This window comes from Acanthopagrus latus, chromosome 7, assembly GCF_904848185.1.
Source record: "Acanthopagrus latus isolate v.2019 chromosome 7, fAcaLat1.1, whole genome shotgun sequence".
Lineage (NCBI taxonomy): Eukaryota > Metazoa > Chordata > Actinopteri > Spariformes > Sparidae > Acanthopagrus > Acanthopagrus latus.
In genome coordinates, this window is record NC_051045.1 from 25,646,788 (window position 1) to 25,700,984 (window position 54,197).

General features: G+C 43.7%; 1 protein-coding gene across 3 annotated transcripts; it reads right to left on the reverse strand.

Annotated features, from left to right (window-relative positions):
• Positions 1 to 385: 385 nt before the first annotated feature.
• Positions 386 to 32,246, reverse strand: LOC119023512 (keratin, type II cytoskeletal 8-like). 3 transcript variants are annotated; one of them, XM_037105512.1, is made up of 9 exons: positions 31,712 to 32,246; positions 3,044 to 3,252; positions 2,878 to 2,938; positions 2,667 to 2,762; positions 2,394 to 2,558; positions 2,153 to 2,278; positions 1,793 to 2,013; positions 1,594 to 1,676; positions 386 to 1,404 (listed from the first exon to the last, which is right to left on the reverse strand). In XM_037105512.1, the coding sequence occupies exons 1-9, from the start codon at positions 32,108 to 32,110 to the stop codon at positions 1,202 to 1,204; spliced, it is 1,563 nt and encodes a 520-aa protein (XP_036961407.1). In that variant the 5' UTR covers positions 32,111 to 32,246; the 3' UTR covers positions 386 to 1,201. The 3 variants fall into 3 exon arrangements, with proteins under 3 accessions (XP_036961407.1, XP_036961405.1, XP_036961406.1); XM_037105510.1 differs by lacking the exon at positions 31,712 to 32,246 and adding an exon at positions 4,823 to 5,443; XM_037105511.1 differs by lacking the exons at positions 386 to 1,404; positions 1,594 to 1,676; positions 1,793 to 2,013; ... (3 more) ...; positions 2,878 to 2,938; positions 3,044 to 3,252 and adding exons at positions 26,985 to 27,879; positions 27,995 to 28,259; positions 28,381 to 28,506; ... (2 more) ...; positions 29,262 to 29,322; positions 29,969 to 30,177 and having other exon boundaries at positions 31,712 to 32,237.
• Positions 32,247 to 54,197: the final 21,951 nt, after the last annotated feature.

Here is a 54,197-nt window from a genome sequence, read left to right on the forward strand (position 1 = left end):
TTTACATTTATGAGAGGCAATTCAAACTCATGATTTTAATATTTACACTGTGATAGGTAGTAATACAAACTCAGAACTCAGAGGACAGTTAGGTCGCAGAACACTGTTTAACGCTAGAAAAGGTGGCAGGGTCCACCACAAATAAACAAAGTAATACAGTATGGAATTGTTTGTTTGTTCAGTCATGAAAACAAAGAGTTTGATTATTTAGTCGTTTGTGCCCCTCCGTCTCTCTCACATTCAGTTGGAGACATTATGTCCTGTATGTAACCCCCTCCTGGCCCATATCATGTATTTATTTCTCTGATGGCCTGTGTCTTCATCACTGACAACCAATAATAACACACACCATTCATCAAAAATCAGAAACACCGAACTGCCAGAGTGAATATGAAATCAGATTTATTCCAGACGTTTTGGTGGTACAAGTGCACAATAAATCTGGTCGTTAACAGTCAGCCTTATCCATGTTTCTGTGTAACTCAGAGCTAAAAATGGAAGTAAAGCAAAACACCATTTATATGCTGGAGAGCTCCTTTTCTCTCGGAGCAGGAGAAGAAAAAGAGGATCCCGAAGGTGAAATGTGAAAGTGTTATATGTGGCCGCTTTTGACGATGTCACGATGCACGACAGGGCGACGGGCAACTGAGGAGACGCGACAGGGAAAAAAAGAGGCGCTGACACTTGCCTGTCGCGTATGAGTCATAAATGCAAGACAGCCGTCAGGACCTCCCTGTGCGCGGATCTAAGAGTCGTCGTTCTGCGTGCACTGATTGTTGCTTGGTAAGGATTCTCTGTCATGACACTACAAGTATCCTCCTGTCTGTACGACAGCACATCCAGCAACCAAAAGACAGCCAAGGCTGACTGACAAAAGGAAGAGAGGACTGACTCAAATCTCTGCTGCTCTCTGTTGTTTCTCTGGTGATCTCTCTGCCTCGACTTGTGTTTTGATGTAATCTCTGACTCTCTGTAGGTATGTGGTGCCGAAGAAGGGGGAGCGGCAACGCCAGAAGCATTGCACAGATCTGCCGGCTGTAAATGGCTGGGTGCAAATGTTTCTGAGGCTGCTGCTGGGAAAAGAGTGGTGGGCTTACAGAAACTTTTTTTTTATGATTGGGCGCCCGGGAGAGGGGAGGGGCAAGAGAAGGAGAACAAAATGAGGGAAGAAAGGGAATAGAGACGATGGCAGCTGGCGCTTTTAGTAACGGCGAGTGCCGGAGGAGCTGGAGGTCATTCTCATGCTGCTGCTGCTCATGCCGCTGCCGCCGCCATAGCTGCCGCCGCCATAGCCGCCGCCAAAGCCGCTGCTTACGCCGCCATAGCCGCTGCTCATGATCATGCCACCGCCGCCGCCCATGCCGCTGCTCATGCCCATGCCGCCACCACCACCGTAGCCGACTCCTGTTGAAGAGAATAAAACGTTTTCAGATGAGATGGGCAGACTTTTAATTTCTCTCCATCTTACGCTCCATTTCAAAATTTGATAACTAAACTGAAATCTTTGCTGAAATGTTTCTCATTTTTAATTGTTGTATCCTCGTGAATATCTTAGAGATTGCTTGAAGTGCAAAAATGCAGCTCAACACATACCGAAGCCGCCGCCGCCACCGCCGCCGCCGCCGCTGCTTGAGCTCTGTATGTGGATGGTTGCAGATCCACCGCCGCTTGAAATTCTGCAGAAAGTTACACAAGAGAACAATTTTAGCCACCGATGCTGCTGCCTGCACATTGTGATGCCATGCGCTTTCTCACTGTGTCTCAGGAATCCAAGGTAGCTAAGCTTTTTTACCTGGACTCCTCTCCTTCCAGCAGCTTCTTGTAGGTGGCGATCTCAATGTCCAGGGCCAATTTGACGTTCATGAGCTCCTGGTACTCGCGGACCTGGCGGGCCATGTCCTGTTTGGCTCTCTGCAGGGCGTCCTCCAGGTCTCTGATGCGGGCCTTGGCGTCCTTCACGGCCAGCTCGCCGCGCTCCTCAGCCTCAGCGATCTGGGCCTCCAGGTTGCCGCGCTGAGAGGGTTGGAAAGTAAGCAGAAGCTTAAGATGTGATATGTCTCAAACGCCAGGCCTTCTACATGTCCATGATCCGGCTTTTTGGCATGCATTCGGTCTACAGTCCAATTCAAGTGAAGGTTACTCAGGTGGTTACCTGTCCCTTGACTGCCTCAATCTCATTCTGGAGACGGCTGATCATGCGGTTGAGCTCAGCAATCTCATTCTTGGTGTTGCGAAGGTCTTCTCCGGCCGAGCCTGCAGACGACTGCATCTCCTGGTACTGAAGGAGCAAGATTGGAAATAAGTGTCGTTACAAATTCCCCAAAGAATCCTCACGTCCACTTTTGCGCGACATTAGGTGATGCGGTGAGACGACGCTCTCTCTCTCTACCTACCTTCTGCTGATACCAGGTCTCAGCTTCAGCACGGCTGTTTGCGGCGATTTGTTCATACTGAGCCTTGACTTCGGCGACAATGGAGTCCATGTCCAGGTTGCGGCTGTTGTCCATCTCCACAATGACGGAGGTGTCCTTGATCTGTCCCTGGAGCTCACGCAGTTCCTGCATGAGAGATGTATGTTGTTTGTTTTTAAAAAGTCTTTGAAATTAGCAAGTTCCCCTGAAGTGACAGTGACATATTGATACGGAGGTGAGGTTCGTTGTTCTTACCGCCTCGTAGACAGCTCTGAGGAAGTTGATCTCATCCTGAAGGGCGTCAACTTTGGCCTCCAGCTCAACCTTGTTCATGTAGGCGCCATCCACATCCTGAAATCAGAGAAGGAGGAAGTGGTCGGCATTGGTAATGTGCAACAATTCATTCCACTGTTGTTGATTGTCGAGGGGGAGTGACAGGTGTTGCCATCGCAGCCTCCACTCTCACCTTCTTGAGGAGCACGAACTCATTCTCCACGGTGGCACGCTTGTTGATTTCATCTTCATATCTGAGACAAACAGGAGAAAAGACAATGAGGCAACGGAGAAGCCGCGGGTGTCATCTGCTGTTGGTCGGGCGCTTCGCTGTGTTTCCCGTGCTGGCGTGAACTCACTTGTTCTTGAAGTCCTCAACCAGCCCCTGCATGTTCCTCAGCTCTCCCTCCAGCTTCATCTTCTCGTTGCCGAGCCCGTCCAGCTGCCTGCGCAGGTTGGCGATGTAGGCCTCGAACATGGCGTCGATGTTGGAGCGGGTGGTGGTCTGATCCTGCAGCAGGCTCCACTTGGTCTCCAGCATTTTGTTCTGCTGCTCCAGGAAGCGCACCTGAAAGATAAAATCACACGTCGAGTTTAGATCCACTGTCGTTAAAATTCAGCATTAGAACAGCATCGTATACTGGAAATACTCCATATCATACGATTTATGTGCTTGTTGGCAATGTCTGCTTTCTTTGATTAAACTACACATTTAAAAAAAAAAAGCAAATAAGTAGGTTACATTTGCTGGTCCTCTCCTTCATGATTGGGCTCGCTCGCCCTGAGGTAACATAAGATGTTTGCCTTCTTTGTTTTACTTTCCTCAGGCGATCCATCGAGCCACACCTCTGTGTGACTTTCCCACACAAGACGCAACAATATTGGCTGCTGTTTTAAAATGCTCCCTAGCGCTGGGACGTTCCTTTTTTTTACTTTACAGTGCCCCCTATAGAAGGTGGAGCCCATCACTCCACCTTTGGGTGTGCGTGTGTCTCTGTGAGCTTTCGCCACACCTTAGCCTGGCCACTCCCCCGGGCATGACCGCTCCCTCGCCTCCAGGATGCATGCCTTCACTGAGCGAACTTGCCTGCCGCAGCCCTAAGGAACTGATGCTACGCGCCTGAAGCTGTAAACGTTCACATGAGTGCTGATCCTCTGAAATGTTCGGTAGGCGCTTGATCCTCGTTTGCCTAACACCGCCACATCATTAAATATAAGGAAGTCTACTCTGCATGATGAGGGCGGGAACAGATCAGCCGCTTGACGACACATGAGGTGTGGCACGCACACACACACACACACACACACACACTGCAGAAAGAGCTAACGGGGCATGTTTTCTTGCAGGGTGCGGTTGACTCGTTCGCCTGAGAGAAAAGGCCCCTCATCACCTTCACCGGGTCTTTAATTATGCATGACAGTGCAGATGCATGAATTCAAACAACTCCGCGATTGCGCTGCCCCTAATCATGCGGAATGACTGACAACAATTCATGAAAAAGCCGCGTTACGCGATGCATTGCGGATAGTTACGATGGGCTCCACTTTCTGCAGCTCCCCTGGAGGTTTTGTAGGTCCTTGCTGCCATGGGACTAGGTGATAACCTGATCCCTTCTTCCTCTCATACTGTGAGCGTGGAGTCACTGGATACGACTGTTCTAATGTTTCCTGCCTCGTGTTCGGCACCGGGACAGCTGGCGAGGGGCCGATCATGCCCACAGTGAAGCGGACGGAGCAGCGGTCTGCTGTCAGATTGGGTGGAGGTGCGAGTATTGGTTTGAAAAGAGACCTTACTTCAACCGAGTCTACTGTAGTCAAAATTAATAATACTGCATTTGGCGGTATCGGTTCTCGGAGTAAGGTTACGCTACGCCCTGAGTGTGCACAGGTCTGGATCAGTTGCTGTGTAATATTTAATGAGCCCAGGTGGCCCTTTGGAGGCAGGTTGCTGCAGCTATAACACAAACCAATGAACTCTACTGTCAGCTCATCCCCCATCTGATATTTCACACAACGGCTTCTCAAGTAGATCAACGTCTTAGTGAATTTATGGTCAGATATAAGGTTTTCAGCATCCTTGTGGAAAGATGTGGAAACCCATCGGGAGCGTTTTCTGTAGCTTAAAAACGGCCACTCACCTTGTCAATGAAGCTGGCGAAGCGGTTGTTCAGGGTCTTGATCTGCTCCTTCTCCTGGGTACGGACAGTGTTGATCATGGGGTCGATATCAACGTTCACGGGGGCCAGCAGGCTCTGGTTGACTTGGACGTTTGAGATCTGAGGCACTATCATACCGCCACCACCACCGAAACTACCCATACCACCTCCGAAAGAACCACCGCCAAAACCACCGCCGCTGCCACTACCGAAACCAAGACCACCACCGTAACCACCTCCACCGCCACTGCTTGAATAGCTAAAACTGGAGCCACCGCCACCACCACCACCACCACCACCTCTTGCCATGAACATAGAGCCAACAGAGGGTGATGCCATTGACATCCTGGAGCCCACAATTGCAGATTGGGAAGAAAATGATCTTCCTCCTCCTCCTCCTGAAGCTCTCAAGCTACCGCCGCTGAAACCAAAACTGCCACCGCCGCCGCCGCCGCTGCTTGTCCTGACCGTTTTGGTCATGCTCACTCTGGAAGAAGTCATGACTGGTTTGTTTCCTCTGAAAGGAAAGATTCAGAGAGAAAAAGGGGGAGCAGAAAGATAGAGAGGTCTGGCAGAGCACACAAAGAGGAGAGTCAAGTCCCTCTGAGTGTCTCCTCTCTGTCCGCGATGGTCTTTTATCTGCCTCCAACTGTGGAGGAGGTCCCAACGAGCTCCGCCTCCCCTGCACCTCCCCCTCAACCCTCCTCCAATTACCTGGATCCTGGAAGGGTGCACCTGTGGGCAGGTAGGCTGGCTTGGAGCAGCTCAGCCCGTCAGACAGGTAAGAGTGCCACCCCTGTAAAGCGATCGGGGCCAGGCACACCCATATTTCTCGCAGAGGAATGGCATCCAAGCCTCGGAGGAAAGACATTTTTGCAAAATCAGTTCGACTCAACTTGCTGGGGGCTCTGTGAGAGGTTTGAGTGATTGGAGGGGTGGCAGGGCGGTGTAGGGGCCTATACACTCACAGTATGGAAACCTCAACTGAAACTTATAGAAGAAAAATCTCCCTGGATGTTTTTTGTAAATTGACCCTGCATGCGAATGTATGCATGTCATCACATTGTATGGGTGCGTCTGTGCACCGTATCCTAAAAAAACATAGCCAATAAAAGAGTAAAATTAAAAAAACGGACCACACCACGTTAAAATTCTGCCGCATGGACAGACCATCTGAGTTTGTTCTTCAGGGAAATGTCGTCAGTGTCTGCGCACACCTGTTCTGATGGAAAGTCAGGTTGTGAGTTTTTTAGTCCGCAAAACATTTCTTGACAGCAGTGCAGCATTCTCCTTAACAACTGAAGCAGATGGGGACTTGTTTTACACCCTTTTAAAGCTGAAATATTCACTCAGCTAAAGGCGTTAGATGATGTGCATGAGGTTATTTGTGGGGAGATACTCTGCGTACTCTCACAGTGCCTCCAGTCTCTGATCACAGAATTCATCAAAGTAAACAACAAAATACAAAAATATAAATGCTGCCGACCAAATAAACTTGATTTGGGATACAAAACAAAACTCGTAACTACTGAAACAGCGATGCAATAACACTGTTTAACTCCAGAAATGTTGCTGTTTTATTATTTGTATCATAAAACTAATGTGAACAATTCTATTATATTAGGATGGAAGCAGAGGGGCCTCCAAGGCCGATACATTTAAGGGTAATTCCACCAATTGTATACATTAAAGTGTGTTTACAGGTCTTGGAGAGTACTACACTATGTGTTAAAAGTAGTATGAAGTCCTTTTGTGGCTCCAGAAAACACTGCATGGAACCTGATTAATTGCCTACATTACCCATGATGCAACTCAATGTCTGAGTGGCATCACTTGAGGCAGTTTATCAGATTAAATGCAGCATCTTGGGACCCACAAAAAAGTTTAGCACTACGCAGTAGGATGGCCCAAGACCTATAAACACACTGTAAAGTGGTGGAGTTACCCTTTAAAAGCTGGGAAGATGTGACCAAAATTATTATTTAGCACAAATTTTTTTTAAAAATTGTCGTTTGGGAAAATGACCATGCTGTAACGTAACCATTGACAGGGAAGATGCACATGATTGTAAAACTGGATTTTTAATTTTTTTGTTGATACCCTAAATGAGTTGCATTATATTGTATTCTCTCAGATACATATGCAGGAAAAACAGTAAGCAAAATAAGCAACAAAATGTTTAATTGACAGAATTCTTAAAAGGAGTTTTGTCTGTAGCAGAGGGGCATAAAAGCATGTTTGGTGAATCTTATCCAGGTCTGTTTGTGCTGGGTGAGGCACATTTCACTAAAACTTCAAGGCAGGAAAAACAAAAACAAAAAAAAGCGAAAGCTCAACTCACTTCAAGTGAAGGTGTTGTTCTTGTAGGTGGGCGGTGGCTTCTTTTCACTTCTTTAAACAATGGCACTATCAGCAAAAATCATTTTAGATACAGTAACAACATGAAGAGATCAAAATACTTGATAACCCCTTTTAAGGAAGCCGCTTTTGTAGGCAGCCTGCTCTCTGCACAGAGTAAGATACACAGAGTGGAATGTCTAAACCTCAATGCTCATTTCAAGGAAAACACACATTTTGTCAGAGAAAATGACTCAAAGCCATTTCCTTAAGTGAAATCTACGTAGCTGAAACGCTCCTATAAATTGTTAAGGTACAAATTGAGTACGAAACAGATAAATAAAGTGATCTTAAAGAATAAATTGGAAACTGACACATAGAAACGGGTCTGGAATTCACAAGTTATTTGTCTGATTCCACAATCCTGTTATTTATGCGTTCAGGCCTGCAGCTTGTAGTTGCTTGAGGGTGCAACACTCATGCCGCACCACGTCCTTTTAGTAGTGTGACATCATCGCTACGGCTCAGTAAGTTTCACTGCCTGTTAAATGTAGTTTTCTCTCACGTTCACTTTTGTGAGTTTCAACTTTAAAAAAGGGAAAGTGCGTTGCCCTTTGAATCTCTGTTGCGTTAACGTCAGCGTGCAGCTAATAGAACGCCAGGAGTTAAAAGCAGAAGCCATATTTCTTGTTCTGTCAGACGTGGAACTGTGGATGCCTGTCGAAACACATCGTTACAACTCTGGTCTAGGTGTTGGCACAACTGAGTCACACCCCGAGGACAACGCCACTGCTTCTCTCTTCTTTTTTAACATCGGCTTTGTGTAAGGACATGCGCAGCGTAATCTGTTTTGGCGAATCTGTGCATCAGTTGAGCACGTTTTGAGGAGAACACCGAAAATATGTTCATATCTTCAAGTGTTTACGGCTGACTTTGTTTGCAGGTGCATCCGCAGTCGTTTTTCTGTGACGATGGTCACAGGTCAAGTCAAGCGCGGTTCATGTGTGGTCAGAGATGGGCAAGAAAACCCACTGTACCCAACTAATATCATTGTGTAATATCAATTGGAGATGCCACTTTAGTGTATAGTATAAAGAGCAACACATGAATGCTGCTGCTGCCATTATATTGCAGAAATGGGGGAGGGAAACTAAACAGGACTAATGACGCGCCCTGACATTATTCAGTTTTTGGGTCTGGGGAGTGCTTGGTGACCTTGTTGGCGCAGATTCAAAGAAGTTAAACGATAGCCCGCGCTGGAATGTAACATTAAGTACATTTAATCAAGTCCTGGACTTAACAAGAAGAAAATGGAGGTGCTTCACCTGCGTACCTTCTCCTCATGCCACTTCATACTTCTACTCCCCTACCACTCAGAAGGAAATAATGCGCTTAAGTTATCTCTGGAAACGCAATACATGGCAAGCTCATAAAACGTATAGATGGAATTACCAAATGGGTTTGACGAGTATGGCTGACACAAATAACTGACTGACAGGAAATTAATTTTGACAATTATTTAAGTCATTTTTCATGCAAAAATTACATTTTATGGTTCTGCTTTCTTAATTGGGATTGGTAGGAATCATGTTCAATAATCTTAAGGCTTTTCTTAAAAATAAAAAAAGTCAGAGCTGAGTACTTCAATTTGAATACATCATGCAAATTTCCATGATAATACTTATGTACTGACATTCATAGAAGCTAAAAGGAACTTTTTGTTGATTCTGGCGCCCCCTGTGGACAAAACCGGTATGAACACCACACCACCATCCTCTTGAGAGTGAAAGAAAAAAGTAAGGATGCATAGCGATGAGGTAGTGTTTCTATAATTTTTGGAATGTAAGATTTGTCACTGCAATATGGGAATAAAAAAAAAACAAAGTACACTTTGTTGAAGTGTTGTTCACACATTTGAGTTAGCCCACATGCGACCTACAGCCAGCAGACTGAGTCACTCAGCAATACCTATTTTTGTTGAGAAACCTAAATTTATTTAAATTTGTTAATCACAGTTATATAGAAATAGCCAACCTTCTCACTGATGGCCTGTTTCATAGCGTGTCTTTCGTTTTGACGATTGTTCTGAGTTCTGCAATGTATCGCTAAAGATTTAAAAGTCGATGATTTATGTCTAATTTAAAAAAAATTAAACATTTATGTGCACATTTCCTCTTCATGCACAGTACCTATTTGTGGAACAGATCTCTACTGCAAAAACAGTAACTGATGTGTCAGACACGAGGGCCTCACCCTATTAAATTTCTAACCTTTTCACAAAAACTGACAGTCTTTACAATGACAATCATTACCTTTAACTCAAAGCACCATAAAGGCAGTGGCACCCACAAATCTGGTACAGGATTATATTTGATCTCACATGATATGACGGGTGACATTTCAGGCGTTCTAGTCCGTGCATGCAGAGGAATGTTCACAAGCTCATTCACTATGTGAGAACCGACCTCGAGATGGGAGTTTACTCCACTGAAACTTGGCAAGAGGCAGCGCTGAGAAAGGACAGAGTAATTAAATGAGGACGAGCAGTTCACTCTGACTTGCAGTACCTGCTATTTTCTCGCACCGATTAGGTCAGTGTTTGTATAATGTAATGCTGTAAACTGATCCCTCTCTGTTTCTGGGTTCACACTTCACTGCAACCTTCAGTTTTTAAATGTCACTTTTTTTTTTTTTTTTTGCTGTTTGTCTCGGCCGGGTTAACGATATCTGTTCAGTCTTGTGTCGTGAGTGCCACGCCTTCGTGGTCAACTCAGGTGTGTTCAGCCGACTGGAGACATTTGAGGACGGTGGCATCTCAGTTGTGTTACATTTGCAGTGGAACAGTGTTGTTGCACCAGGACTTCTTAAACTTGTTAATGACACCTCATGTCCCAAGTTCATTTTTATGGTACATAGTTGAATATCTGCCACAACTACCTATATGCAGAACTGAGGAGGAGAATAATCTTTTGCAAAAAAGAACATTTATCAAAGGAATTACTCGAATTCCTGAGAACTGTTGATATATTTCCTATCTGTTTGAATTTTAAGGATACTTTTGAATGCCAAATGATTTTCTTAAAACAAAAAAACAAAACTTTACCGATGACAAAGCAACAAAGCAAAACTGCACATTTCAGAGTGGCCTTTTATTGTGGCCAGCCTAAGGCGCACCTGTGCTACATTCATGCTGTCTAATCAGCATCTTGATAAGCCAAACCTGTAAGGCGGGACGGATTATCTCGGCAAAGGAAGAAGTGCTCACCAACACAGATTTAGACACATTTGTGAACAGTATTTGAGGGAAATTGATCTTTTGTGTATCCAGAATAGGTTTTAGATCTTTGAGTTCAGCTCATGAAAAATGGGAGCAAAAACAAAAGTGTTGCGTTTATATTTTTTGTTCTGTGTATGTATGATGGCCAGAAAGTGTCACAAGGCCGCAATGAAGTTGACCTTTGACCTTCTGAATATAAAATGTCATAACTTCGTCATTTATCGTCATAATTAGCATGTAAGTGTTTGAGTTATGCCAAAAACATCTATTGTCAGGACTGTTGACCTTTGACAGTGATTTCATCCGTGGTACCAAGAGGACTCATGAATAGGTGCCATGAGTGATAAATGTGTGCAGCTGTGTATACCAATGCAGAAATATTTGCATATACTCTCACAAATATGCATTAAATAATTAAGTAACAGGCTAACTAAGCTATTGCTAACTAAACTGCTGCTCTTTCCTCTAACCTATGTTTGGCTTCAGCGACTACACGCTGTTGACTGTGCAGCTCAGTAGAATGATCGGGACTGAAAACAGCGTCAGAGACAGTCAGATGCCAGTTTGCATCAGCAGTGGGCAAAAACGGCGTGTAGAGCCGGAATATTTTCACATTTTACTTGATGAATTGATGATTTATTTTCACCAAACCAGAAGTGAATGTGGAAAGACAAACATAAGCTTTCCTGTGGGTATTTAATTTATGGCCAATTTGAATAAACTGTGGCATGTACGATATCAAGGCAATTAAGCGTGCCTCACCCAGGAATTCCACAAGTTGTGTGTACGTTGCAGAACAGCTTCCCAGCGGTTTTGCTCTCGATCCGTCGTCTATCAAGCCCGACCAGCTCCATCTTGAGTGCAGCACGGCGCAGTACTGCCGGACAGCTAGTGTTGCGAGACCGAGGAGTTCCAGCGATAATAACAGAATCAAGCGCTACTGCAGTTCTATGTGTGTGATATAAACACAACGACGAACAGTTGAAAAGGTCTCTGTTCCAAACCGAAGGAAAAGAAGAAGTGCTTGTATTTGTCTATTTTTTGAAATGTCCGTGCTGGCATCAACACGGAGTGTTTTATTATGGACAATAAACAGGATGTTACGTTTCGGTGTGTGACTTCCTGTCCGCTCTGTACTGAATTCAGATGAATTTATGCGCCGTGCTCCGGCATCCCGCAGAAGTAAAAGCCTTGCGTATCTGCCACGAAAGGGTAACTCCTACTCCTCAGCCTCGCGACGCCAGCTGTCTACCGTACTGCGCCGTGGCGGGCTCAAAAAGCAGCTGGCGGGGATTGGCGGATGACGGAGCAAAACTTGATCGGAGCCGTAACGCAGCGGACACGTATCCAGTGGAAATTCGGGTAACGCCACGCAGTGAACCCAAGGAAAGTAAACACGTAGACTAGAGTCAAACCTATCAGCTCTGCTGCCGTGATACGAGTGGAGACTGAGCGAAAATGGATCCACTGGAATTGAGGCGTCAGTTTGGTAAAAGAGAGAAACTTAATTTTAGACGGTGTGTGGTTGTATTTGGTTTTAGTAAAACAGGCATAAAAATATTTCATTTCTCGACATGCTGTGAGTTTGGATAGTTTTTCCATTAGAAAAACATACAAGGCATCAACAACATCATTAACTGCAAAGGCACAATTGTTTTATCTCCGATGAAGCTTCTTACACATACATGTCTCTTAAAAAAAAATAAAAAATGCAAAAATGCAGCCGTGAAAAACAGGTTCGCTATTTACATGGAAGTACATAAACAAACACTGGAAGCTTGTTTATTAGCTCATCTTCCGTCTGCAGGGAGATATTGCTTAGGCCTTAATAAAATCCTCCTGACTCCCTTCAAGTCTGAACAGAGCCTAACTGACAAATGCCTTCCGGACTCTTACTGAACGCAAAAGAGAGCTGAATATGAATCAAGTCTGCAGTGGATTTACCTCAACTTATCATGAGGAAGAGCTTTATCTATTCCTACACTACCATGGCAATTGCATGTGCTTTGAGATGTCCGGGTGAATCATAAAACCAAGCACAGGGGAAAAAAAACAAAAAAAAAAAACACTTCAAATCACTGAAGATGGAATCTCTCTCTTTCCTGCCGCTTGTGAATTCATCATCAGACTGTTACTTGGTGGGGCTTGCCAGTTTATTCTTGTAGAGATCTGTAAGCTTGTATAGGTCGCGGTTTATCTCCTTCAGGCAATACACTGAAGGTCAAACTGCAGAACTCGTTCTACTTGGTCTATGTTTGTACAGGGCATTAGTCCCACTGAAGTTCTCCGTCTCCGCCTCTGTTATGCTACGGGGGATAGCATTTAAATGACAGATGCCGTTCAATAATGAAAATACTTTCCATCCGAATCTTCCCCTTTATCGTTTAAGCACAGACACGGACTATTCCCTCACTTTTCAAACTGACATGTCCCGCTAGGCTCTTGGGAGTCAGTGCACTCAGTTACAGTAAATACCTGTGATAAAGGTGTGGCGCTGACTGCATCTGCACACAGTTCTACTACTCCCCGTTTCACATAGACACAAGCTAAAATTACCTTGCTCTACAAAAGCAACTACGAGGGAGTGGTAGTGGACCAAATCCATCAAGCTAGAGGGGAATTTTACTAGACTGTATAAAAGGATTATAATGGCTGCCGCACCTTCACATGAATTAGGACAATTCAGTACACGATTCAGTTAACCACCGTGAGCGCGGCCTTTCCTTCTTTTTCAATTTTTCTGTCATTTTATGCAGGAATAAAAAATGTAAACTTAGAGATTCGTGCAGGTTAGTCTCCATTGATGGCATATAATGCCCAGAATTTAACTCAAGTCCAGCAGTTAAGTTCCTTCAGTTTTCACCGCTCCTGTAATACCAGTGCAGATCGGTAGGGTAGGGTAGGGTAGGAGCACAGGTCGCTAATGTTAGCACCACTATCAGTGTTGATTTTCATTTGATGACTTGGTCAATAGCGTGAACTTTTGTTGGATTGCGAGGGTCCATTTATTTTTCCTCTCCATCAGGTAAATGCTAAATGGTATTGTGATCACAACAGGATTGCCAAAGTAATGTCCCGTCACTTATGTTGATGCCAACATCAACGACTAATGATGCCATATAAAAGTCTATACGGGTTGTTCCATGGGCAGAGGCCCAATCTAATTTTCAAGCTTTTTCCCAACCCCCACTTTTTGATCGAACCCCTTGCCCTTCAGGACAAAGTTATAAGAAGTTGTGGTTTAAATCCCCCCTGTGAAATGGGAGAAGACCCTCATGGTCATCAGTTACATTTCAACTGTGGTGATACCGTGGCAATCCTGGTACCATCAAAAAGCCATTTTTATAATAGAGATTGACAAAGATGGACTCTTGCAATTTGTTCACAACTTCATGCTATCAGTCAGGTCATTAAATTCAAAAGAACATATTCTTTGTTACCGACCGTTAACGTTAGGTGTGTTTTATAGGCTGTCATTAGCAACCCAAGCTCCTACCCTGCCAGTCTGCACTGATAATGGAGGAGCAGTACCAACTGCAGTAATGCTACTGCTGGGATATTTTTGGGCATCCTATGCCACCAAAGGGGGAACGCAACATTGAAACACATCAAAATGTGGGAATATCACATGGAAATCAGCAATATAATATATAACATTAGTGAGTTAGCTAGCTAAAGAGATATCAGCAAACTGGTTATGATTGGGTTATTGTTGTTACCAGGAAAAGGACCATAATACATTGAAAGGAGGACAATGTAGGCCTAACACTTCACTCTACCTCAACAAGAGTCGGGACATCCTAACCCTGGATGTGAATGTGTGAAACACCAGGGTTAGGGGAATGAGGGTTAGGTGTTGAAATTCGAATTGGGATCGAGCCCAAATATCTACCTGTGTTTAAGGGTTACACACTTATGATAATGGTGGTCGTAAGCATAACTAGGAATTTAATCACCTCTTTATATTTAAAAGTAAAATTTCTTGGGGCTAGGCTTATTTTCTGAGATGGTTGAAAAGAGCACCAACAAAAATGCGACCACGTCATGTCTTTTACACACTACTTTACCTGTGGTCACAGGCAATAATGCTGCACAGAATTACCTGAATACTGCTGTGGCTTCTTCTTCTTCTTCTGCAGCCACTGTAGCACAAGAGGCATCTATCAGCGTTCTGAAAATGTGCCAGTGATCAGGATACACCTTTCTCCAGTACTAATCTTCCGCAGCCACACCCAGTACTACAGTGGCCAGGGGGCAAACTGGCACAGCGGATGCAAAGCTGAACTTGACGGTGGCAGATATAATATGTTACAGATCTGTGCACAGGTATGTGTAATAGACCTTTTTGCATACAAACAATGTAATTTTGTGTGTGTTTTCTGTGTGTATGTGTGTGTGTGTTTGTAAATGGTTAACACATGAGGCAAGCATCAAAGGAGTGGATTAATGAGACCTGGGAAGGAGGAACCACACCCTGGCAACAGTGCCTGCATCATTATTGTACACAGCCAGAAAAAAAAAATAATGTAAGCAGTTCATCAAAAGAGGCCCTCACACTGAAGTCATCCGATCTGCAAGGAATGCTTCAGTCCCTCCTCTGAATGCTGTCTGTTTCTGAGAGTCATGCTACCATTCAATGGAACCTGGAGTGATATCCCTGGATCCGATGACCGTTACATTGCACTGCTCCGAGATGCAGGTTGTTTTTGTTTTTTCCCCCAATTCCGAGTACAATGGATTGCAGCATAATCCCTGAAGGCTGCCAAAATTTAGCCCTGGACCTGTAAACTAACACAGTCTGTGCGGCCAGGTCAGCTACGGCAGTCTGCAGCAATGCGTCACTGCTGGTGTAACTGAGAGGTGAGGTTGGAGGGCCCATCCATCGGCTGATATCACCCATGTAGTGCGCTTTCTCTTAATTTTTCACCTCCGCCTCTCGGCCAGTGCCATTTGAAACTTTCTCCCATGCATATTCTCGATTAGATGTCATACCATCTTTATTTATGCAGTCCAGGGTCTTCTTGTTTCCCCTTTTTCAACAATGAATACAGACTACCATGGTACGGGGAGGTACTTCCTCTCATTCCTCTCAGGATGTTTGAGGGGCAGGGGTGAAAAACTAAAAGCTGAATGCAGTGGGGCATCAGTGAACAGAACATTGTGATATATTTATAGTGAAGAGAGGGCACTTTATCATGTTTTTGGAGGGGTTTTCTTTTTGCTTTGTTTTTTTTTTTTTGCAGTCTCGGTGGTGTGTTCAAGCGGAGGCTTTTGGTCGAGTCGAGACACAGGCGGCATGAGGCCTTTGTCACCGCTTTTCTTTAGTGTCTTGGCCCTATAGATTTGAAGTACAGTAACGCCACAGCTTGTGATTGAGGAGCACAACAATCTAATCACATTCTGCACACTGATGAATTTACTACTAAAATGTGTCAGATTGTGGTTCTCATTGGTCTCCACACACAGACTGTCATTAAAGGTTTGACAGGCAGGCAGTCGTGCTGCACCACATCACAAGCTCATATAACTACAATTACCCAAAGGCATCTGGATGAGCGTGTTCCATATCATAAATCAGACTGCTTGACGCTGCATGAACTTTGAAAAGAGTGCACACGCTAGTGATGGAGATTATATGTTAAGCTCTTCATATAGACAGTGCTTTTGTATGTGTGAGTATCGTGTAGCCCAGAGATGAGTTGGATTGGGCCTCAGCTCCCGTGTTCCTGCTCACTCTCAGAGCATGAGGCAGCTTGCCCCAGTACAGCTGTGATATAAAATGTCATTACAGACAGCTGCATATTTAAACTTCTCCCTTATCGCTCAGGCTGCCCTGCGGCCTTGTGTCACCCGGGAGAGTGGTTCGTCATGTACTTTTTAGCGTCTCACTGCGATACCTGGCACAGATCGTTTCAGTTTGTCGTTTTTCGGTGCCCGCTCATGTTTTTTTTCTGTTACACTTGGCTTATATCATCGCGTCGCATTGGTTTATTGTCATTCTCTGAAAAAGCTGAAGGCAATACTGTACATGGGGCATCCTCAAAGGTGCAGTATGCACACATGCACTCAATGGAACCTTAATTTGAGTCCTAGGACAGTTAATGGAACAGCTTGAATGAATGCCTGAAAGTCAGTCATAGGAAACCAAATGCGTTTTGTTTTGTTTTTTTTGTGATTTTATGTGCTATTTGAAATAACACAGTGGCTATATGGAGACTCTTGGTGAAAGTGATTGATGATGCACCCAGCGGCATCCACGCTACTGAAGCATTAACAAAATGTTATGCAAGAGCCTGCAAGCCTGTGTGGTGGGACATGAGAAGCAAATTATAAATTCCTGCGTGTTGGAAGGAACAGCATGAGGGAACAGCATGTATAAGAGTATGAGAGAGAATCAATCATAAGGCAGGGCAAGAAGCCAAATTCAATTAATTTACTGCCCTGACAATTCAGTTAGAAACAGAAATTAACACATGTTGCAGTTCTCAATAAAAGTGTGCAACCTGGGTCTTCAGGGTTACCAAGGAGGTGCTCAGAGCTACTGCAGGATGGCCACCAAGTTATTGTCGGACAATATTTAATAAATGTTTTTGATACAGTAACATAAATCAAACAATTTCCTAAAAAAAAAATGCAGTTTGCTCACTACTGGTTGGTGTTAATCTGTGATTAATAATGTGAGCAAGCTAAGCTAACTGTACTTTAAATCACTGTGCAGCACCTATCCATACCAGTGAAATAGTCCCACCAGCTCAGTATTATCGAAACATATTGGCTAGTTCTCTGCGTTATTATCATAAGTGTAAGACAACTGTTAAGACCCTCCACCAAAGAAACCATTGGAGAAGAAGGTGACGGTTAGCGTGCCTACATTAGCTGTGCTATAGTCTGACTTACTGGATGTAGACGGTTGGTATAAAGCCTGTCATTGGGCACCTTCCTCCCCCTCCCTCTGCTTTCTGTGTGTAGTATTTTCAAAACCCCCAACGCTTCACAAAACTACAGCAACAACCTCCAAGCTCGCAACCTACATGCTAAAACCATGATACCGCTCTCCTGCAGCAGCTTCCTGTTGTGGGGAAGCCAGATGAGTCGATTACCGAGTGCAGTAGAGTTCCACAGCTCAGGGATGAAAATATATGATCATCACTGCACGGAAATGCAATCAAAGCTCATATGTGTCTTGCCTACCAGTTTATGACAGTTATTATTGAGAGCGGACAGGGAAAAGAACAGAATTGACCCAACGAGCACACTGCCAAAACAAGCACGCTGTTGCAGGAGAGTGGTGAGTTGTGTTCTCTTAACAATAGAAATCCAGCTAAGCTAGTTTCTGTTTGATGCCTCAAACTATGTGCTGAGACCCTATTTGTACTGTTGCTGAAGTTTGGTGCTGTTCTGTGCATTATTTGTGGCTTTTTGATGGCGGTTTCTTGGCGGAGGCATATACTGCAGTGTATTGTTATCGTGCGGTCTTTTCTGAGGTTGCAAAAATTTCATAAGCTAGCGGTTGGAGAACTTGATCTCTTGAGGGGGGGTCTTACTCGGTGTCACAGTGTGTTAGACCATGGATAAAACTTACACCGGAATATCCCTTAAATGTGGTTTGAGACCACCAGTTGTGTTGTGCAGAGGCAGGATTGGTACATACAGTATTTCTATATGGTGAATGGCCCTGTTGCACTACTGTTCGTACCCCATATTATGGCAGGAGCCACTTGGCTATGGAAAGAGGAACGACAGCCCATCATTACATGAAGACGTGACGGTCAGTCAATCCGGATACGTTGAAGAGCTTTCAGTGTACATGCTCAAGTACAGTCGCGAAAACCATCAAACACATGATGAAAACTGGCTCTCATGAGTTCCAGCCCAGGAGAGGAGTTCCAAGTTCACTTGAATGCCAGACTCAGAAACCACAAAGCACAGCAGCTCAGATTAGAGCAAGTAGCAGAAACGTTGCAACAAGCCTTCATGGTCAAATTGCAACAAAGAAGCCACTGCTGACGAAGAGCAAGAAGAAGAAGAGAGGTGCTTGGAATCGCAAGGAATGGACATTAGACCAATGGAAATCTGTACTTTGGTCTGATGAGTCCAAATTTGAGATTTTTTTTTTTTTTTCGAGAGAATGCCAAGAGTGTGCAAAACTGTCAAAGCAAAAGGTGGCTACTTTGAAAATATAAAACATATTCTGGTTTGTTTAACACTTTTGGTTTAAAGCATAATTCCATATGTGTTCTTTCATAATTTGGATGTCTTCATAAAAAAAACAAAAGAAAAACTATTGAATGAGAAGGTGTTTTCAAACTTTTGACCGGCCAAAAATTGTTGGCAGAGTATAATACTTTGTCAAATTCTTGACAGTTTCCAAAGACACAACCACACAAAGCTTTAACACAAAGGTTCTTTTATAGCATGATCTCCCTAAAGACAGTTCATGTCACACTGACACATTGTTTACTCTTTCCTTGATCCGTATGTTGATTTTGGCAATCAGTTAAGTACAGACGCTAACACTGCTGATGTACACTAAGCATTCCACGTAGGCCTCACCCTGCCTCACACCTCACAGGAACTCACCCTGCGGTCTCTCCCCAAGACATGTTACCCTCATTATTTCATCTCTTGCCATGGCTCATCGCCTCAGCAAAAACATTTGAAGCAAGTTTAAGTAAAAGATCAAACTTCAAACTGCACACATAAGGCTTATTCCTCCCACATTTCAAGCACAAGTTTGTTAAGAAATGATGTTAGTGAGAATTTCTCCTTGAAAGGTGTGGCATATCAAGATGCTAATTAAACTGCATCATTATTGCACAGGTAGGGCCACTCAACCTCCCAACTGCAGACCACATGTGACCACGCCTCAAACTGCAGCTTGACCAGACTGCTGGTGGTAGGTATGAACCTAAGAAGGCAAATTAACACTGTCGGGCCTTCAAGTTTGTTCCGGGTGTTCTGGATCGACGCGTACGACAGCACGTTCCACTTCGCAGAGCCGCCACGAGCCAGAGTGGACTTAGCAACCTTATCAGCTCTATGCAAAACAGATGTGTACCTCTGGTGGTCACAGCAGATGCTAACCGGCTTTGTTCTTGTTGGGCAGTTGCGTGCTGCCGCGCCACCGCATGTTCAAAGGTGACCGAATGCAGTTATTCACTCCTGGCGCTCTCAAACCTGTCGCACGCCTTGAACTGTCATAAACGGGGAACGTATAAGTTGCCTCGAAGGCCTGAAGACAAACAACCTCGTCTAGCCTGCGCAGACACCAAACGACATATGCAGATGAGACAAAAGGGCGGGTCAAGCAGCCGAGTATATGCTCTTTGCTTGATTGAGATCAACATTCAGAGGCAGCTTCGCAGGGTTAGAGAGTGGTTTCACTTCAGCATCATTTCACTGCAGAGTGAGATGAAGGCCCAAACTGTGCAGATTCACTACTGATGTTACACAAGAAGACAGGTTTTGAAAACTCAAACTGGCCCCTGTCTCGCTTGCCTTTCACGCGCTGTCAAGTCAGCTTTCACTGTGCCTTGTCGTACGCCTTTTAAACAGTGTCGCTTGGCTGATCTTTGGTCAGATTTATGGTCACTTTCTCCACGCCTCCTCATAATTAAGGTTTGGCTCCCCCGGGGCGTCTAGTGAGCCAGCTCCGTCAGGAAAAGAATGCCAGTCCCCCGGAGCTAAAAGCCACACCTCTGAGCAAATCTGAAAGGAGTGCACCGGAGTTTTTACCCTCCCCTTTCTCCTCCAATCATACCTTGTTCCATTCAGTCCTCTGACACTTTTCAAAAGGTCAGCAGGTTTTAAGCACAGGTAGACAGAAATTAAGTGCATGCCACTGGAGTCACTTCCACTGAGTGAGCAGCCCGTTGGCTGTTAGCTGTACTGATACTAACTCTCTCATTATCCTCATTATGTTCCTCAGACGACTTAAGGCCACACTCGTATCTCATTACGCCTTGTATATTTGCATGTTATACTAGCATGTGGAATGAATTGTGAAACGGCTTGTACGTGTCGTCTCTAAAGTACGGGTCGTATCTTTAGAGATGGATGCAGTAAAGGATGCAGAACAATCCCTGTCATGGGAACCAAGCACCTTACAGTCAACAAAGCTCATCAGCCACTCATCTTTTTGGCACCTGACTGAGTTTTGTCTTAGTCACAAGTCCCGGATTTCATTTTCCGGAGCTGTGATTTATAGTGTGTCACACACAAGGTCCAGACAGATGACACGGTGCACAAGGCAACACAGACTAGCCAGATCATCTTCTATTGTCTTACGGCGCCAGACAAACATGAAGATAAGCAAAACACCAGCTGTCACTCTCCCTATCAGTGCTCTGAGCCTGCAGGTGACTCATATCTTTTTTGGGGGTGGTTAAAATGCTGGGGTTGGTAACGTGTGTTATCTGCCTGCTTGTCTCCACTCATACCTGCCTGCCTGTGTGCACTCTACCCATGCTGTCATGGCACTAAGAGCACTATGACTTAGTGCTAACCCTATTAGCAATGACACTTAAAAATCCCTACACACAAAAAAAAGAAAGACAAATACATGAATAGGCCTACAGAATGAGCTCTCGTGAAAAGCGGATCTGAATCCTCGCGCTTGCTGAGAGGCGCTGCCATCTCACACACCCACTGACTCACAACATACGAGGCGAGGGTGGAGCCCGTTACAGCTGTGCTAATTACAAAGACAGTTACTGATAAACACGATAGATAAAAAATAAATGAATAAATAAATAAATAAAAATGCTACAAGTTGAGTCAAGACGATCAGAAGCTAGATATTCAAAACGTCCCAGTGTAGAGGTCCAGTCCAAAGCCGTCTGAAATCACAAGTATAGATAGTATGAAATATAGATTAGAAGTGTATTAATAACACAGATCACTTTTAAAGTGTCTCTTTAACCACTGATGCACTTGCCACTGCCACTATAGTTAAAAAGGTTGACTGGTGAAGTCTCTGTTTGTCTCCATGCAACCAGAGTGAGCTGCTGTAGTTTACTACAGCTCACATTCATGGAGGTTTGAATCACTGCCTCTCATTTCTGATTTATGCCTCCACACCCTTTCACACCCCCACACACACGCCCATAAACACGCACCAACACTGCACGCTCAGACTAGTCTGCATTAAATTCCCTTTCGATTAGAAAAGAGGCCCCTCACAATACTATTCAAGTTTGCTAAAGATGGTTTTTGTGTGTTCTTCTTCACTCCTGTTAGTTGATCAGCTGAGACTTTCACTGACGACTTTGATCGTCTTCGTTTTTTTTTGTTTTTTGTTTTTTTTTTGAACCACTCCTTCCATCACCGGGCGCCGCTGCCTGAAGACAAGCTCTGACAGGAACATTAAACCTACCTGCAACCCTATTAAAGAGCCACTTTCCTTTTTTTTTTTCTCAGTGGGAGTCAAAGCTGACTTGTGTCATACGTGAGTTATGCTGATGCCTTGCCTCAACCTGCTTTCTGCTGGCAGTGGTGAAAAAACAAGCTTTGCCTACAGGCACCAATCAGAAAAGAGCAAACGCTGTAATAACTGTGTTGGGTGAGTCTGAATAAAAATGACAATGAAGGCACTCAGATGGATACCGCGCACACACACACACACACACACACACACACACACACACACACACACACTGGTGGGAGGGTTCCTTGCCTTGCTCCGACAGCATGAACTGTAGTGGGAAAGAGGCAAGGAAATACCCCCGGAAAGATTATTATGTAACACACCACATGAAGTACTCTTATTCTGCCACTGAGGTTCAGGATTAGATTTATCTTCAGACCACTTTGCACAGACAGACCTCTTTCAGATAGATAAGAGGACAGCTAGAGGTGTAACGTTGCAGGTGTAGTCCTTGAGTAGCCGCAGGCCAGTGGCTGAGTAACTAAGTAGATTTGTGCTTGACTTAAAGACTTAAACTCCACCGATTTTACCCATTAAAGTTGCCATGACACGGGCAAACGGAACGCTATTTACTTTGGCATAGCTATATGTTTCCTTTAAAAGCTGATGGCAGTCAGTAGGGCGAAACGTGACTACCAATTTCACAACAATGCTTCTCCCCGCCCTGGCGGCTTCCACTGAGCACAGGAGGGCCGGGATGGAACTCAGCCTTCAAAGCGGATGGAGGTCAGCTTGATGACAGGACATGCAGTATCGAGGTGGTTTTCATGCCAGGTTTGGCTCCAGGTATTGTGGGGCTGAGTCAGTGAATATTACCGGCCGAGCTAACAGCAGCTGACGTCACTATTGGCAGCAGTTAGAGCTTACTTTAGCAAGGAAGGGCAGTTAATTTATCAGGGTACATGCATCTTCCTCTGGAGCCGCATAAGTCTTTTTAAACTACTTTTTTCACATACGCAGTAGTACTCCCTGAGACCTGTCAACACACTGTGATGTATACAATTGGTGGAGTCGCCCTTTAATGAAAATGTTGAGATCCTTGCACCCTACATGACAACTGGGATGCCACTTTATACTTCTATTCCACCACATTTCAGAGAGCAATATTATGGATTCATCTCACCACCGTGGTTACTTTGCAAATCAAGATACGACGCATGGTGCTAGGTTCAGATCTAGCCAACAGCATAGCATGGTGGGTCGAAAGGCCCTGGTGCAAAAAAATAACTATCACCCACCGGAACTGCTATGCTGGAGGGAATGCAAGGTTTAAGGTTCAAGGTTGATTTGTCATTCGTCAACACAGGGTTGCACAACAAAGTCTAAGTCACTGTCCATTTATACTAAACGAGAGAACTTTATTTTATGGCGGAGTTTGGAGGATGAGTTCAGGAGTCTCACAGCTCTGTAGTCTGTACCTCTTAAACAGATTTACTATCAACCGGGACCCCAGGACAGTTGTCCTTTTTATTCAGCTGGTAATCGAACATTGGCAAGAACTACAAAGCAGTTTAAACAATCTCTGTCTCCACCAACGACAGTATTAAAATCCTTCTTATATGTTTTATGCATCAGTAATAATGATCTTACATTATGCATAAAAGTACATTCTGTACTGCTTAGCATTTTTTGTGTAATACCTAAGTATTTTCTCATTGTAGTGTTACAACTTTTACTCATGTAGAGGATCAGAGTACTTCTGCCACAAACCACAAAAATGAGACACAGGAGTTGTCGTCTTGTCAGTACAATGAGTGAAAGTTGTACTTGTGGACCAGCCAGCTCATGCATAAAAAAAAAAAAAACACCTGTCATCTGCTATCACAACCTGCCTTTCTCTGCTATGTGCCTCTCATACACACCGGAGCCGAACACGAAGCGTCTTGGACGCCGTCCCAGTTTCAGCGAAGTAAAAGTGCGTGGGAAATGCATGCGCTTTAAAATGAACGGAGGGACGGAGAAGTCTTGGTGGAAGGTTCGAGGGTGGATACAGGGAGGCCCACACCCTCAACAGCACTGAGCTCAACAGTGTCGCGTAATGACCGCCTGTTGGAGGTTGGCTGGATACTCTTTATTTTGTCAATGAATCAGCTCAGTGGCCAGGGCAGGGCTCTCTGTGTGGAGTTTGCATTGCGCTCTCCGTGTGCGTGCTCTGGTGTCCCCTACCATCAAAAACATGTACGTTAAATGATTAATCATCGCTTGCCGGTGGCTTAGAACCGGAGCTGGTCCCGAAGTGCCGCACGTGGCCTGAATGTTTGAGCCGTGTAGAATGACGTATGTGCAGAGTTCAACTCCACAGAGAGCTGTTTTCAGTGCGCATTGTCTCCGTGCTCACTGGAAATGTTATTTTAAGAAGCGGGCCTACAAGCATGATTTGTGACATCACAAACAGAGGAGACCTGAAGCCCCCCACAGCACAAACACTGAGTGTGGACCTGAAGTAAGTGACGTAGGGGACATTTTGTGTCCAGCAGCTACACTTAAAAAATAATAGCATATTCATATATTCTGAAGCAGCTACAGAGAAGAAATCCACTCGGGGTGTAAGTAACGTCTTTCAAAGTCAGTTTGAGATATCGGGGGCTTCTGGAGACTTGGATTTCGCTGGACGAGCTGTATGGAGCCGTTTCATTTTGTATTTCTTGTGTGTCCCCGTCTATTTCAGTTGTTCTGCTGTGAGGCTCCAGAAATGTCCTGACAGATGGGTCTGAAAGACTGTATGAAGAACAAATGCATAGATGCAAGAATTCCATCACTGATTCTACTCGTTACACGATTAACTATACTGTGTTCTAAAGATCTGGCATGTGCATCTGATCTGCAGCATCACAACTTGACAACTTCAGCCTGGTTTAGCAGACAAAAGGAGGTGGATATTTGGCAGGGCCCATGTGAAAATTAGATTATCTTAAGACGGGCTGATGCAAAATCATGTTGTTGCAAGTACTGTACCTGGGTTTCCAGCAGTGTGTATTTCTAATGAAGACTGGTTCAAGGCTTTCCCTGACAGAACGGTTTAGTGTGGTCGTGTCTCGGGTCGGTTGGCCCATAAAGTGATTATGAATCAGACTTGCGCGGCTTCAAACGATGAGACTTTGCATGGCACTGCTGCATCCGCTGCACATTTCATAAACAGTAGCACATACAACCAGATGTTTTCCCTCATTAAGGCTCAGCAGACGTCATTGAATTCTGCGCATCTTGAACTCCACGACGAGCGATTTTAGGCAAAAATTCATTATTAATACTGAATCTCCAAAACGTGAAGGGGTTTGGGGGGGGACAAGATGAAGAAAGGTCCCGTCGTCCAGCGGGAGACTGACGACACAATGCCGCCGTCTTGTGGGGAAGAGTCAAGCGGGACGCCAGCTCAGGTCGCTACATGCTGAACAGCTGGATCCTTTCTGCTCCGCCCTCCTGGGTAAACTTCACTGAAGGGCGATCATTTGTGTTATGACATACTGTGCCATCAAATGTGTAGCTTGGCGTGAGACAGAGATCCCTCTTTTTCATCAGCGCACTGTTGTTTCCACTGTGGATGAGGAGTTACGCTCTGCTTGGGGGGGGGGACACTGAGACAACAAGCTCACCTGTGTCGTGAGCAGGACTGCCAAGTAAGCAAACACACTGGCACGCACGCATGCAGATGCTTATTGTCTCGCCGCTCTGGTATGTATAAAGTCTGACTGACAGCAAGAAACAGCCGTTATTTAAGTCTGATGCGATGACATCAACACACAGGCTTTGGAATCTAATATTGGACTCTAATTCTCACTGCATCCAAGAGTCCCCCAACATATTTATCTGTTATATCTGTACATGCATGCACTGTTCAGTCTTCAAGACTTAAAGCTGCATGACAAATAGATGCAAAACACATGATAACACCTCGCAGGTGAGATCCTGCTTGTTTCCATGGTGTTCGACAAATGTGTTCCTTTCAGAGTAAAACACTTGTAAGAACTTGTCACTCTAGTGTTGTTTTTTGTTGTTTTATGTTATATTTTATATTCTATTGCAACAGGTCAGTGTTATTTCTTATGTTCTGGTGGACACATAAGGGTGTGTCCAGCGTTAACATGGTGCTCTGTGAGAGGGTTCCTACTGAGCTGCAGGGTAACTCACTCAGCTGTAGTGGAGAGATGCTGCAGCCTGGTGGTCACGTTGTGTAATGTAATCATTTAGTATTTTCTCCATGCGCTCCTGCCTGTGTGTCTGTCTATGGTACACTGTGTACTGACTCGTTTATAGAGGGAGACCTGAATGGAAAAGAGCCAGCATTACTATTATTAGTTACACCTGCGTGATCTTGTGTCACATCCTGTTCAATTTTAAAAAAAGATAAGCAATTACGATCCTAAAAATAGGCCCACATCAGCATTTTGCCATCTCAAATAGGCAACATGTTGCATCAGTAGCTCTACATTCTCCCCCGTGTCTTCCATTCTGATGACTGAACAGCCCTTGGAATCAATCAGACATGTTATCTTGAGCAGAACTGTGTGGCAGTGTACATATCCATACACTATACATGTGTCTTTCAATCATTTGCCTGTTAGTGTGGCAAATTAGTCTGAGTTTGTCTGCTCCAACAAACTTGACGGCTTTAGCTGTGAACCCTAAAAATGATTATACTATATGCTAACATATACACAATAAAACAAATCTAAAATGCAAACCAAAACATCGACAACAACCCACATATATATATATATATATATATATATATATATATATATATATATATATATATATATATATATATATATATATACATATCATGCTGCATGCTGTGTCCAAAAACTGTTTTTGCCATGTTTTTTGCCTGTGACTGCTGTAACTTTGTAGCTGCAGCATAAGGGGACAAACACAGAACAATTTTTAGTTTAAGTATATTACGCTAAAACATAGTGATGATTATTATATAAATCATTTCTGCCAACAGATCCTCCTACATACATCCTACATACAGATCTTTACTGTACTACAGGTTCTCCACTGCTCAGGTACTTCAAATTATTCCTGTCAGATTTATTGGCATTCAAGGTAATATTCTCCTGCTACATTGCTCTCTTTCCCTTGGAGTCATCAAAACGCACACATTTCTTTTCAGTAAACACATCTTTATTTGGTTCGGTAGCAAAAACAGCACCTCAGGACAACAGTATGACGTGGGCGGTCTCCTAAGGGGTCAAACAGTTTCAGTTACACGCACAGGGAAGACATGCACTACCTACTGTAGCAGGCAATTTTGAGACATTAGTTGACCAACGACGCTGAACCACTGTTTCAGTACATTCACATTCCTTTGACAAAACCACTGTCCATTCTATGCAACCCCGTTTTGAAGGAAACAGCCTTTCCTGTATGAAATAGCCGTACTTTTCAAGGGAGTGTTATACATATTTTTTTTTCTTCAAAGTTGCAATTTGCCCAGTTTTTATCTCACTTTGTGAGACAAACCTATTTTTTTAGTACAGAGTCAGACATCAGACATACAAAATAAACTCTTTGGTCCCTTTCAGATCTTTGGTAGTGTTAGGATCATTTATTGCTTCATGAAAAAGGCTCTATTAAAGAGTGGCGGAAAGCATTTTTCGGACTTGTTTATTACAATAGTTGGGGGGGGGTGGGTGAAATGTAAGTATAAAACTACCAGAGAGGCAGAGGAGATAGCAGACAGGTAGCTACACCTCTAAACTACAGCTCAATCCTCAATGACCTCAGAGGACTCGGACACCACTCTGCCGTCCTTGGTCTCGATCATCTTGATAACGACGTTCTTCTTGCTCTGGGTGGTGGTGGTGTAGCCGCCGGAGCTGCCTCCGCTGAAGCCGCTCATTCCGCTGCCATATCCACTGCCGCTGCCATATCCACTGCCGCTGCCATACGCACTGCCGCTGCCGTATCCACCGCCACTGCCGTATCCGCTGCTGTAGCCGCTGGAGTAATTGTAGCTGGACTTCATGCTGTCCACGGGGAAACCGCCGTAGCTTGCTGTTGAGAGCAGGGAGGTGGAGGTAAAACAGTTAAACTTGGAACGTCGTGGAAGACGACACGTGGAACAAACACTGAAGACTGCTTAAAGGCGAGATTGACAGAGATGACTTACTGCTCTGTTGGGAGATGTTGATAGCCTTGATGCCGGTCGCCAGCCTGTCCTCCTCTCCCTCCAGCAGTTTCCTGTATGTGGCGATCTCAATGTCCAGGGCCAGCTTGACGTTCATCAGGTCCTGGTATTCTCTGATCTGGCGGGCCATGTCCTGTTTGGCTCTCTGCAGGGCGTCCTCCAGGTCTCTGATGCGGGCCTTGGCGTCCTTCACTGCCAACTCACCGCGCTCCTCAGCCTCAGCGATCTGGGCCTCCAGGTTGGCACGCTGAGGGGGGATTTTTTAAAAAATAAATAAGTAAAAATAAGCCTTTGTCCACTATCCTGATTGTTAAAGGACAATAGAAATGGCTCAACGGACCATGGTGCAAAAACACTTTTTTCCTTACCTGTCCCTTGACGGCATCAATCTCTGATGTCAGTCTCTGGATCATGCGGTTCAGGTCTGCGATCTCTGTCTTGGTTGCCCTCAGATCATCTCCGTATCTGGTGGCGGATGTCTGCATCTCCTCATACTGAACAAACAACAGCAAAATAACATGACAAACTGGCAAACATACTGATGTTCTAAATTCTGATGTCCCGATCATAAGAACAATTCAAAAGGAGTTCTGCATCACCTTGGTCTTGTACCATGTCTCTGCCTCGGCGCGGCTTCGGTTGGCAATGTCCTCATACTGAGCCTTGACTTCGGCCACGATGGAGTCCATGTCCAGGTTGCGGCTGTTGTCCATTTCCACAATGACTGAAGTGTCCTTGATCTGGCTCTGGAGTTCACGAAGTTCCTGAGGAAGTACAAAAAAAGATTCAGAGAGACTATTCAACTGCAAACAACCGCACTGAGAAAATCAATCTAGCAGATTCCAGTGATGGTACGAGAAGTGAGTCAAGATGCGAAACAGATGCTGAGAAAATGTGGCGTGGACCACAAACATCTGGAGTATGATATAACTGGATCGATAAATAAGGAGTAATGCTGATGAAAGCAGCAAGCGGTTTGAAGGCTGGCAGCTGCAAAGCCAGGACAGGAATCAACAAACAGCCCTGTTTGTGCCGTACCTCCTCGTAGATCGACCTGAGGAAGTTGATCTCATCTGTCAGACTCTCCAGCTTGGCCTCCAGCTCGACCTTATTCATGTAGGCCTCATCAACATCCTGCAACCAGCACAGTTTGTTTGTTAGAATGAGCTATCGCGAGGAACTGAAATAGTCTTCGCTGGAAAAGAAATTGCAGCTCGAAGACAAGTTGAGCATAATCAACGATACTGACCTTCTTGATGAGGACAAAGTCGTTCTCGCACTCTGTGCGCTTGTTGATCTCATCTTCATACCTGAGAGGAAAACACAGTGTTCACAGTTAAAAAGGGTCTCATCTCAGTTTGAAAGATTATACGATAATTCAACACTAGGAGGCGCAAGTAGTCCACCCCTAACTCGTGAACCCTGGTGGGACATTTGCCTCACAGAGTTTCTGTTGACTCAGCGCCAAGCCTTAGGTGTTACTGATATTTCTCCCTTGGGACCCGGCTGATATGCTCCACTTGGACTGTGGATAAATGACACATATGTGCAGCACTATAGATCCTGTATTTGATAGAGGAACATGCATGTCAGCATGGGCGCAGCCATGCCGAAGTGCATCCATGCATCCATGCTTAAATTGATTTAGGTCTCCAGTCATATGTAATGAACATGCCTTTTTAAACATGCTTTCTGAGTGTTGTAATTCCCTGGAGTTTCTATGACGCAAGACAATGGACAGATGTAGGGAGTAGTCCACAGAAAGATGAACTCAGTGTTCTCCGGAGCTCCTTTGACACAGAACAAATCCAGCTGTATTTTATATTTCTTTACTATTCTTATGAAACGTTTATTCATCTTTTGAAAACTGTTCAGTTGTTCCTAGATAAAAAAAAAAAAGTTGCATCCTAAATGGATCTTTAAGGTTCACTTAACCCTTGCTCCCTCCACACTCACTTGTTCTTGAAGTCCTCCACCAGGCCCTGCATGTTGTGCAGGTCGGCCTCCAGCTTCATCTTGTCGTTGCCCAGGCTGTCCAACTGTCTGCGCAGGTTGGCGATGTAGGCCTCGAACATGGCGTCGATGTTGGAGCGGGTTGTGGTCTGACCCTGCAGCAGGTTCCACTTGGTCTCAAGCATTTTGTTCTGCTGCTCCAGGAAGCGAACCTGATGTGAAAGAAGCAGAAAGAAGGGAAAATGAGGGTTGTTTATTATCAAGCACCCAATTCAATAAGCCTCAAGAATCAGACTTACATGCTTGATTAGGGTTAGAATTATAATGAAATTTGGCTTATATCAATTATGTAACTCTGCTCTGCCCTGCCGTCGCCTAATAATCAATTATCGGGTCCAATCCTGCCACGGCTCCTCCTCTTTGTTGTTCTTATCTATCTTTGGACATTGTAAGCTGCTGCTGGCCATGTTTCCAGACTGACTGTGCTTTTCCAAAGGAAGGCCTGACGTACGTGCATCCTGACAGGAGGTAGAAGGGGAGTGAGAACACGACGAGGCTGGAAAAAGCCGGTGATGGAGGAATGGAGCTAGTTAACCCCTTCTCCTGCCTGCCTTCCTGTTTTTGTACAGCGTGGGTCGCAGCCATAGAGAGATGGGGGCGAGACTGCTTCCCCCGGACAAATGCAGAAAGGTAAACTGTGTTATAGATGTGATGAGGGAGGACAAGGGAGTGTGGGGGATGGTGGTGGGGGGTTGCATATTTGTGAACAATAAAGGCAGAGTGGGGACTTGGTGGACCTTTGTACTCTACAGATGACATCTCAACAGTCCTCATCCTAGCTGGGGTAAACACAGATAGTAAAGTGCCTCCAAATGAAACACAAGATAACTGCGAGATAACAGCGGGAGTTTATCTGGTTTGTCTTGAAGCATGCAAAATGCACTATATCCTCTTCTGATCATTGCGCCTGGAGCGGGAGAGCTGATACGCAGCCAGTCAGCTGGCGTTGACCAGAACATGAAACCAGCAGGCCTTTTTAAATATTAACCCGCTGCTGAGGCCTCAGAGGACACACACACTACTGGCTCTTGCATAAATGCCGGAATCAAATGCTGATTTGAATGATGAAAAGTCGTCAGAGTTACTCGTTCGATGTCTCACTGTGAAAAAAAAACAACTATTTAAGGTCACAACAGCACTCAGTGCTGACTGTGTGTGTGTGTGTGTGTGTGCCTGGGAGGGGTGGGGGGCCACCAAGGCAGCAGAAAGAGCCACACCCCAGCTGAGGGAGGGACCATTCCCAAGGTAACTCTTATCACAAGCTCTGAGCTCTGCCCTGACACACCCTTTGCTTTCTCTCTCTCTCTTTCTTTGTCTCCGTCAGTCTCTCCTGTCGGCAAGTCTGTTTTTCATCACTATAAAAGGGCAGTCCGAGCCAAAAGATGGTGTTTGAGCTGCAGCACATTCATTTTGCCCTGACAGTGGGAGGTGGCGACAGCAGAGGGGGGGGGCGGATAAATCAACTTTGTGGAGCAGATATCAGCATTACAGTACATGTGGCAAACACATGAATATCTATTTCAAATATTGCGTAACAATGTGACAACGCTGCAGAGGAACGTTCACCTTTTCCCCCACTTTGACTTAACTTTGCACCCACCTAAAGCAGTTTCAGTGTGTTTGAGGACAAGAACAGGGGCAGTGTTTGACACGCACCTGTGTCTGCTCTCTTTTACAAGTTCTTACCTTGTCAATGAAAGAAGCAAAGCGGTTGTTGAGGGTCTTGATCTGCTCCTTCTCCTGGGTGCGGACAGCCTGGATGGTGGGGTCGATCTCGAGGTTCAGGGGGGCCAGCAGGCTCCTGTTCACAGTCACAGCGGTGATGGGGGCCTGAGAAACCATGCCGCCACCCATGCCCATACTCATGCCCATTCCCATGCCTCCAGCACCCATGCTTGAGCCCAGGCCATAGGAAGAGGAGCTGGTGATGCCTCCTCCGTAGCCCCTGTTGCCTCCTCCGAAGGAGCTCTTGACACTGTAGCTCCTGCGGGCATTAATACTTGGTCCAGCGTAGGAGTTGCTGCTGAAGTTCCTTGGGCCAGCAGAGCTCCTCACAGAGTAAGAAGTGGTCTTGTAAGATGTCATTCTGAAATCTGGATTAGTTTCTCTTTCTTGGATGAATTAAGTCTGGGAAGGTCAGACCAAATGGTTTGGTTGGCAAGGCAGGCAGGCAGGCAGGCCAGCAGAGGGGAGAGACCAGAGTGGATAGAAAGGAGAAGAAACTACGGAGGAGTTTTAAAGCCTGTGGCTGTGGGAGGGGAATGTGCTGTGCTGCCATTGGCTGCAGGTCTGGGTGAGAGAGGGAGGCAGGGCTGTAACATTACACTTGTATGACACATAGGGCAGTCATTCAAAACCATTACCTGGCCTTTCTACAAGATTCTCTGTGTTGTTACAGAAAACTTAGTCTTTAGAAAGGATTGTGGAGTGAGCGTGTGTCTGTGTGTGTCCAGGTAGAAGTAATTAAACACACCACAGCTGATTCAACATGTCGGGAGGTCCGGTCAAATCTGACAGATAATCACTTGTGTGCTGCAACAGCTACAGCATGTATCAGAGAAAGTGTAGTGTGTGTGTGTGCGTGTGTGCTGGGGTTGTTCGGTTGGTGGGTAGTTGATTAGATGGCCACTGTTTGGACTAAAACGTAAAGATCTTTTTTTTTACAACATCACCAGATCTATGTAGACTTTATTGAGTCCATCACACAGATCAGCGCTTCATGCTCTTTCAGCTGCTTTACATATTGAAATACACAGGAAGTTATTACACCACACAGCATAAAGCTTCAATTGGTGATGCAGAAAACTAATAAGACGCAGAGGTGTAAGTGGAGCTAGAGGTGCTGGTAGGTAGAATTTTTAAAAACTTTTTTCTCCCTCTTTCCAGGTTTAGCGTTAAGCTGCTGAATGCTAGCTGGCTTTAGCTTAGTAGTTTATTGGCCACGTACAAGAGTGGGACTGATATTTTCATCTATCACTCGGCAAGAAGCAAATTTATTTGTTAAAGTGCTGAAACATTTCTTTAACTCCCATCACTCATCGTGTAGTACATGGAGGGTAAAGGATGGGTGCATTTTGAGCTGTGCTAGCATGCATTAACAAACTCAGTTGTAAAAGTGCATGTTTACTTCGACATACAAGTTTTCAACACACAACGTTGTTATGATGTAATGAGTTTCCGTTGTGGTCAGCACCTACATTACGTTTGACAAATTGTTACCAGCCTGAGATCTGTATTTACAACAGTGGTGTTGCACTCAGAAACACAGATTTGGGGGCGCCAATTCGCACAAATTGTCGATTTCCACATAATGTTGCTTTTATTATTATGAATCTACCAGCATTTATAAAGGTGTAAGAAATAGCCAGAATTCGAAGGTTGCTCCAAAACAAGAGGGGGGCAGCATAACTGGTAACTACTGCTTGTTACACCTTGCTGTAGCGACTAGCTGCTGTTAGCAATTAGCTCAGTTGGCAGTGAAGCTAAGTGACTCTATAGCTGACCGCTTGGTTACCCGAGCCGAGACAAGGATCAAGCGGGGAGTCACCTCCGGCATGGAATTTTCTTTACGATTTTAATGAAATGACTGACCATATCCAACTAAATGCTCTTTTAATCAAGAGTACAGCCGTTACCACAACAATATCGTACAATAGGAGTTGTGGAGGAGTGTTCACAATTTTGGATGCTCAAGGGCTCAAAATTCCTCAGCGGCTGCCGGCTGTATGCAACCCCCAAGTGTTGTTCTGACTATAACACATAGAACATGTACTGTCTTGTATGCTTGTATCGACAAACCAGGTGAACTGCACTGACCAGCTGGCCCGAATTACTGTCAAACAGGAATAACGTTAGGCTAACCCCGTTCTGCCTCAGGCTTTCATAACAATGAGTGCAAGTTCATTAATGCTCATGTACAACTGTGGTTGTGTGTGTGTGTGTCCATCTGTCCACCTGGAATGAGCTGTGATGCATTATTGTCTATAAAGACCATACTTTGATCATTCATAACCGACTGTTCTTCCCACGGGAACAAGTCAGTGTGTAAATCAGAAAAGATTTGTCACGCCACACTGATAACAGCCACCATCACTCCTATGAAACTATACAGTGGTGGCTCAACCTTCAACTGTCCCTCCACCAATCCAGGCCCTGCCTTCCTCTCCTCCCTCATTCATTTCCTGCTCCAGTCCCTCACCACGATGAGTCATCAGCCTTGGCATCACCAGTCCAACCCCTTCCACCATACCCTCTATCCTCCATCTTCTCTAACCGTCTTATTTTCCCGCCAGTGGCTCTTGGCCTCATTATCGCCATGGAAACACACGGAAATAAAATACACTCCCATCTTCTCTCCCATCTCTAGAGCAGGACATTTGCGACTGCAGTGCGCAAAGTTTCGAGGCACAGAGGGAGTGACTCAGTCATCCTTAAAAAGACCATGTGGCAATATCGATGCGATGGTGTGAATGTGAGTTTGAGCTTTCGCCACACACGAAAAGTCCCATATAAACAGTGCCAGAGGGAATTTCCTCTTTGCGCTTTGTGAAATTCACATGACTGCAGTGAAATCACGATGATCATATTTTATCAGCAGGTTTTGAATCATCTGGGATGTTGATTCAAAAATCCATAGCAACAAGAACAGATCTCTCTCACAGCGACTGGAATTGTAATTGAATTTCAGCCATTCCACCATAAATTATGAAACTTGTTTTGGGCCATCGCATGACTCTCATTATTCTGGCTTAGTGACTCTTTGAAGTCTAATGAAGTTCTGCAGTCCTCTTTGTAGTATGAACCACTTAATTTCATGGGACATACCAAACTGCTAAAAGTAGCATTCTGGACTTAAAACAAAGGTTGGTAAAGTTATTTGTAGAAAATCGAAAATTACATGGCTGTCATGGCAAGACTTGCAGTCTTCTGCAGGACTATGGAAGTATTGCTAAAGCTATTAGCAAACTGGTGGCACAAGAATGGAAGAGAAAGGGCAGCCAAAGTTTCCCAATACTAACATGCTAGCTTGACACAAGTGAGTGCTAACAGTAGCCGCGTAAGTTGTTTATGTCATTTATGCTAATGGAAGCTGTTTCCATGAGGCAGTTGGTTATGTTTAGCACTGACAACAATGTGATAGCAGTACACAGATGCTGAGCCTTCTCTTCAGCCGCGAGCTAACGCTGTAGCACAAAGCACACAGCCCCTGAGCCAGAGAACAAGCGGGCAACAGCGGCATGTGACAGACTGTGGTTCAGCTGCTAACCAAGTAGCACAAAGCACATACCACCTGAGCTGAGGAACAGAGCCACAGTGGTAGCAGCAGCCTCCTTCAGTGGCTAACGTAAGCACAAAGCACACAGCCCCTAAGCCACGCTAACCCAGTTAGCACAGAACACACCTAAAAAAGAGTAACTCGGGTGCCAGGTAGCCTCTTCAGAGAGAGGTTTGTTTGTAACGGCTATTTTGCTTGTGTGTACATGATTGTGGCATTTAACAGAGTTGTTTATTTATTTATTTATTATGGCTAAGAGAGTTTGCTGAGCGTTGCTGCAAACTAGTGAGAGCTATACAGTGCATTCATGTGTTTTGGAGGTGTGTCTGCAGTGAAAGGTCGAAGTGAAGTATGTGCTCTGGATTAAAAAGGGCTCCACAGGTCTCTAGAGTTGGTTAAGAGAAAATCCAAAGTCCAGACACAGAGTTTATTGCATATTTGTCCTAATGTGTTATAGAAAATATGTGAATTCAGAATCCCACAGTGTTCGTTTATTAAGTGCATTTGACTTTAAAATTTGATTGCACCAGATTTTTTTTTTCTTTGCATTTATTACCAACACAATGCTGATATTGACTCAGTTTGGGAACATTTTTTTCTTTACTCTCTTCACTTGACAGGACGGCACGAAGGTTCCATTACTGTTTGTCTTTTCTGCTGTACCTTAGCTACCAGTAGAAGACTCTTTCCTGCTCCACTTTGTATTTTTTTTCTCCAATTTTTCAATCCTTATTTATATCGTTCAATATCATAAACATATTAGATTGTTGTTATTTATACTTGCTGTTACTGGAGATATTGAGAACTGAAGACATTCAATGTTTATTTTCAATGTCTTGTTCTTCACTCTTCTTTTTTCACACATAGGATGAGCTCTTTATAACATTCATTGTAACTCTTTGACCTTTGATGAACAGATGGTTTCAACAATGGTCTTATAAGTCATCATAGGACACCCATAAAACATTGCATTTTTTTTTTATTGCTACTTGTGTGGACTTATTGTGTGCTTGGGAAATAAGTGTACTGTATATGTAAGATGAATCCAGCCGTAGGTCAACACAAACAAAACTTCTATCACACCTGTAATTTTCTTCCTTACCTTCTTGTGAAACAGGTTACAGATCATATATGGGCTCATATGTTGAGTAACACTTGAATTAAGTGCAATAACAACAACACATCTGCAACTGTTAACAGGTAACTGAGTCTGGAAGTGTCTTATACTGAGTCACAGTCGCTGACTGTGCAAAAGGTGTTATCACTGGTCAACGCCTTCCATTCATTCTATTCACTCAATCAATGTTAATGATGCTTTCATCAGGACCAGTCACATGCTTGAAGTGATTGTCACCTCCTATCACTGCAGTGCCAATAGGCTGAGGTGGATACTGTGGGCCATCTGCCCGCGAAACACAAGCCAAGCAGGAGGCCGCTGTCTCTCGTCTGACTGAGCGGTGGCTGTGAACAGGATTTTTACAGCAGGATAAATGAGTGTCAACACTGATGGACCTTTACACTGTGTGGGCTATAACCCTCTATAAACATTTCAGAGGACCTATCACCGTCAGCTCCGCATAAAGCTGTCACAAGGTGTGTCTGAGTGTGTGTGTGTGTGTGTGTGTGTGTGGGCAGGGTTTGATGGGTGTAACTCACCCCTGTCCTCAAGTTGACCATAAGACATACACATTGTGATGGAATGTTTGCCGTGTTAATTGTCGTGAGCCATCACTGAAATGTGTCATCTTCATGAGCTGTGTCGGGAGTCTCTTGAGTCAGGCTGTGGTTTTAATTCAGAGAGTCCTTAGGTAACAATCACTCAGAGCTGTCCAGCAGCCCTTCCTGGCAGGATACACTGTAACGCACTCAGCCCCAAACAACCCCTTTTTGTTTAAGGGCCCCATTGTTTCTATTATACAGGGTGTGAGTACACCCTCCCTCTCACACTGAACAAGCCTGGTTTACTTCATTTCCCTCTGGAACAGCAGGTTCTGTGGGCCTCTAGTAATAACTACTTGCAAAACAGCTCCTTGAAATGATGTAAATGGGAAATAATTGTGAAATAATACAAATTTCATGTCAGCAGGAAAGAGGTGAACCCGGCCATTTGAAAATCTCAGCTCTTACTCACAAACGGAATGAGAATTCTCTCCAAGAGCACCTCACTTTGCCTAAAAACTGCTAACGAGGAGACTCAGCTTCAGAGCGATTGAGCAAAACTTCTTAGAGCAACTCCGAGCCGGCAAGAGACAGAAAATTGTGTCTCGCTGAAGAGGAGTGGTCGACCCCGTTGCTAGGTGTGACACATTCTTTTAACAGCTGTTATTGGTTCATACTAGACTAGGAAGACGTGGTGTAATATAAATGTACTTTTTATGTGATGAATATCTGCATGAATAAATGAAGACCAATTAAAAACAAGCACACCGGTAAGGAGTGATTTATAAAGATGGGGGATCAGAAGAGAGTTACAGCCTCTGGTAGTATCACTGAGCTGTAGCAAGGATATCATATCATTCATAGCTGCAGGTTGTCTTTTTTTAGTAAGGTCAAACAGTTCCCCTGCTTGGTCTAAACTATAGCATTCTATTAACTCAGTCAGTCAGTGTTTGGAGTGTCCTTCCTCTTTTCTCCCTTGCTTAAGAAACTCTTAACGGATTTTCACCTCAGGCGCTCTAAGATGTTTCATGTAGCTTTCTCTTAAAGGGTTGTTCTCAATTTTTAAGAAAAATTCTTGGAAAACATCCCAATTCTACGATTTTTCTTAGAAATTTGCCACTAGGAGCAACTCTTAGTAATAGGACTAAGGCCCACTCCACAAGTACACATGTTTTTGTGGAAACAGGGTTTTAAAACAAAAGTGATCTTCATCCAGACGAGCGTTATAGCATTAAATAATCTCAGTTCAAACTCACACCTGAAACACATGTCCCATGGCCATTCACATACACTGGGCATGCAAGAGCCAATGTCAACAGGAAGCAGATAGTATAAGCTGTGGTTTGTTGCTTAGTTACAGAAAATATTATGAACCAAGGAGTCTATAGAAGGTTATAGGTTCCTCGCTATGAACGAGACTGGGAAAAAATGACTGCCTCTTTAAAGAGTCTTCCTGGGTAATGCTATGTTTTTGAAACATTTTGTATCTCTGTTTACTCCAGTAACATACGCTGTAGTTCACATTTGCCAATTATGCTGCTTACACTAAGACCCGAAGAGGGAACGTGTGTATCTGTTATTATTTACCCCCAAGATTCTGTTTCCTACCATCCAGACGGAAACACTGAGAGCAGTTTCGGTGTGGACAGGGCTGTACCTGCACTTGCACCACTGACAAACGAGTGGATCAGCAAATGCCAAAATGATCATGCTGACTCAGATACCAACAGAACTAAATTGAAAATGTAATCAAGATTCACCAGTTTACTCACACCATGTGTTCAAGTAATGCAGTCCTTGCCAAACATCCATTCATCCATGCAATTTCTCCTTATTAGTTCACACATTTTTTCACAATGCGATTCCAATGTAAATCTTTGTTCTATCTCAAATGACCTCTAAGGTTCACTGAAGTTAATATGAGGCTCAATTTAACTGCATTCAAGAACGTATTCCTGCAAATTCAGTACGTTTTGTCCCCTATCTCTCAAACCACTTGACGATGTTACAGTGGTTCCTTTTTTGATCACTTGTACTTAAGTCTTTCTTTCAAACTCAGCTCAACTGAATGCTGCCTGAACAGAGATGGATGCATGAGGACGGCACCAAAACAATTGAATAAGCTAGCGGCACACCGGTGCCTGGCGCTTCAATGTGTTCCCTTTCACGATGCGTCATAGCATCGCGAAGGAAAAGGGGGCAAAACCTAGCGTGTCCACCGGGGTGTTGTATTTCCATTGCGGGAGATCAGAGCTGTAGCCGATGAACTACTGTCAGCTCACCTGGAAATGAATGCAATGAATAGAGCGAAGACAGTATGGTCAGGAGGAACAGCCACATCAGTTTGGGGCGTCTGAGTACAATTTAAAAAGTGGGAACCTATCCTGAGGCTAGCACACAAGGTACAAAGTAGTATGATGCATTAGAAGTAACTGTCAAGTGAAAAGGCTGGGGCAACAGCTACATGGCTAGCTGTAAATCAGTGGGCGTGTGATTCTATATCTGTAAAGCTGTTGTTAAATATTTTACGGAAGGTCAAGTATGTGTAGAGATAGTCTCTCAAGTCTTTAGTCTCTAAATTCCTTGCAAGCTGAAACAAAACGCCAACCTGAGGACACATCACAATCTGTCATTAACGTTTTTTATCAGTTGAAGTTGACCATTATTAATAAGACTAATTCGATCTATACTAAACAAACATATTTTTCTCATCATATTTCACTTAGCATTATCCCATTTAAACAATTGGAACAAAAATAAAAATGTAAAATCGTTTAAGTCGCCTTGTCACTCTGATGCACAGTATTTCTGTGTCAGGGTCCAACAGGGGCCCGCTATTACTGAAAACACTGTTGCGATTCATAATCGATACCCTATCATTTGACTCTCAGGAAATGCTTAATGCCTGCACTCTTGTTGCCTGCTGAGCAGGAAATGCCACACAAATGCTTTATTTTTGGATCCTAAATGAGAAAATGAGGACAGTTTTATGGAAGGCACATAATTCTCTGCAGACACACACCTAGACAGACGGGCAGACATTCAGTCTCTGTCTCAGCCGAATAAATCTGAAGATGAATTTAATTTCAGTATCAGAACAATTTTTTGGAACGATCACCTTATTTAGTTTTGGCCAGCATTATACAACTCTGATTGTGTTCTGCTTTGAACAGTTTGTACTGTGTAGATGACAGCAGCTGGTAATGAGGCGTCTGGCAGGGGAGCGCAGCATTTCGAACACGGTAAAAGGACAGAAGCTTTAGACTGTCCGCTGAAATGAGAGTTCCTCCCTCACAAGGAAGAAAGGGCTTTTCCACAAGTGATACAATGTAAACGTACAGTGTGATGTAACTTTTATCAGAAAAGTGAGAGGGCAGACAGTTTCCTTGGCAGTGATGTAGTGGCAACAAACATAACACGCACGCTGCGTAATCCCCGAGCTCGTCATCCGGCTGGGAGTGACAGCCAGCGCCGGATGTAAATGTCAGTGCGCAGTAACCCTTTATAAAGGAACAGTCCACCCAAAAGTGAAAAGTCCTTATCATCATTTCTGGAGCTTCACAGCAAAAACACTGCAGTATTCTGCTAAACAAGTAGACAGGGACTTAAAATGGCTCCATGCTATTCTTTGGACGTCATCCAAGCGACGATGTTTCTCACACCCTTTACATGTGGTTAAGCTTGTGCACCCACCTCAGACGGGGTGACCGATTATTTAGCTTAGCAGCTACAGTGACATGTTGGCTTTAAAGGTGCGCCATGTAGTTTTGGGGAAACATTTTACTCATTTGTTCCACCTGAACAAACTAAATAAACAAACTCTTTGTTTTTATGACTTAACAAACAAACTGAGCGTAAAGGACAACACAATTCCATACTGGTTTACCTTGTTTATATGTGGCGGACCCTGCCACCTTTTTAACTTTAGTTAGTGTTCTGTGGACCTTATTTTCCTCTGAAAACAGCTTGTTTATTCACTTATGTAAAAAATATATAATTCATGAATATGCATATTTCTAAGTTTGTATTATTACCTCTTTAAAGTTGGAGATACAGCTTTTTTTTAAACATATTTGGGATATATACATTTGTATGCAGTCATTTTATGTTTGTGTATGACTAATATTTCATGTCTTTAGTGCACTTAATGGGATAAAGGATATATAATGCAGTGTCCCAAACAAGGACACTCAGGGGTTGCCACTTATGGATTGGACCTTAGCAATTGGAATTTTATGAAGCTATGATGTGCTTGTGTGACGTCATCAATCTACATTTACCACTGTGGAACTTGTGTTTGTCAGTCTGTGGTGTTTATGATGCTCCTGATAGGAGTCATGAAGAGGCACTGTGCCGACAGGTTTTAAAGTGCACCCAATGGGTGCAAGCTGTCTTGTCTAACAGGTGCGACAAGGCACAAAGAGTGCGAGGTAAACATAAATCAGAGAAACATAAGTTTGCACATGCCCCCGCACTCCAGAGATGAAGTCTAATCAGACACAATAAGTGAACATGTGTAGTTGGACTATGGGTGTGTAGTTTTTAAATGAGAAATTCAGTTCCGAGGCCTATGCCTGAGTGGTGTAAATGCTAATGAAGTTTAGGGTAAATTTAGGCCTATTTCAAGGTGCAGTATGGAAGAATTGGCCACCTGTGGAACTCATTAAGCAAGCAAATCGGGGCAGCATACCTCCAGAGTTGCTCATTGCTGTCAACTGTGTTCAGCTTACGACTGTAGCTTCTTTTAGTTTGTTTCTTTAGTTCGCCGTGCAGCTAGCCAGAGAGTGGGTTTTCACCCCAGGATCACAGGAGAAAAAGGTTTTCAGGGCCAGGGCTAACCGGTTAGCATGCCCACATTAATGGATGTCTCGCCAGCATAACACATATACATCTTGGACATAATATCGAAGCTGTTATTCCTTCACATTCTGATAATATCTGTAGTTCATTTTATAATTGTTTTAGGCAAAAATCTTAGATATGGAACATTTAAATGTGTCCTCTGAAGTCTCCCTGATAACGAAAAAGACACCTGGCGCACTGAAAAACAAACAATTTGAGAGACTGGTAGCGATGTTGGCAGAAAGTTGTGTCTCAATACTATAATGACCTACATCTGTCCTCGTTCAGCGCTGCAGCTCCATGTGTGCACAGGTGCAGTAAATCCCTCCTGAAGCCTAGAATCATCCTTCCACCCAGGCCCTAGTCTATTATTTTATGCATGCTTGTCATTCCTGCCCAAGCACAAGAGGGTATACTGACTTCTACTTACAACTCCCATATGATAGCTTTGTGGTTACGTATGCTAACTCTGAGGCAGGTAATCAATAGCAACTGTGAAAAACTGTAAAAGTGGTATATTGCTCGGTATTTGAAGACCAAAAATAAAAACCACAAGAGCGAGAGAACAGGTCTCACAGTGTGTTTGTCCTCTACTACAGCTACAGCTTACTTACAGAGGAAACCTGGAGTTACTTGCTGCTGCTTAACTGCTCTGTATCGGACTTGGGCCAGTGACATCATAGCATTAACTGAAACTGAAAGAAATAACGAACAGGCTTGTAAGATAAGATGCATCATGTTAGAATGAAAATAATCCGTTGTACCAGACTCACAAGGTTTACATTGAAACAACAGATGTCCCCATGTCTACGAGGACCACCAGCTGGTCAACTTTTTAGCTTTAGCCTCACGTTATCATGCCCGTCGCGGCTAAGTGTATATTCAAGTTCCCTTTTACAGGGTTCACGCTTTGATACGAGTCAGCTGAAAACATTAGTAAGCCAGAGGCAGCATTATATACCAAGAGTTAGCTTAACAAGCTGCTAGCTACAGCTGACAAAATCTGATCATTTCAGCCTGTAAGATCAACAGTTACAAATAAAAAGCCTGCTATTGTCCATCTCTGTCTGAAATCAAGGACCCATTTCAGACTTCTACGTATAGAGTTCCTTAGGAATGAGTCCTAAAACCTAGAAAAGAAGTGGCATTTATTTTCCCTGAAACCAGGCCTGTGTTTTACACAAGGTTAAGAGATGTTTCTGTTCTGTTCAAATTCCGACATAAAATATATCAACAAGTACCCCGTGTTTGAACTAAAAAGCTTTTACGTGTCTTAAAATGAGAACTAGCTGGCTCCGTAAAAATCTGTGGGAGAAAACATACAACCAGAGAAAGGACTTTTCACTGATTTTAGTTCAGAAGCTACATACTTGCTGTAAAAAATATTAACAGTGGATTCACAGTACATTTGGCAATTATTTCAATGCTGTTGGGCTTCAAAAGCAGTGTGTAAGGTTGGCCATTTCTAGTATTTGACTGCTTTTTTTGGCCTAGGGCTGTTTTTTTTTTGTTTTTTTTGGCAACACAGACCTGGCAACCATGTGCCAAATACGTAACACTTTAAAAATCTCAACCTCTTCGTTTTGATGTTTTTTTACAATGTTTAACATTTAGATTAGACTGTTTTGAAAGACAGTTGTACACGTGAATGATACATGATGATCGGCAAGCCTACAGTTTTGTACCATAATCTTCTACAGCACCAACTCCTGCTTGATATTTATAACTCTCTCTGCAGTTTGGACAAACTAAAATAAAGCACGAGTAGAAAATCACTGAGGGAAAAGAGTGGGGGAGAAAACAAACATGTTCCATGGAAAAACCTGGTCCTACTCAACTCGGTGGCCCGGCGCCTAGTTTACCAGTGCCCACAAAAAAGTTGGCCTCCTGATTTAATTTTCTGTCTCCCGCGCGCTCCTTCCTCTCTTTTTGAACAGCAGCATTTCCTGATTTATAAAACAAAGACTGTGTGTCCAGACCCTTTTCCTCTTATTTAGATTACCACATATGCATTTTATCCACCTTCTCTGTTTTCATCAACACACTCACACACACACACACACACACACACACACACACACCACATGTTCCTCTTATGTTTCCCTATGCGTGTGTCCTCGTGTGATCCCTGTGTAAAAGCTTTTCCTCCGCCCACCATCCATGTCACTCTACCCCCTCGTCACACCCACGGTCGCCATGGCAACGGGGTTTACCACCGAGCAGTGATGACTCTGCCAGATGCGGATGTGACTGGCGTGGAAACAGTCTCAGCGTGGTTGCCGTGGATACGCGGCTAAATGGAATCACACGGTGTGTAATTATTACGCGCTGCACGGAGCGCAGCTATGTGTGGAAACACTGCAGCATGCGTGTGTCACTGGAGATGTCAAGTCGCCTCTCTTCCTGGCACAAGATAGTGGGAGACTCATTGACAGACGTAGTCATCATGTACACCGGACTCGTGTTAATGCACTTGAGGCTCACGCTGTTCCCCTGGTACCTCCCTGGCAGAACAACTGTGTGATAACCCAAACAATCCCTCCAGGCTTTAGAACAATGCAAGGACAAATAAACGCTTGCTGAGACTTCCAACGGAAAAAGGAAGTCTATGGATCTCTTTGTTTTTTTTTTTTGGTTTTTTTTGGTTTTTTTTGTTTTCGGCCAATTTAGAGTCTGCATTTTCTTTCAAAACTTAACGCAAGTACAGAAATTTGCGAGTGTCGAATCTGTTTCCAATCACAGCGCTGCCTACAATAGTCTCCCTTGTTTTAGCTCGCGTGTGGTTTCAATTACTGCAATGCAATAAATAGATTTGTAGGTCGAGCTTGGAAATTCGCACTGATTAAAGACAACACCGTCAAACTATCTGTCTCCTGCACCGCGTCGGACAATAGTCGAAAGCCATCGCGCCTCAGGCTAACAAGGCAGAATGCAACAGTGTATATCTGATCCCCTGCGTGGTGGAAGCTGTCTGGGCATGTGGTTTGTGTATGAGGTTTTTTTTTTTTTTTTTATGTTTGAGAGAAACCAGAAATGCTTGAAATAAAGGGAACAGATAGTCGAGCGTTATGCAACTCAGCAAAAGACTGACGAATGCTCTACATAGTACCAACCCATTCTCGACACAGATTTATGGTGGAGACAGTTTTTAGACAATCATTTGTAATTTATAACGCTCATATAAGTCACAGAATTCAAGCTCTTACGTAGTCACATTCAAGATTCATATTGTAAAGTCAGCACATTGTGATAATTAATAAACGTCACTAGCTCTTTGTTGAATTACTTTCTCATTAAATTAAATTTATAGCAGTGAGGCTTTATTGGCATGAAGATTTGATTTAAAAAAAAAAAAGAAAAGAAAAGGAGAACATGATGCCAAAGCAAACAGACTCATCAGTGTTGAAGGGTAAGTAAACAAGCCATTATTACTATGGAGACAAACCACTTGTATGTCGAAGGCTATCGTTTCGTTTCCTTGATCAACATTTCCATGTAATCTAAACATTTCAAATTGTTAATATTTTCAACAGAAGTCTAGTTAAATAGTGGGATGTTTATCTGCAAATCACCTAAACAGGAGTGTAGTAAGCTTCCCCAGCAGTTAACAGTGAAGTAAATTCTACAAGCCTCTGTAGCCGCTTTATTTTCATTTTGATTCCACACGTTCTATATAACACTCTGTATTAACATGTTTCAGCAGAAGAATATTACCAATGTCACATCACAGATTCGTATTCATGTTAACTCTTTGCATACACAGCAAATAACCACCTACAATAGCAACGTAGCATTACCTACAAGGCCACTGAATAGCATATTATCAGCAAACTATATTCATTTGCGTGGTTACAGGTTACATTATATTATATATTAGTGTTTACAGTAATGTTAGTCTGCTCTGTATTCAACTTAAAGAAGTTTACAAGAGATGACTTTACTGATCTTAACAGTTTGCCTTTATCATCAGAGCCCTTTCTCATGTGAATGCAAAACACGATGGCTGTAAATACTTAAAACAGCTATTTCACTTTGGGCCCATCCCCTGTGGACAAAATGTGTAGTGTTTCCATCACGTCCTCTGTGAATTTGTTGAAACAAGGATGTGATGTATTTATACTACTGTTGTTTTTTTTTTTTTTCATTTTTAAACACAGCTGTTTGCAGGATCCATGACGATGAGGTAAAGTATTTATTTGAGGCTAAGATTAATAACTGTGATATGACGATGGTGAAACAAAGTAGACTCGGTTTTGGTGCTGTTTATCACCAGACCACAGAGAGGCTTTTCTTTCTCAGGCTGTGATTCATCCTCAGCATTCCATCACAAAAAGTTGTTTTAATTATATGACTTATCCAACTCAGATCAAGTCAGAATGCAACCGGTTTTCATGCATTAAGAATGACTATAATGTTTTAACAAGTGAATTTACATATAAACAAAGCCTGTCTGATCTAATCTAATCTAATCTACTCTAATCTAATCTAATAACTTTATAGAACTAGACGATATTCTCATTCCCACATTTGCTTATGTGGGCCATAGAGCAAATTGTTCCAACCTGGATTGAGACCTCCATAAGATGATTGCTCAGGTCAGAAACAGAATACTGATTCATCAAGGTTTTTTTTTTTCATATTTTCTACTATTTCTTTCTCAATATTCTCCAATGCAACAAGGTATATAATGAGAACATCTTAGTTCAAAAGGCTTTAAAAGCAGACATGGTTGGAAAACACTGATACAGAGGCATCAGTTTTAAATTGAGAGTATTTCATAACCAGCTGAAAGTTCCTTGTTTTACTTTTAAATAAAATAAAACACAAGTCTAACATTTGTGTGGCGGCTAATAACTTTTTATGTGTTTCTATGGTAAAAATCTGACCATCGATGTGTTATGTGACAATGTAATCTTTCTCCTTGGCCTTATAATATGACACTACCCATTAGGGTGAATAATGAGCTTCCCCTTAATATGAGAACAATGCTGCTCCTGTCTTCCTCTAATCAACCTGTAAGCTTTAGCTTCAGTCTTCCAAAGAGTTCTACGAAATATCATGCAAAGCTCTCATGCATAATCAACACTTCTTTGCAAGCTTTTATTTAATAGAAACAAAAGAAGGCTGGAGATATTTTTATCACACTAACAAAGTCACAGACTTAGTGTAAGTGTATATAAGCTAAAGCTAATCAGCTCGACAGTGTTCATTTTGGGCAAGGTTGATGGTTACCAACTGAAATTGGGAGGCTACTTTTAGCTTCTTTCTCTCAAGTCTCGGACCCATTGTTCAAAGAATTAAGAATCGTGAATGGAAAGTATGCCACTGTTATTATTATAAACTGCCCGTGTGTGGAGTCGGACTGGAAAACTGGAAAGCTTGACAGGTGTAGCAACAGTAACTAAGGGGAGCAGGGAGGAGTCGCCTGGCAGATGTCGGATCAGCGACCGAAACTTAGTTAAGTTCCACTATGCCACTGCCGCAATCACAATAGATAGATAGATAGATAGATAGATAGATAGATAGATAGGTAGATAGGTAGATAGATAGATAGATAGATAGATCTCGCTACTTCTTCATAAATCATGCTTAAGTAGTAGAAGTGCAACCCTCAAGACTCATAAAGAGAGATGCGACCACCCACATGGCGCCCCAGAACAATGCGAACAGTGTGTTTCAAATGCCAGGGCTTTACATCCAAAAGGCTGAGTGGCGCTGAGAAAGAGCATGGAAAAGAAAAGTACCAGGAAAAAACACTGGAGTCATGCCTGGAAATGAGAGTGTTTTGGGTTACGGTGGGGATGCCCAGGAGGAGGATTTTTAGAGCCTAGTAGAGATAAGTGACACTTACTTGAATAAGTGGTATTTACCAGACTGATAAAACTCCCCATTTAGCTCATCCTCATGTCACAGATGAATGACAAAATGTCTCAGAGGTGTGGTGAAACCTATGGATGAGCAACACCCATATGTTGTCTTGCTTTACAAGGATAGCGTGTGTGCATTTGTTTGTTTGTTTCTCCTCCTCTGCAGGCTCCTGTGTCTGAATAATAATGTGCTTGACTATCTATAATTACAAATGTCGAGTTAAGTCTGTAAAAGGCACAGACAAAATATCCACTCCATAACTAGTACGTGCTGTGCTGTATGAGTCATACTCCAACAATGCTGTTGACGGATGTGCGTAAATGATCCATTCATAAAAAAACTGCTCGTGTGCTATCTTTGCGGTTGTAATGTCTGGCCGCATCAGCACGTCTGCAGATAAACATAATCAAGTGAGAGGCCAAATCTACCTGGCACTGAAACTCAGCCGGCTGAGAGGCGGCTCTGAGTGAAAGGTTAAACTCTGGAGCGGTTGTCCAGTTCAGCAGCCATCAGTAGCCCCTCTATTCAAGTTTTCTTGAGCCATCTGATTTGTGAATCCACTCGGTCCTTGTGGTCCAAAACACAACACACTCCCGCTGTGCTGTCAGTTTCGCACATTGGCAGGTAATATACGTGCAGGAACACTGTCACTGCATTCTGCTCACAGCTTGTGCATTTCAAACTTTGAATCACACCTAGGTGGTTGAAAAGGTGTCCCACAAGGATCAGTATTAAGCCCCTTGCTACTTGCCGCTCTGTACATAAAACGTTTTCATTGCCCAACTGAGTACTCTTTTTGTGCTCTGTTTTTGCTGACAGCAGACTCTTGTGCACCATCAGCTCAACCGCACACCAGGCCTTTTTCCAGATCATCATCCCCAGAAATCTGTTATTAATTGAAAGTTTGTTAAGAAATCCAAGAAGAGAAGACATATGCAATTCACATGAACATGGAACCTTCTCCTATTCCTGCCCTCAAATGACAAACGATTTGAGGAATTTAAGTAGATAGTAGATTGTACAACAAAACTCAGACTGAACACCTGAACACACCACTGCATTCAGCTAAATGCTAATATGGGCATGCTAACATGCTCACATTGATGATGCGAACATGCTGAACTTAAGTGGGTTCACTATTTTCCACGTTCACCACCTTAGTTTGTCAACCTCATGTTGGCACTGAAGGAACAGTGATGGGTCAGTAAGTGAGTAGGCTTAATTTTCTGCGGCCCATGATTGTATGTAAGAATTTAAATTCATGGCAACTTATTCAGTAGTTGTTGAGACATTTCATTGGTGGACTCACAGACCCAAATGCCTATTACCATCCCAAGAACCACGCTATTGGATTCTCATGGGACAGAGCTTGTTTCAATACCAGATTAGACAATCCACTATGGTACTGTATCTACACCGGATTGTGGATGCATAATGTATGCTCATGCTTCCTTCCACTACCCTTACACTACTGGGCGCCATTTGCCGCAGCGCCATTAATGCAGACTGCCATCTTACTCACTGCCGTGAATTATATTAAAAGGCTTGATGTCCATCACTGACATCTGGAAGACATCACCATACCTGAGTTTTCATTTGCAAACCTTGCTATACTTTCTAGGTTGAGCTCAGAGTAAACATTCAGCCATGTGATTACAGTGGCAGCAAGCTGAGCAGAGTAATCCAGATGTCCCTCGCCACAGCAATGCCTCCTAGCTCCTCCTGGGGGATCCCGAGGCGTTCCGAGGCCAGATGTGATATGTAATCCCACCAGTGAGTTATGGGTCTACCCCGGGGTCTCCTCCCAGTTGAGCTTGCCTGAAAAAGCTCCAAAGGGTGGTGCCCAGGGGGCGTCAGATGCCTGAACACCTTCAGCAGGCTCTTTTGAACATGAAGGAGCCGTGGCTCTACTCTACTATGTGAACAACAATGACACCAATACATTATTTGCTCTCAAAGGGATCATTATTTCATTTGGACTGAAATTTTATCGAAATTGGCTCCAATTTTAACCTAATTAATGGTCAACTTTGTCTAAATTTAGTTTAACTAACAGGCATTCACATTCATGAACACTGTATCCAATCACATACAGCAAGACTGTCGAACACAAACCAGCACACTTATTGGTATGCAGTATACACATATTACACTCAAGACATCATGCTGCATGCTCATTGCAATGTGACTGTTAAGTAAGTTTCTTTGAGGCGAGCCTCAGGTCATTCACCAGAGACCACGTACATTGGAAAGATTTATGAGTTTAAGGCACGTTACAACCTTTTCCCCTGGAAACCATTTGTTTTGGTCACTATCTGCTAAAGATAAAAGGAAATGAGTAGGTACAGTGTGTTGCTATGGAGATCAAATCTTTAGGCACTCAAACACGGGGACGTACAGAACGCCTCCCCCTCCTTCTCCTTCTCCTGCAGCTCCACCTCCCCTGTGTAACGCACAAGGAGTCACGCCTGCTGCCTCACTCTGGTCAACTTTACTATATAACGGGCGTGAGTGTATTTCACTCTGGAAGAGGCATGACAGAGGCATAGTGTTGTCACTGTCTATTAGATTCATATTTTATGTTATCTTGCTTGTCTTTGGTCATGTTGTATGTCTTTTTTTTTGTTTGTTTTCTAATTGACAAGATATATAGTCAGTCTCAAGACAATATTACATGTAGTTATACAAATTTTAAAACCATCCTCATGTAAACTGCTACTCAAGTTAGAGCCTTTTGGAAGCTGGGTTATACAATGTGCCATTCAGCAAGAACTAGTTCTATGAGACAAGGATATGGCACTGACAGCCTGGGATTTCTATGTAACATTACACTGCAGACAGCCTGAAGCCAGCAGACAGTAGATTAGTACTGTGCACTGTTTAGAAGCCCATGTGCAATCTTGTTTTTTTTCACCTAGCTTTTATCCTGTGCGAGCTTGGAAGAAGTGGGTGGCTCTGTTACTCTGTGGCTCTGTGTATGAGTCGGTGGACAAAAACGCAATCCCAAAACATTTTTCTACAGTGACCCTCAAGTGTATAAGCGTGCATCCATGCCACAGCTCCGGCCTCGCCTGCCTCGGCCTTTGTACGGAGCTGGGCGTGTCGGTGTTTAAACTCGCACAAAAGCATATGATATACAAAGCCTGATTGCAGTGTTTAAGTTTGGGCCTACTCTAATGCTTGCCTGCTGAGTGAGCCCCTCTTCATGTTCGCGTAATGTGGGGTCATTTTGGTTCGAAGACAAAATGGTTGCCCCTTAATGTGGGCGGCATGGGCGAGAACGGAGTTACACAACAGTTTGAACCATATCTTATCTTTGATACTTTGTATTATGCTATTGAGTAGGTTTTTTCACGATAGGGAGGGAGGCAATTAGGTCATAAAATGAAAGTGCATTAGACCTCATTAGCAGATTTGATTGAAGTATCACATTTTAATGTTGAGTTGTAAAGAAAGAAAGACATTACATAAATAAAGCTCATTTTGGATCTTTTCAAAATAACAGTTTATTGTTACGGGACATGCACTTGGAACTAAATTGCATAATCTGTACAAAAACCAAAGTGTAAAAACAACAATTTGTGGTTTAAAGGGGGTTATCTACTGGTATTTCACTGGGAGAATCCTCCGGTTGCCTAGCAATGCCATTGTGGTGACTCCTAACACGATGGAACATGTTGATTAGTGCCGGGATGCACATTTTGTTTTCTTATTTCAAAAAGAGCCGGGCTAGCTGTGTCGAGCCGCGCTGAGCTGACAGGCCGCTGGGTGTAGCTTCACGTTTAGTGTGCAGACATTGGAGTGGTGTGCAAATAAGGATATTTCATGTCAAATGTTTCATGCTCATTATTATTTTCATATCATTAGTGGCATATTTGATTATTCTGATGTGCCCTTAAAAGAGAAAACTGTTTGGCAAATCTGATTGGCTGAAAGGGACGGAGCTTAAAGGCACCTGTCACATGCAAATTTGATATTTGACACATCAACTGCCGGACACAGAGGAGTGCTGACAATGGACAGTGATGACTTACCATGTGCAGTTTTTACCATATCAACACGTTTTGAAGTTTACAGAGAGGCCCTCGGCATCAAGAAAAACTGATAGGACCTCAACTTTTCCATCCCCCAGAGCCTAAATAAAACTTGGTAAGGTCGACCGCTTGAGGATTTACAAAGACGGATATAATGATAATAATTATTGAGCAGGAAAAAGCTGGTAGCTGTTTGAAAACGCATAAAAATAAATCTGGATCACTTAAAAAGGGGAAAGTAGAAAAAAATTGAAAGAAATGTATAAATCGGTGACGTACGTCCCTGCGTGACAGGAGGCAGCTGTGCAGCTGTCTGCCACAACTGGAGCCAAGCCAGCGGCCACATTGATTTAAAATGCAAACCGGAGAGCTACCTAAAGTCACCAGCCTGTCTACTGTGGGATATAATGTCACGAGATGTTACTAACCATGTTAGCTGGCATAAACTAGCAAGCTGACCCTGGCCTCTGCAGGCCAGCAGTCAGGTTGGTCGTTGGGGTAAACATAAAGTAGGTGACACTGCCTAGAAACCCTGTGAATACTTTTAACCATTAATGGATTGTTTTGTGTGCAGGAAACAGTCTAGAGAAGTGAGCAAGCTAATGAGGAAACAGGTGCACCGCCGGTGTTTCATGTGTGGTCCCAGTTAGAATTAGTTGTAGGGAGTAGGGAGGCATCAGCATCAGAGCTACTCTCAGGATGTTCAGCAGATTTTACCTCAGCCACGCAATTCTTTGTTTTCATATTTGGCCTTTCTTAGACTGTTGCATGGCCAAACTGATGAAAAAATGCTTCCTTGCAATTTTCCCTCAGTCACGTCAACCTGCCCTTGACATTCAGCAGCACAAGACTTTGAAGTTTTCCTAGGATTTATGAACATATTGTGACAGAGGTCCGCCCTTCTGAGCAGCATGTTTGATCACCAAACACACCCACTGGTATGTAGATGTTCCGTTGTGACAGTCAGGATTATAACAATTCCGTGTGTAGCCCCCCCCCCCCCACCCTTAAAACTGCAGTGTTGGGTTGCAGAGGCATACTTTCTGCGCAAATCCTCCTCACTGAGAGCGAGAGGATAACAGAGTTATGAGAAAAATGCCAGAAAGGTCAAGTAGGGCTCCCAGTCTGTTCACCATAAAAGCCGAAGCTCCACATGTGCTCGAGCGTCAGCAGCAGAATGCACCAAACGGTTTTAAACCCAAGCAGAGCTGTTGCATGACTTTGAGGGTGCTTGTGTGTGTGTTTACTGTGGCGTTGAGGAATTTATCATGGTCGTGTGGCAACCTATCGATGGTGAAAGTCGGGGAAAAACTGGGACAACGCGATTAAAGCCGAATTCCCCGTGGCTCTTTGGGAACAGTGGATTGAATTTCACTTTGTGATACATAATATATGCCATCTGGTGTAACAAAGCAGATCAGATAATGAACATAAACAGAGGGGTAAAGGGTAATCTTAACTGCTATTGTGCTCATGCCGAGGTGCGTCGCTTTGGCATCTGAACAGTAAGATGAAACTGATAACCTGTGTTTTTTGTGGTTGATGAAACACTAGCTGTATCAAACAGCCTTTGAGGTGTTCACTGTGAAGTGTTTAAGCACCTCCAGCCCTTCTGATTCCTGTTTGGTCCAAGGCTTGGCTGTTCAAACAGCACAAATCAGCATGTACTTGCAAAAAGTTACTACTTTCCCAAGCATAAAAAAACCTGGAAGTTGGCACCTAAGACGCCCCCCAAAACATAACTTGAAATTTGGCCCTGCAATTAGGCTTTTAACACCTTCCAAAGTAAGCAGAATCACACTGGCACGATGAGAGGAGAACAATAAAAAAGCAACACAATGGTGTGGCCAAACAGAGAGCACTCACGAAAGGGAAATAAAGTTGACGTGAGTCACTCCCTCATGGTGAGGAAGAGAAAAAAGAAGCGGCGCAAAACGAAAAAAAAAATCTCCAAATCTGAGCCTCAAATCTGGACCCGTGCTTCCTGTTCTGACCACGGATGACTCATAAAGGGCTATTATACTGTATGTGGAATGGATACGCTTCTCTGCCTGCTCTGTGCACCGGAATTAGCAGACGTTTGGCGTTGGACTCTGAATGCTTGAGAAACCGATGAAAGTGAGCTCACAAGCTAAACAAAGTCATGCAGCAGAATAAACGCAATGGGATAAATGAGCGTTTTCCCAAAATCCTTGAAAAGAATCTGCCAAATGAACTAACAAGCCAAGTTTACTGGCAATGGCGTCCATTTTTTATGCCCTTTCTCTCTGTGCAGTAGCTGGGAACAGTAGGCAGTCCAGAGCAACACCAAAGAGTCTTTGTCCAGAGGTTGGTTTGCTGCAGAGAGGAAAATTTGCGGGCTGCAGGGCCTGTGTGAAAAGCAGGTATGATGGCAGACGATTGGAATGCACCAAAACGGGCAAAAGAGGCAAAAGAAGACAAGGAGTGGGAGCGAACGTCATCGGGGATGGAAGGGAGTGACTGTGGGAGGCGT

Excerpts from the sequence above, each read along its gene's own strand:
- LOC119023512 (XM_037105510.1), bottom strand. The coding sequence starts at position 5,341 with ATGACTTCTTCCAGAGTGAGCATGACCAAAACGGTCAGGACAAGCAGC. Across the intron at positions 2,763-2,877 it reads AGTTCGTGCTCCTCAAGAAG|GATGTGGATGGCGCCTACAT; the intron begins GTGAGAGTGGAG and ends CTCTGATTTCAG. Across the intron at positions 2,559-2,666 it reads TCAGAGCTGTCTACGAGGCG|GAACTGCGTGAGCTCCAGGG; the intron begins GTAAGAACAACG and ends TCTCTCATGCAG.